General features: G+C 33.4%; 4 protein-coding genes and 2 pseudogenes across 27 annotated transcripts in view; all 6 read left to right on the plus strand.

Moving 5' to 3' along the window:
* Positions 1 to 6647, plus strand: part of LOC115986349 (putative disease resistance protein RGA3) — an 8858-nt gene extending 2211 nt beyond the window's left edge. Inside the window, exons 1-7 of one of the 20 annotated variants that reach the window (XM_031109228.1) lie at positions 1 to 1221; positions 1319 to 1399; positions 2681 to 4007; positions 4357 to 4418; positions 4966 to 5084; positions 5163 to 5408; positions 5947 to 6647. The exon at positions 1 to 1221 is cut by the window's left edge and continues 2211 nt beyond it. In XM_031109228.1, coding sequence (XP_030965088.1) covers positions 1 to 1217 — 1217 coding nt within the window. In that variant the 3' untranslated portion in view covers positions 1218 to 1221; positions 1319 to 1399; positions 2681 to 4007; ... (2 more) ...; positions 5163 to 5408; positions 5947 to 6647. Of the gene's footprint in view, positions 1222 to 1318; positions 1400 to 2680; positions 5085 to 5162; positions 5409 to 5946 lie in introns of all 20 variants that reach the window. The other 19 variants (XM_031109236.1, XM_031109223.1, XM_031109225.1 and 16 more) reach the window with 19 other exon arrangements.
* Positions 6648 to 14225: 7578 nt separating this feature from the next.
* LOC115984511 lies at positions 14226 to 15352 on the plus strand (annotated as a pseudogene).
* A 3301-nt stretch (positions 15353 to 18653) lies between these two features.
* Positions 18654 to 32378, plus strand: LOC115984512 (zinc finger BED domain-containing protein RICESLEEPER 2-like). The gene is made up of 5 exons (XM_031107531.1): positions 18654 to 18842; positions 19071 to 19148; positions 29903 to 32021; positions 32123 to 32207; positions 32347 to 32378. Exons 1-4 carry the CDS (start codon positions 18654 to 18656, stop codon positions 32194 to 32196), a joined length of 2460 nt encoding a protein of 819 aa, XP_030963391.1. The 3' UTR covers positions 32197 to 32207; positions 32347 to 32378.
* A 15257-nt stretch (positions 32379 to 47635) lies between these two features.
* Positions 47636 to 49619, plus strand: LOC115984513 (putative disease resistance protein RGA3; the record flags this gene model as incomplete). The annotated part of the gene is made up of 1 exon (XM_031107532.1): positions 47636 to 49619. A coding segment is annotated over exon 1 (1815 nt), but the record flags the coding sequence as incomplete, so codon positions are not given.
* LOC115986350 (putative disease resistance protein RGA4) lies at positions 48021 to 52377 on the plus strand. Of its 5 annotated transcripts, XM_031109243.1 has the most exons (5): positions 48021 to 48107; positions 49703 to 50839; positions 50930 to 51024; positions 51412 to 51475; positions 51813 to 51897. In XM_031109243.1, exons 2-3 carry the CDS (start codon positions 49788 to 49790, stop codon positions 50931 to 50933), a joined length of 1056 nt encoding a protein of 351 aa, XP_030965103.1. In that variant the 5' UTR covers positions 48021 to 48107; positions 49703 to 49787; the 3' UTR covers positions 50934 to 51024; positions 51412 to 51475; positions 51813 to 51897. The 5 variants fall into 5 exon arrangements, with proteins under 5 accessions (XP_030965103.1, XP_030965100.1, XP_030965099.1 ...); XM_031109240.1 differs by lacking the exons at positions 48021 to 48107; positions 51813 to 51897 and adding an exon at positions 52336 to 52377 and having other exon boundaries at positions 49622 to 50839; XM_031109239.1 differs by lacking the exon at positions 48021 to 48107 and having other exon boundaries at positions 49622 to 50839.
* Positions 51255 to 60188, plus strand: LOC115984514 (annotated as a pseudogene).
* Positions 60189 to 72089: the final 11901 nt, after the last annotated feature.

Below are 72089 nucleotides of genomic sequence, written 5' to 3' on the forward strand. Positions count from 1 at the left end.
TAAACGAGCTGAGAGGAACTCTACAGATTAGGAGATTGAGACATGGGAAAGATGCTTTATTAGAATCTAAGGATGCAAATATGAGAGAGAAACAACATCTTCAAGGCCTGACGTTGAGGTGGATAAAAGAAGAAGTGGATGAGTCCAACGTTTGTTATGATGAAGAGTCACTTGAAGCCTTGTACCCACATTCAAATCTTCACGAATTGCATTTACTGCGATATGGGGGAGTGAAATTTCCAAGTGGGACTTCATCACTTTCAACTCTTGTAAACTTTTCCCTAAATAATTGTAACAAATGCCAACATCTTCCACCATTGGATCAATTTCATTCTCTCAAAAGTCTCTCTCTTGAATGGATGAATGATTTAGAGTACATATTAGAGAAAGATGACAACTGTGGGTTCTTTGATTCTTCGTTTCTCCCATCTCTAGAGCAACTCCAAATTAAATATTGTCCAAATCTAAAAGGATGGTGGCAACGACAGAGGGATTCTGTTGAGGAGGTCGATAATCATTCACTGCCTTCATTTCGTCGTCTTTCCAACTTAGTTATTTGGCATTGCCTTAAGCTGACATCCATGCCTCTATTTCCATATCTCAAAAAGCTAAAGCTGGGTATGTGTAGCTTGAAGCCATTGGAGCAAACATTGAGGATGAAGTTGACAAACATGGCAACCCTAGAGAGCCTAACATCAATAGCAACATCAACCTCTTCTTCTTCTACAATTGCTGATTCCTCGTTTATCCCTCTCTCCAAATTAAAGTTTATGACAATTGTGAATATGGAGGAAACTTTGCCCAAAGAGCTGATGTGCAATCTCATTTCTCTCCAAGATTTAAGTTGTGGTCCTCTCCCTCTCTCTCAACATCTCATTGCTCTTCGGCGTTTGATAATTAATGGTTCTAACGAGTTTGATATAATAAACAATGGAGATGAGATGGAATGGCATGGCCTTCAGAGGCTTCACTACCTAAAGTTCTACAACATTCCAAATTTGGCCACTCTACCAGTGGGGATTCAACATCTCACGTCTTTACAAAGATTCAAGATTTATGATTGTCCAAGTTTATTGGCTATACCAGAGTGGATCGGTAACCTCACCTCTTTGCAATCGCTAAAAATTCGGAGTTGTCCCATCTTATTGGAAAGATGCAAGAAGGAAGCGGGTGAAGATTGGCCTAAGATTGCTCACATCCCACACTTGGATATATAGTCAGGTAGCTATTTAAGTCATTATTTTATCCCAGTACTTTATAGAACATTAAAAATCCAATTTCTTCTACTTCACTAAATTTCCTGGTAATTAAATTTCAGATGAAGCACCTACTCTGAGGATTTGGAGCTTAATCAAAGCTTTTGGGTGCTGCGATTGCTCAACAAGTCAACAAACTCATCGTTAGTATCTCTTTTCTTTTTTCCTCTTTTAGGTGCTCATAGGATTTTCGTTCTTTATTTTAAGACTTCCCATATTAGGAAAAATAGTATGTGAATTTCCTCAAATCTTTTTCTTCATTCTACCAAATTACATCTTTGTATCTTGAACTGAGTTTGAGTTAACATAATAATTTTTGTATTTCGTCCTGATTTTGTCAAGTAGCTTAGTTTTCATTAAAAACACTGCTTGATATTTAAATCATTTATTAATATTTAATTAAATGGAGAATGTTTATAAACCAAAGCATCCGAGGTTTCACTTGTAATTAACTGGTATACATTGGGAATTCAATAACCAAAACATGATGGCATGGCATTGAATTGATACTCGTGAAATGTCTGTGGCTTTGGTGATTTAATTCTCATTATATATTTAAATCAATTATGGTATGATATGAAGCGTTTTGTCATTGCTTGAGAATTGCCCTGATATTTTTTACATCCTAGAGTTGGAATGGGATCCATTTTAGCAGTAAGAAAACTTATGTATGTGTATCACTTTTTTTCCCCTGTTCTTGATAGAAATCAAAATCCAAATACTTTCATGTTCTCTCCAAGAAATAGAGCTTGATGAAAAGTAATTGGTTTCAACAAGTCAACAACTCAATGGTATTAGCATATTCATTCTCTACATCATTTCAGAACATATTATGAAACTAATAAATATGTGAATTTTCCTTTATCTATTTCCTATTTTAAACAATTTATAGCATGGTATCTGAAACTGAGATTAGGTGAAGAATCTGGATGCTTTGATTTCTGGCTGTGTAAATAGGGTTAAAATTGGCACTTGGTGATATCAGGGTAATGTTTGTGGGGAGGATTAAATCTGGTGCATACATCTACAGTTTGTTGTGCAAGTATTCTATTGGTTCATTCCTTTTTATATATTCCAACTTGCAGTATCTACAAATAATGCGCAGTATCTGTGGTTATTCTAATTTTCTTGTTGTGCAATATCTACAAATGATGATGACAACCACAACAGAAATTCACAAAAATTAAGTTGAGTTGCTAACAGCTATTTTGTCAATAACAGAATAATATCTACATTTCCTCCTTTTGTTTAGTATCTTGGTATTCTAGAAGTGCACAATTTCAGGAGTGGATTTCACTTGGTTCTGCACTTGGAATTGATTTCTCCGTTTAAAATCAATCAATCATCCTTAATTAAATGAAAATGTTCCTATATTTTATTGAAAAATCAAAGTACCATATTTTTCTAATTGTATAATTTTTTAGATTGCAGGTTGCCCTGGGCTAAGATCATAAGCTGATGTCAATGGTCAAAGTAGTACCCAAAGAAAGGAACTATTCATTTTCCTGATAGTTGCCTTTCAGTTATTGTATACTCCTACTGGTTAGATTTTATGAAGGTAATAAAATACAGGTGTTTAGTTCAAAAAATAAAGTGTTTTATTTTGGTTAAAGCACTATTGTTGTTGTGACAGGAAGGTTAGGGGAGGAAGAGTTTTCTTTTTGGATATGCTTCATAATATTCATTATAATTTATTACAAAACTAGATATAATGTGTTGATTACTGTTATTGTCAATATAGACTTAATATCAACTATTGTTTCTCTTAGCATTAGCATCAGAACCAGATACATCATTTCATTTTTTGTAGCAGCAGACTTTTCATTTTTGTAGCAGCAGACTTTGGTCACGCTGATTTATTTAGGCAGCTCTCCATAACAATTTCTGCCATCTCTTAAATTTTGTGACACTTTGATTAAGAGAAGAATTCAAATAATTTGAATAAAGCAGCTAGTGATGACCACATTAAATTTTAGAAAGCATGACCCTTGCATTAAAATATGATCTATGAAAAGTAATTTCAGTTTTCTTTGCGTGAATCATCCATGGAGGTAAGTCATATACAGTATCATAAGTTCCTAACTTCCCCTTTAGAGACCTTTTTGTCATTTGACTCTTCCCTCTTCACGACCTGATTCTGATTGGATTTTCATAGTATCACCCTAGCTAGTACAGTTTAGCTTTAACTATTGAGGCGAATGGGCAACCAGATTTTTCCCATTTCTTTTGTTGGGGTGTGATGAGAGGGGCATGGGGGAGAAAGAAAGAAAGAAAAATGCTTTCTGGTAGAGAATACAAAAATCCCAATGAATTCTTTCTTCAAATGAGGAATTAATTCTATGAATATCAGTCTAGCTCTATCTTTATTTTTCCCTTCCATCAGGTATGGTGAGTTTATCGATAACTGGATTTTAGCATAAGCTTGAGGAGTATTGAATACTGAAGCCGACAAGCTTAAGAGTGCATGTTTCTTCAAACCTAGCTGCTAATAAGATTATGCAGCATACTATTAGAAAAGGAACGGTAACTATCTCATTTATTACCAAATTTAATATTTTCTCATAATTTAGGTTTCATTTTTTTGGAAATTTTTTTGCAATATGGTTGGCATATTTTTAGTTTCCTCTCTTGTTCTGTTTTCATTTCATTCTTAAACAGAGCTTTGGTAGGTTCTAATGAATGAAGAGCATAGCTTGTTGTTAGAGCAGACTACAGAGTACCCCCTGATTTCATAGATAGCTTAATTTCATGGTAAATGATTCTTGGACTTTTTACCACTTGTGACGTTTTTTTAGTCATAAATGTTATTTTTTGCGCTTCTCAAAGTATAACCTTTATTCCTACATAACAGTATTCTTAAAGCTTCTCATAGAAATCAATCACAAGAACTCTCAAGAGAAATATTTTAATCTGGACTATAGATGCCATTAGTTACTACAACAGGTTTTGATATTATTATTTTCTCTATTTTTGCATATATTTCAATGAGAAAGCCATCTGATCTTGCTCTCACAGAAAAGTGGTTGATATACAACTTACTTAAGAAAATAAGAGATTAGCATTGTCAGGAGCCATGTTCAACTGACTAACTGATTTGCAGGGAAAATACATGAATTTCCAATGAGATGGTCATTAAGCCTTTCCATGAACAACGCTTGCTTGGTGAGTGCATTTAGTTCATTAGCATGGCATTAGGTTTCATCTTTGAAATCACCTTACATTTTTAAGGATGCTTGGCATACAAAATAATCCAGCTGCGGACAATTAAAGTTTTGACACCTATGACATATCATTTTAATCCAGCATCTTTTAGTCTCAATAACAGGAACTCATTAGTTTTCACAAGGCTTTAAATGGAATGCTAAATAATCACATGCGTACTGGCATTGATTGCCTACTCTTGAACTAAATTTTACTGTCTTTATGAGTGGACTACTGGTATTGGCAGACCTACAGTTCCTTCTCTTTTGTAGACATTGATTATTTAATTTTAGCTTGTAATTCTTCAGAGGGTTTCTATGATTACTGCTTGCATGGGTGGTGGTCTACTCTTATTAATTAATTTTTTATTAATTATCCAAAAAGAAAAAAGATGGCTAAATAATTATAGCTATCAAACAAAAGACAACAAATGAGTACTCTACCTACTGTTTGGATCCTTCTCTCTTCATGTTGCTCATATTAATTTTCCAATATGTTCATTTTCTAGGTAGTGGTTCTTGTATTGGTGAGTATCAGCATTGAGCACATGTTCCAGAAGTTTCATTCTATGAATCAAGTTATGTATTTCAACACTTTTCTAGACAGAAATTTGCTTTCAAGGCAAAGGTAAGGCCATGTCTCAGTTCATCTAAATCAAACTCCTAGTTTTCTACTTGACTCTTATTTGATATTTGTTCTTACTAGAAATTGTGAAATGTTCCCAGTATGTCAAATGAAATTGCTGCACAGATGACTACAAAGGTTTCCAACAACAATATTCTATGGTAGCATCATTTTAGAACCAATGGAAAAATAGGCTTCTGAACTCCTATTGTCTCAACTGATTAACAAGCGGATTAGAGAGTTTTCAATTGATCAGACTATTTGTGTTTTGTGTCTTAAAGATTTTTGGCTTGTTGTTACTGGAGATTTTATTGGTCCTCCTCAGTGGTCAGTTTCTCTCACATTTTGACATCAGTTTCTAAAATAGAATGTTTATCTTTGAAATTTTTGATTGGCTGATAAACGTGTGAAGCATGTTTTCTAGATATTGTGAGAAGTTATTTTTGCTTAATGGTTAAAATTTAAGTATGGGTACTTGCACTCACTAACTTTAGGAAACAAAAGCTTCATATAACATTCAGTTACAAAATTTGCATTATTATTTTCTTCACCCACAAGATTTTCAAAATATTTCTTAAGATAATCACCGTATAAATGTTTGGGTGAAGTTCCATCTTATTTTTTTTTGCATTGATTATGTGTTTGAATTCTTTCTTCTTCCATGAGAGTGAAAAATGCACCACATGTGCAATTAGCTAACCTTATTTGAATGCGTTCATTGTTAGGCACTAATCAACTCAGAATTCTCAACATGTTAATTGAAGTTAACACAATTAAACAATTTCATTTTTCATTCATCTAATAATTTTCAACAAGATCATATGAAGTTTTTTCCTGACTAATGCTAGGTTACTCTTTTTTGCAGATTAGATGACAAGAGCAACAAATATCATCTCACAGCACTGAGGTCCACAACCTTGGAGGACTTGTGCTTTTGTTCAGTAGAGTGGAAAATAAGGATAAGTGGATATAATAAAAGAACGACATCAATTTTTTGATTCGTATTTGGGTGGCTGCGTCTGCATAACTTGCAAGTTGTCTTTTGATAGTCTTCCATGTCTTATGATAGCTTGTTGATGATGCAACTAGTTGCTTTGCAGCTAAAAGCCTAAAACCAAGAAGAGAATATAGTTGAAGGAAGCAATTGAAGGCGTTCTTGTTTATTCCATGTAGTCGAAGACCTAACAACCATCAAGAAGAGCTGCCCTATTTCCAACTGGGAGGTATATTCTTAAGGGATTCAAGCACCAATGTCAAGTGTGAAAGTCAAATTTGAGTCATATCTGACTTGGACTCCTTTTGTTGACTTGGGCTAGGACTCTATTCCCTTTTGGTTTGGTATTTTAATTAAGTACAGGGTACTGTACTTGGTTTAGGATTTGAATAATTATACTACTACACCTCGACTTGGTGTGTGCTCTTTATGAAATATCATCTCAGCCTTGACTCTTGTAAACTGAGAGAGTGAGAGTTCTTAGTGAAACTTTCTTGACACTGCCCGTGGATGTAGGCCTAGGCTGAACCATGTAAATCTTGTCTTCTTGTGTGATTTTTTCTTTTATTTTTATTTTTGTTTATATTCACAAAGATCCACGTAAATCTTTGACATGTTTTATAGCTACCACATGTGGTAATTTAAGTCTTAATATTCTTAAGTTGTTTTGGCAAAAAGAAATTTAAAAAAAAAAAAAAAAAAGGTTGTCACAAAAGAGGAGTTCATTTAAAGTTTTTTTTGTAAAATGAAATACCTTTTGTAAGGCCACCAAACTTGATAATTTGCAAATGGTGGAACCACTCACAACAATATTTGCATGGTTATATAGTTTTAGCTAAAGTAATTAAGCATACTACCAGTGGTTAAACGTTCATCTTTGGTAGTTTTAACTTTTCATATAATTTAACCTTCACATATTCATCTATTTAAATTAGATTTTTCTCAAAAAAAAAAAAACTTTAATTTAGATATTCACTTTGTATAGTTGTAACTTTACATATAATTTTGCATTTATATATTCATCTACTTTAATTTAGATGTTTATAACTAAATAATGAAATCTATGAACAAGGTAATTAAAACAATCATATTTCTACTCTTCAGAAAGTCACCAATTTTTTATTTTCAAAAAAAATTCTTTTTACATTTCCTTGGAAATTCATTTAAAAAAAAAAAAAAAAAAAAACTTTGACATTCCACTAACCTAACCACTTCATACATTAAAAAAAAAAAAAAATTAAGCTCATTATTACTTCCGTTAAGATATTATGGGAGTCTTAATTGATTGAGACTAGACTAGAGAAATGTCTTTTATACTTCCTGGAAAATTCAAACCGAAAAAGAAAAAAAAAAAATACCACTCACGTAACTACATCTATAACTATTTAAGACATCCATAATATCTATTTCTTATTGATAACCATAAAAGTTACAGCTAGCAAGGGAACATACAAAATAATAAAGAATAAATGAAGGAAGAAAAAAAGAAGCGAAATCAAACCTTAATTAGTAACTGTTAAATGGAAAACAAAGAAGTGATCAAGAGGAGTAAAAGAATAAAATAAAGATGACCATATAGAGGACATTAAAAACTTTACGATGCAATAAAACCAACCATTACATTCACTTAATTAAATCAATAATAAAAAGTTAAATATAATTATACAAAATTTAAACTTAAAACTAATCAAACTCTAACTATGAAAATTATATTTCCTATCATAACTAAAAATGAGATATTCCCTTCAAAAAGTTTTAAACAAAATGATTGTATCTTTACCTAGCAGAAGATGCACGCATCAAAAACTCAAAAAAAAAAAAAAGAAAAAAAAAAAAAGAAAAACTCAGCAGCTAAGAAGTAGCAAAGCCAATGGTTAGAGCCCCCCTAATTTCAAATCTTTAGCTCTGTACCTACTAGTTTTCCATTGATCAAACTATTTATGGTTTTTGTCTTAAATGTTTTTTGGCTAGCAGATACCGGAGATTTTATTGGTCCTTCTTGGTAGTTTGTAAATGTGTTATGTATGCTTTCTAGATTTCGGTGATGAAGAAGTTAATTATTCTCGCTTAATTTTGGTTGATTTTTTTTTTTTTTTTTGGAGAAAATGGTTGATTAAATTCTAGGTATTTGAGTCCTTGCAATCACTAAGTATAGGAAACGAAAGCTTCATATAGAAGTCAATTACAAAATTTGCAGTATTGTTTTTTTCACTTGCAATATTTTCAAAATATTTCTTAAGAAGATCATGTTAAAAATATTTAGGTGAATTTCCATCATAATATGGCTTTAGCATTGCTTATGTGTTTGAATTCTTTCTATTTCCATGAGTCTGAAAAATTCACCACATGTTTGAATGCATTTCTTATTAGACACTAGTCAGCTCATAATTTTCAACAAGTTATTTCAAGTTAGCATAGTTAAAAATTTTTCGTTTCTTTCATAAATTAATTTGATAATTGATGATCATATGATGTTTATCCATACTAATGCCAGGTTGCCCTTTTTGGCAGATTAGACGACAAGAACAACAAATATCATCTCATACCACTGTGAACTCCATCACCTTAGAGGATTGTGCTTTTGTGCAATAGAGGGGAAAATAAGGGTAAGTATATATAATTAAATAACACATCAAGTTTTGGTTTCTTTTTAGATGACCACGTCTACATAACTTGCAACTTGTCTTATGGTAGATTTTTGTGTCCGAAAAAAGTTTTGAGTATCATGTTGGAGCAAATATCAAATTGATAGCTTGTTGATGATGCAATCAATTGCTTGGCAGCAAACCAAGAAGAGAATGATGAAGTAGCGGATGCATGAAGCAATTGAAAGCATTCTTGTTAGTTCCATGTTTGTTGAAGACTCAATAACAATCAACAAGAAGAGGTACCCTGGACTCCTTGTTAGAGATGGTGACTAATATTCTGAATAAGAGTGTGAGCGCAATGATTTTAATATAGCGAGTTAAGAATTTTTTTTTTTTTTAAAAAAAAATAGGGGTAGTATAAATATGTTGGAAACCATATTTTTCATATAGTGTCACTAGCTCTTGTGGATGTAGGCATATTGTATTGTTTCTACTCTTCCTTTTTCACTCTATTTCCATAAATTGTGTAAACAAAATATTTAGCACTCCTATATTACAGGGCCCGCTGAAATATCGTAAGTTATCAATAATCTTGTAGTTGACTATTGTTCAAGAAAAATAAAGATAACAAAATAGAATATACAACATCGAGACTATTATTACTTCAAAAAACACACACACACCAAGATTGGGAGGGATATTCTAAAGCCCAGAATCCAAGTACCAATGATAGAGGATGACAAAGGTTATATGATCTCTTCTATTGATCTTTCTTCAGCTAAATCTCACTTAGAAGAACAGGGAAATGAAATAGCAAATGTGATTTCGTTTTTCTCTTCTTAATTTTTTTCCCTTTTCTTTGGTTGTATTTTGCAATTCTAGTTCTAGGTATGTTCAATGTTGCTGTGACCTATACCATTAGTATTTCATAAGTTGATTATTGATAAGTTACTAATTCTTCCAAAAACATAAACTTTTAGGAAATGTTAAATTTAATTCTTCTTTCATGCGTAGGCCGCTTGTGTTGCCGTTGTTAAGTGGGGCCCAAAATGTCCAAAATTTTTAACGGGGGTAAGATGGAAATAAAGGATTGATACCATAATAAATTATTAATTCTTTAGTTTTTATGAAATAGTGAAATGGTGAATTTAACAGTAATATTTTCTTTAGTTTAAAGTGTCCATAAATACTTTTTTTTGGGTACATTTTCATTAATTTATTTACCAAAATAAACTTGGTTGAAAAGAATGCGTAAATCAAATTTCATGTGAGGAGCCAAAGGCCTTGTAGCTGAATTGGCATCTCCCTATACACAAAGTGCTTAGGGGCCTAGGGGGGAAAGGGTTTGAGCTGCGGGGTTAGCAACATGTTGTAATTATCTCTAAAAAAAAAAAATTCATGTGAATGTTAGCGGCTATTTGTTCATACTAGTTTCTTCTTATTTTTTGATAAAAGTTCATACCTGTTTCGATTCAGTCATGAAGAGTAGTATTTGTACCTCAAAAAGTTTGCACTATATGAAGGAGGACCAGTGGCAGTTCTAGAAATATTTTTTAGGGTGGTCACTAAGAAACTTAAATGATACAAAATCTAATAATGAAATCATTTGAATATTCATTGTCACATAAAAAAAAAAAAATACACATAAATATATGAAGTATTATAATTTCTTTATACTATTAAAGGGAAAAAGAAAAAACTAATAAGAAATAATGTGGGAATTAAAAATACTGAGATAAGAGTAGTAAAGTAAGAGAGTTTGAAATGATATTAGAGAAGAGAAAAATGGGGGGAGAGAGAGAGAGAGAGAGAGAGATGATATTTGCTACAATTGCAAGCCGAGTTGCTAAGAAGAGCAAAATTGTTGCAACTATAAAGCCATAGAGAGCATAATTGTTGGCACTACTAATGAGAACTCAAGACTATAATATTTCTCTTGGTACAAATTTTTAACGAATACTGAAATTATAAATTATTTTTATATAATGGGTTGAAGGAGTTACAAATTTGAATAGGCTTTTATTGAACAATTTGTTCACTTATTGTTATTTGGTCTAATCTTGTTTTGTTTGGGTTATTTTTGTTGTTATTTGAGCTAATTTTTATTGTTATTATGTAAGCCATTTTTTTGGGGTTTAAGGTGTTAAGAATTATGTTTGGGAGGCCAAAATTATTTTTGGTAAAATACTAATATCCACAATATTTTCACAACAAATTTTATTTGACAAATTGTTATTTGTAGATAGAAAAATAATGTCAATAATGTTAGTATTGGGTCCAAATTATTGTGAAAAATATTGTGGAGGTAGGATTACTCTTATTTTTGTTGAACCTAAATTGCCATGATTTTCAAGTCAGGGTGTTCAAAATTTTTATTAGAGTGATCAAGATAAGTTAGTTCAGCATATAACTATGTTTTTGCAAGTCAGAGTGATGGTCTTGTGACCACCCTCACATATATGTAGAACCGCCAGTGAGGAGGACTGTCATAAAGTTGAGGCAGCTGATAAATGCTGATTAGTTCAAGCTTAGAGATACATATGTGGGCAAGTGGCTCGATTTGAGTGGGCCTGAAACCTTATATTTTGGTGGGGGAGGGGGTGTTGTTTGAGATTTTTGTTTTGTTTTAATTGGATCGGGTCAGTTAAAGAAGTGTTTTGGGTTAGATTGTGGGTTATTAATAAAGAAGAAAGAACCACACTCGGCCTAAAACTACTCCCTTAAGGGAATAAAAAAATCTTTAGCTTAAGAAATTAGATATGAGATGAGATCTTTTTTTTTTTTCTTTCTTAGAATGGAAAAAAAAAAAAAAAAATCTACAACTTCGGTAATATAAACTAATTGAAGAAATTAGACATGTGAATTTTCCTTTATCTATTTCTTATATCAAACAATATAATCATGAATGTCAAATAACAAATTTCATTTTAAATTCAAAAAGAGAATTCCTAAAATTTAAGATTTTTTTTTTTCCTTTTACATTCAAAAAAGAAATTACGGTTACTACTTATCTCTAAAGTTTATTCTTTTTACTTGTTTGAAAAAAAAATTTCTAAATTATAATAAATGCAAATTATTATTTTTACCTCAAAAAAATAGAAGAGCCTTTAAACACGCACGTAAACACGTACTCAGGGGCTAGTAGTATACTAACAATCATGTAATAACCACATTATGATATGTACTTTACAGGGCAACCTTTCCACTGTAATTAAGAAACACTTGTGGTAGTTCTTGAATTTATTCTACCTTAGTTTAGACATTATAATAACTAGAAAAAAGAAAAACCCGTCTTTAATTCTTTGGCTTCAGTTCTTCAAAAGTCCTAGCTGAGCTGCTATCAAAGTGAACAATTATTCAATATTGGGACTCGTCTCCATAATTCAAGTTGATTGTAGTTCCAGTTGAGAAATGGTATTTTGAAGATACATACGTTAAGCTACATCCACATATTATGTAGTATCTAATTCTAAGTTACCACGAAATTATAGAAGTAAGAAAATGTGAATAGCACAATTGATAATTTAATCCCTTAACCAAAATGGCTAGTCTACCAGATTTATGCTTATCATTTTTTATTTGATAATCATTTATGCTTATCATTTTATACCCAACTTGGGCTCACATTCATTTTCTACAACCTTTTTTTTTTTTTTTTTTTTTTTTGAGAATCATTTTCTACAACCTTCTTAATATCACTCGATCGGCCGTTTGCCTAATATAGATCCAGAAACCATTGGCCCATTAGCACATTCAGTGGTTTGCTTGGATTGACCCATTAGAACATTTACTCCTTCCTTGCGACACGATCATGGTCAGAATATGTAATTACACTACAATAAAATATTAGTCACACAAAGATTAGTATTACTATCGTACACGCAAACACTTTATATGTTGTCGATCTGCCTAGTCCAACCTACTTTCACATTCACTTTTGCTATAAATAACTGAGATTAAATCTCAATTTTCAACCACTGAATAAAAAAAATAAGAAAAAATACAAAGGTAAGATTAGTAAAAAATTGTTGTGAGAGAGAGGGGAATTCTTATAATTTTTTTTTTTTTTTTGTGTATTTTATGATATATAATACAATACCATATATTATATAAAATAAAAAAATAAAAAATAAAAAACTAAAAAATCAATTCAATATATTAAATTAAACTTCCTTCTTCACCGCTCACGTTGTAGACTTCGTCAATTGCTTTCAACTTCTGCGTTCGGCCCAACTACTACAACAACTATATATTTTAGGTTGATTTGGTTGAGGTGGATCAGAAATGGGTCTAAATAATTTGGTGATTGTATCTAGTACTTGATTATTATAATCTAACCCTTTTTTTTTTGTTAATCGAATTCAACCAATTAAATCTACGCTACAACGCGTAGTCAACCACTAGCCTTTTGGCATTATTGGCTTCTCAATTATCGGCGTGTTGATCAACTTGATCTTATCCACGCACAAAAAAAGTTATAGATTATTCATTATTAGAGTCAACTATCTAACACCCAATCACCAAATTATTTAAACCACAGACCCTTTCTTGTCCACCACCACCAAATTAATTACCCTCAATAGTTGTTGTTCTGTTGTTGTGCTTAATCTGACTGTATTTTTGTTTTTTGTTTTGTTTTTTAAAAATCAATTGCTTGTTTATATTGTAAAATTTTGGCAAATTACAAAAATGCCTTTGAAATTTGGGTCTATTATTATTATACTACAAAACTCTGTGGTTTTAGAAATTGTAAATTTGACCCCTACCTTTAGTTGGATTGAGATTGCATGTGCAGTTGCTCTTATTGGTTGTGATTTGAAAATTAACAACTCTTGAATAAATAAAAAAAGCTAAAAAGTGGAGAAGAAAAAAAGAAAAGAAATGTTAACTTATTTTCATTAACCAATCCTCTAATGGTATTGGTTAATGAAAATATTTTTAAAATTTTTTTATAGAAAAAGGAAAAAAAAAACTTTTTTTTTTTTTACAGCTTTTTATAAATTTCATAAAAATTTTATTAAAATTTTTCTAAAATAGTCAATTAACAAATATTCTAAAAACCGGCATTAATGGAACCTAAAAAAAAATTGTGATTGTAATAAGAAGACTAATTAAACCTCCTGTAATTATAATCACATGGCACATTGTAAAAGAAGTTATAAACTGTTCCACCCAAGAGAGTTACATTACACCATATGTCTTAGAACCATAAGTCCCGCATGCCAAATACGGAATATTCATGTCCCAGTACATATATGATATATTTTGATAATCGCGGAGTGCATGTATGATATTATTATTATTATTTTGAGGAAGATGTATGATATTACTTGGTTACATAAAAAAATAAAAATAAAAATCTATAATTTCCCACTGTCAGTCACATAGCGTTATACCCCACAAACATGTGTACTACTATTGACCCACCCAAACACTCTATACATCGGTCGATAGTCCAACCTCCTTTCACAGAGATTGTTCTCATCTTACTCTCTTCGTAAAGATAAAGCGAGCAGCCTCTTAGCCCAAGAGATTGTACTACTCTGGAATCTCAAAGACGATATGGAAAAGCTCAACGACACAGTTTTGACAATCAGTGCTGTGATTCAGGATGCAGAGGAGAAGCAGCAGCACAACAATCAAGTTAGAGTGTGGCTGAACGATGCACTTTATGAAGCGGACGACTTGCTGGATGACATCTCCACTGAAGCTTTACAACGGGAAGTGATGACACGGAATAAGAAAGCAAAAGAGGTAGGCATCTTCTTTTCCAAATCCAATCAGCTTGTATATGGTCTTAAAATGGGTCATAAGGTTAAGGGACTCAGGGAGAGGCTAGATGGCATAAAAAAGGATAGGGAGTTCCACTTAGATGAACGTCCTGTAGAGACACAAGTGGGGGATTATAGGGTGAGAGAAACTCATTCTTTTATACGTACTGAAGATGTCATTGGAAGAGACAATGATAAGGAAGAGATTATAAGAATTCTTTTGGATACCAATGTTGAAGACACTGTTTTGATCCTTCCTATAGTTGGGCTTGGAGGACTGGGAAAGACCACATTAGCTCAGCTTGCATTCAATGATGAAAAAATCCAAAACCGTTTTGAGCAAAAGCTTTGGGTGTGTGTCTCTGATGACTTTGAAGTAAAAATTATTGTTAAGAAAATTTTAGAGTTCGCAAAATTAATAAACCAGAATGCCTTGAACTGAATACATTGATTAATGAGCTTAATAAAGAAATTGATGGAAAGAGATACCTACTTGTGTTGGATGATGTATGGAATGAGGATCCTCACAAATGGTTTGAACTAAAAAAACTTTTAATGGTTGGGGCAAGAGGTAGTAGGATATTAGTGACTACACGCATTAATATAGTGGCAGACACTACCCAAACAGTTCAACCATACATGTTAAAGGGTCTAGATGATGAAAAGTCTTTGTCTTTATTTAAGCGGTTTGCATCTGCAAAAGGGCAAGATTTAGAGAATTCATTAATCAAGGCAATTGGAATGGAAATCGTTGCGAAGTGTAAAGGAGTCCCTCTTGCTATAAGGACATTAGGAAGTGTATTGTACTTTAAAAACCCAGAAAAAGAATGGTTGTCTTTTAAGGTTAATGAACTTTCAAAATTAGCTCAAAAAAAATGATATCCTACAAACACTTAAGTTGAGTTATGATCATCTTCCGTCATATTTGAAGCGGTGCTTTGCTTATTGTTGTACATTTCCAAAGGATTACAAAATTCATAAAATAACATTGATTAAAATGTGGATGGCTCAAGTGTTCATTAGGTCTTCAAGTCCAGACAAATGTTTGGAAGATATTAGTCATGAGTATTTTATGGATTTGCTTTGGAGATCATTCTTTCAGGAAGTTGAGGAAGATGAGAGAGGTAATATACTACAATTTAAAATGCATGATCTTGCAAAATCAATAGCAGCATCTGATAGCACCACTTTTTATTCAAAAGAAGAAGATATTCATGAAAAAACACATCATGTATCATTTGATAGAATGTTTCTTTTATCATCAGGAATTCCAATCTCATTGTACAAAGCAAGCAAGATAAGAACATTTGATTTGCCAAGTGAATCAAGATATGAATATCCAGGCTCGGATGAGTCAACTTGTAATGCAATTGTTTCAAGTTTTAAGTTCATATGCTTGTTGGATTTACATAAAATGAATATTGAAACAATTCCAAGTTCTATCAAGAAGTTTTGGCATTTAAGGTATCTCAATCTATCCAATAATCCCATCGAGATGCTTCCTAATTCCATCACAAGATTACATAATTTGCAAACACTAAGACTCTTTGAATGTCCAATTAAACAATTGCCCAAAGATATTAACAAATTAGTTAACCTCAAGTATCTTGAGATGAATAAATGTTGGCATTTGACTTATATGCCATGTGGACTGGGGCAATTAACTAAGTTTCAGACATTGTCAAAATTTGTGACGAGTCAGAATAGTTGTTTAGATTTCAGGCACCACGGTGGATTGAAGGAACTCAACGGGCTAAACAAGCTGAGAGGAACACTAAAGATAAAGGGATTAAGACACGGGAAAGAATTTGCATCATAATCTAAGGATTCAAATATGAAAGTGAAAATACATCTTCAAGACTTGACGTTATCATGGATAGAAGAAGACGTGGATGAGCCTAACATTGGGTATAACGAAGAGTCACTTGAAGCCTTGCTCCCGCACGGTCCACTTTCAAATCTTCAACAATTGTGTTTAAATGAATATGGTGGAGTGAAAATTCCAAGTGGGATTTCATTGCTTTCAAATCTTGTAAATTTTTCTTTATGTGGCTGTAACAGATGCCAACATCTGCCACCATCGAATCAATTTCATTCTCTCAAAACTCTCTATCTTAGGCGAATAAATGATTTGGAGTACATATCAGAGAGAGCAAACAACGGGGAGTTCTCTGATTCTTCATTCCTCCCATCTCTGGTTGTTAACTCAAAATTGAAGATTGCCCTAATCTAAAAGGATGGTGGCAACGACAGAGGGATTCTGTTGAGGAGTTCCATAATCATTCACTGCCTTCATTTCCTCATCTTTCCAACTTACTAATTCGGGAATGCCCTAAGCTGATATCCTTACCTCTCTTTCCATATCTCGAAAAGCTAGAGTTGGTTATCTGTAGTTGGAAGCCATTGGAGCAAACACTGAGAATGGAGGTGATAAACACGGCAACCCCGGAGAACCGAACATCAATAGCAGCAACATCAACCTCTTCTTCTTCTACACTTGCCGCTTCCTCGTTCATCCCTCTCTCCAAATTGAAGTCCATGTCAATTTGGAATATGGAGGAAACTCTGCCCAAGGAGTTGATGTGCAACCTCATTTCTCTCCAGTATTTATTGATAACTAATTGTTGTGGTCCTCTCCCTCTCTCTCGACATCTCACTGCCCTTCAGAATTTGACAGTTCGTGGTTCTAAAGAGGTTGATTTAACAAACGATGGAGATGAGATGGAATGGCGTGGCCTTTAGAGCCTTCGCTGCCTGCGGTTCTACCAGCTTCCAAATTTGGCCATTCTACCGGTGTGGACTCAACATCTCACCTCTTTGCAAACACTCGAGATTTGGTATTGTACAAGTTTGTTGGCTATAAAGGAGTGGATCTGTAACCATACCTCTTTGCGGACACTGCAAATTTTGGAATGTCCCATCTTATCGAAAAGATGCGAAAGGGAAGCAGGTGAAGATTGGAGTAAGATTGCGCATGTTCCACACTTGGATATCAGGTAGCTATCTGAGTTAGGGATGGCAATGGGCGGGGCGGGGCTGAAGGATGGGGTCTTCGTCCCCGCCCCGCATAGTTTTGTCTTGCCCCATCCCTGCCTCGCCCCATATGACGGAGAATACTTTCTCACCCCATCCCCGCCCCTTGGGGCCCCACGAAGCCCCGTCCCATCCCGTAAAACTCTACTTTTTGTTAATTTGCCCTACAACTAGTACAATTTTTTTAATGAAACCTATTTCATTAATTAAAAATATACTTGATTCAATTGGTTGATTCAATTTCAATTTCTTGTTATATCTAAAGAACTTTTTATTTTTATTTTTTGGGGGTAAATACTACTATATCTACAAATAATGATAAAAAGAGGTTTCATTAGTAATCAACTGATATATACATTGGGAATTCAATAACCATCAAAATGATGGCATTGAATTGATACTAGTGAAACATCTGTGGCTTTGGTGATTGAATTCTTGATATATATGTTTAAATCAATTACGATATCATGCATCTTGTCATTGCTTGATGTTAGCGAGTTACTACTTTCCTCAACTAGTCTCATTTTAATTTATTTCTCAAACTTAGGTCTGATTGATTCTCTTGAATGAAAGATCATTCGTTCAAGAATAGCTTAAATTCACATTGAATGACTCCTGGACTTCTCAAACAGCAAGACTTCCCTGAGCAAGGATTACTTGGTGAGTTCTATTACTTCATAAACAAGTATCCTAAAGTTATAATCTAGAGTTAGATAATTAGGAGTATGACACCTGTGAAATATCACATGAATCTGTCACCTTCTATACTTGAGCACAGGAATTTACTACTTGTCAAAAGGCTTTTAAATTGAATACTAAACAACAATAGCTATCTAACATAAGAGAATAAATGATTATATTTCCACCTATCGTAAAACACAGTCTTGAATTTCATTTCTTGTAGGAGCCCTATCATTCAGTTAGGGGATTTAGCACATGTCAGGAAGCTTCATTCTATTTATATATGTAAACAATTTTCTGAAATTGGTTTACAAGGTGAAGGCGAGGCCCCGTCTCAATCAAGCTAAATGAGAAAGATCAATGCTTTAAACGTGCACTACCTCTTTGTATGCTTCTCTTGAATGATGGTGAGCCCTCTTTCTCTCTCTCTCATCTGTTGATTGTGGAGATTTTATTATTGGGTTGATGTAATTTTTATTTATTTTTGAGATTGAAGTAGGAAGCAATGCAAGGTATCAGAGAGGACGATTGGCTACTGATATTTGTGCCCTCACCAGTTAGGATTGTCCAAAGATTTGTAGATACTGGGAATTCATCAGTGTCCCGTCTTACCACAAAGATGCAAAAGGAAGTACGTGAGGATTTCCATTGGATTTTGTTGCATCCTAGAGTTGGAAGGGGATCCATTTTAGTGGTAAGAAAACTTATTTCTACATATCATTGTTTTTTCCTTGTCCTGGATAGAAATCAAAATCAAAATTTCTTCTTTGTTCTCTCCAAGAAATGGAGCTTAATGAAAATTTTTTGGTTTCAACAACTCAATGGTATTAGCATTTTTGTTCTCTACAACTCAACAAAATATGTGAATTTTTCTTCATCTATTTCTTATTTGTATCATGGTATCTCAAACTGAGTTGATTAGGTGGTGTATCTGGGTGCCATATTGCCATGGTTTCTCGTTGTGAAAATAGTGTCAAAATTGGCAGTTGGTGATATTGAGGTAATGTTTCTGGGGGAGTAAATCTAGCGTATATATCTACAGTACAATATTAGCTTCTTGTGCAGTATTTGTGTTTATACATATAAATCTGTGTTTATTCCTTTTTCATGTTGTGCATTATCTACAATTGATGATGACAACCGTGACAAAAATTCACAAAATTTAAGTTAAGGTTCTAAGAACTATTTTGTCAATAACAGAGTCATTTTTGCATTTCCTCCTTACTTTGTTTAGTATGTTGGTGTTAATTGAAAAGAAAGGTGCTACACTTGGTGTTCTAGAAGTTCACAATTTTAGGGGTGGATTTCACTCAGTGCTACACTTGGAGTTGATTTCACTTTTTAAAATGAATCAATCATCCTTAATTGAAAAAATCAAAGTACCATATTTGTCTAACTATATAAATTTTAAATTGCAGGCTACCTTGGGTTAAGATCATAAGCTGATGTTAATGCTCAAATCCACGAAGTGGTACCCAAACAAAGGAACAATTCATTTTCCTGATGATTGCCTTTCAGTTATTGTATACTCCTACTGGTTAGATGTTACGAAGGTAATAAAATACAAGTTTTTAGTTCACAAAAAAGAAATGGTGTTTTATTTTACCTCACTATTGTTGTTGTGACAAAAACAGTTAGGGGGGGTAGAGTTTTCTTTTTGGATATGCATCGTAATACTCATTATAGTTTATTACAAAACTAGATATCCAGTATGTGTTGATTACTGTTATTGTCAACACAGACTTAATATCAACTATTCTGTCTATAAGCATTAGTATCAGAACCAGATGCATCATTTCATTGTGTAGCTGCAGACTTTGATCATGCTGATTTATATAGGCAGCTCTCCATAACAATTTCTGGCATCTCTTAAATTTTGTGACACTTTGATTTAGAGAAGAATTCAAATAATTTGAATAAAGGGGCTAGTGACCTCATCAAATTTTAGAAAGCATGACCCTTGCATTAAAATATGATCTATGTAAGGTAAGTTTGATTTTCTTTGCAAGAATCAGCCATGGATGTAAATCTCATTTTCTTGTTTTTCATCATCATGAACAACTTGTACTCTTCCTTATTTTTTTCATTAATAACAGTTCTCTGATTACCTATAAAAAAATAAAAAAAAATAAAAAATGATGTAAGTCACATATAGTATCATAAATTCCTAACTTCCCCCTCTAGATTCCTTTTTGTCATTTGACTCTTCCTTCACCTCTATATGACCTATTCTGACTGAATTTTCATAGTATCATCTTTAGCTTGTACAATTTAGCTTTACCTATTGGGGCGAATGGACAACCAGTTTTTTCCTGTTTATTTTTTTGGGGTGTGACGAGAGGGGTTGGGACTTGGAAGGAGGGAGAAAGAAAGAAAAATGATTTCTAGTAGAGAACACAAAAATCCCATTGAATTCTTTCTTGAGATGAGGAATTTAATTCCATGCATACCAGTCTAGCTTTATCTTAATTTTTCCCTTTCATTAGGTATGGTGAGTTTATTGGTTACTGGATTTCAGAAGAAGCCTGAGGAGTATTGAATACTGAAGCCAACAAGCATAAGAGTGCATGTTTCTTCAAACCTAGCTGGTAATAAGATTATGCAACAAACTATTAGTAAAGGAACGGTAACTATCTCATTTATTACCAAATATAATCTTTTCTCATAAATTAGGTTTCATTTTTTGGAAATTTTTTTGCAATATGGTTGGCATATTATTAGTTTCCTCTCTTATTCTCTTATTATTTCACTCTCAAACAGAACTTTGGTTGGTTCTAATGAATGAAGAGCATAGATTGGTGTTAGAGCAGATTGCAGAGTACTCCCTGATTTCATAGATAGCTTAATTTCATGGTATATGATTCTTAGACTTTTCACCACTTGTGACGTTTGTTAGTCATTAATGTTATTTTTTGTGCGTTTCAAATAATAACCTTTATTCCTACATAACAGTTTCATAAAGCTTCTGATATAAATTAATCAGAATAACTATCAAGAAAAATATTTTAATTTGGACTAAAGATGCAATTGGTTACTACAACAGGTTTTGATATTATATTATTTTCTCTATTTGTACGAGGTCCATACATGATGCATATATGTTGATGAGAAAGCTATTTGATCATGATCTAATAGCAAAGTGGTTGATTCAACTTACTAAAGAAAATAAGAAATTAGCATTATAATGATTCATGTTCAACTGACTAGCTGGTTTGCAAGGAAAATATGTGATTTTCCAGTGAGATGGCTCCTAAGACTTTCCATGAACAATGATTGCTTGGTGAATGCATTTAGTTCATTAGCATGCATTTACTTTTATCTTTGAAATCGCCTTACATTCTTAAGGATGCTCGGAATACAGAATTATCCAGCAGTGGACAATTAGAGTTATGACACATATGACATATCACTTGAATCCAGCACCTTCTAGTCTCAATAACAGGAGCTCATTAGTTTTCACAAGGCTTTAAATGGGCTTTAAATGGAATGCTAAATAATCACTTGCTTAATGGCTTCCAGTTGTCTACTCTTGAACTAGAATTTGCCATCTTTATGAGTGGACTACTGGTATTGGCTGAGCTATAGTTCCTCCTCCTTTTTAGACTTTGTTGATTATTTACGTTTTAGCTTGTAATTCTTTAAAGGTTTTCTTTGGTTACTGCTTGTATGAGTAGAGGTCCGCTCTTTTTAATAAATTTTTTATTAATCCAAAAAAAAAAAAAAAAGATTTCTAAATAACTATAGCTATAAGAAAATAAAAAATAAAAGACCACAAATGAGCATTGTTCCAACTGTTTGGGTCCGAAAGTAAGATTATGAATACATTATTGTTACTAATTAGACCTACTCTCTTCATGTTGCTCATATTAACTTTACATTTATGTTCACTTTCTTGGTAGTGATTCTTTTATCGGCGAGTATTGGAATTGAGCACATGTCCTAGAAGTTTCATTCTATGCATGAAGTTATATATATCAAAACTTTTCTAGATAGAAATTTACATTCATGGTGAAGGTAGCCCTATCTCAATTCATCTTAATGAGGCTCCTAATTTTCTACCTGATTCTTATTTGAAATTTGTTCTTACTATAAATTATGAAATGTTCCCAGTAGGTTAGATAAAATTTCTGTACAAATGACTACAAAGATTTCCCACGTCAATATTCTATGGTAGCAGCTTTTTCAGAACCCATGGAAAAAAAAAAAGGCTTCTGAATTCCTATTGTCTCAACTAATTAACAACTGGATTAGAGAGGTTTTTTTCCCACCAAGGAGTTTTCCATTGATTAGGCTATCTGTGTTTTGTGTCTTAAAGATTTTTGGCTTGTAGTTATCGGAGATTTTATTGGTCCTCCTCAGTGGTTAGTTTCTCTCACATTTAGACATCCATTTCTAATATGGATTTTTTATCTTAGAAATTTTTGATTGGTTGATAAACGTGTGAAGTATGCTATCTAGATATTATGACTTATGAGAAAGAAGTTATTTTCGATTAATGGTTAAAATTTAAGTATAGGTACTTGCACTCACTAACTTTAGGATACAAAAGCTTCATATAGCATTCAATTACAAAATTTGCCTCATTGTTTTCTTCACCCACAAGATTTTCAAAATATTCCTAAAGATAATCACTGTATGAATGTTTGGGAAATTCCATTTTATTTGTTTTTAGCATTGATTATGTGTTTGAAACTTTGAATTTTTTCTTCTTTCAAGAGAGTGTAAAATTCAACACGTGCAATTAGCTAACCTTATTTGAATGTGTTTCTTGTTAGGCACTGATCAACTCAGAATTTTCAACATGTTAATTGGATTTAACACAGTTAAACAATTTCTTTTGTCATTTATCGAATAATTTGAGAACAGATGATCATATTAAGTTTTGTCATAACTAATGCCAGGTTACTTTTTTTTGCAGATTAGATGACAAGAGCAATAACTATCATGTCATAGCATTGTGAAGTCCACCACCTTGGAGGACTTGTGCTTTTGTGCAGTAGAGAGGAAAATAAGGGTAAGTGGATATAATAAAATAGCAAATCAATTTTTGATTTCGTATTTGGGTGACTACGTCTACATAACTTGCAACTTGTCTTACGTCAGACTTCTGTGACTAGCAAGAGAATTACGAACTAGGTGATGAATGAAGCAATTGAAGGTGTTCTTGTTTGTTCTATGTAGTTGAAGACTCAATAACCACCAACTCAATAACAAGGAGCTACCCTGGGCTCCTTGTTAGAGATGGTGGCTAATATTCTGAATAAGTGTGTGAGCACAACAAATTCAATGTAATTTTAGTAGGGGTTATATCAATATGTTGTAAATCCTATTTTTCATATAGTGAAACTATTAGCCACTCGCTCACGTGGATGTAGGCACACTATCGAACAACGTAAATCTTTGTATTGTTCTTCTTTTCCTTTTTCTCTCTATCTCCACTAAAATTGTGTAAACAATAATTTTCAATGCTCCTATATTACTGGCTTGCTGAAATATCATAAGTTATCAATGATCTTGCAGTTGACTTCTATGCAAGAAATAAAGATAACAAAATTGAAAATACAACAAGACTCAGAGGGATATTCTTAAGTTAGGAATCCAAGCACTAATGGAAGAGGATCATAAAAATTACAAAATGATCTCTTTTATTGATCTTTCTTGAATCTTGAAAGGTTGAGTATCCTTTTTTTTTTTTTTTTTTTTTTTTTGGTTATTTCAACGGGAATTGAATTTGTAAACTTTTTTGTTTCTTTCTTCTTTTCTTCCCCATTTCTTTGGCAATATTTTGCAATTCTAAGAGCAATTGCATTAGTTTGTGCATAAATTTTTCCATTTTACACATCTAAAACCTACTTTTTCTATTTTACACACTTATTTTTACAAAACACCCACATCAATTTGTCTATTATACACATTTATTCAAATAAAATATTCATTTCTTTACCCACATAGCCATTGACCCACACCCACAATCCACACCGATATCACACTGGAATCCACACAACCCACCAGCAGAAAACCAGAAAAACAAACCTAGCAAAATGGATCAAAACCCATTTATCAAGATCGACGTCTTGCCTTGAGCAACAAGATCGACGGCTCCGATGGCGATGGCGAGAACGAGAAACAAGATCGATGCCTCCAAAGGCAAGCGGTGGCAATGGCGATGGAGATGGTGAGAGACATTCAATCCCATTCAACCCGAAACCCACTGATCAAGCCCATTCAACCCGAAAACAATGAGAAACAAAGGAAGAAAGAGCGAGTGGCGGTGGCAATCGACGGAAGCTAGAGGAAGAAAGATTGATGAGAGGAAGAAAAAGAGAGTTGTGTGCCTGAGAGAGAGAGGGAGCTGAGAGTCAAGTACAGAGAGAGAGAGAGAGAGAGAAAAAAAAATTGTTAAAAAATTATATGCACATGCTACAGTACCCGTGCATATTTGCCCAGGTACTGTAGCAACTTGCATTTATACACAAGTTTACAACCACTGATGTGGGTGTTTTTTTTTTTTGCTCATATTGTGTAAAATGAGCACCTTTTTCCATTTTACACAATTTTGCACAATTTTACATCAACTGATATAATTGCTCTAAGTATGTTAAATGTTGCAGTGAGCTATACCATGAGTATTTCATAGGTTGGTGATATCTTCTTTAGAGTTTTTTATTTGTTCTTTTATAATTCAATGGCTGGGATGATAGATTTGGAACTTGGACGTCGCTTTTGGAAAAATTAGGAAGTGTCCGATAAAGTTAAAAGACTCTTGGCATATATCTTTTGCTTAAAATGTCTGTAATTCCGTAATTCCTTTTTTTATTTTTTCCAGTTAATTCATTATCCATATGTACTTGGTTGAAAAGAATGTGTAAATCAAGCTTCATGTGAGAATTTTTTTATGAAATATATTAATTCAATCTCTACAAATCATAGATGTATGCATCTGATAATTTGTCTTGCGAAAAAATTGGAGATCAATATCTTAGCCGCTTACTTATTAATAGTTAGCTCCACTTACTGAACAAATTCACACGTCTCCTAAATTTCCAAAGTATCTTTATGATTAAAATTTATACTTAATATATATTTTAGAAGAAAGTTTGTAGTTAACATCTTCTAATTGTCAGATGCGTTTTTCATACCCGTTTCCATTTGGTGGGGAAACACAATAACTTTGCACTAAAAGCTCTAAAATTGAGTCAATTGATTTCATTTGTAAATGCTGATTAGTTCAAGGTCTAGAGACACAATGTGCCCTTCTTGCCACCATTCTAGTTTAGAAAATCTTTATGCCCTTCTTGCCAAGGATTGATTTTTAATATATGACTAGTAGGTATCGTTGTCATCATCGTATGCTCCTCGATTACTTCAAGTGAAACAGCTGCAACTATTTTGAAGATACATCCATTAAACAACATCCACATATTGTGTGGTATCTTATTCGAAATTAACAGACAAAATTATAGAAATAAGAAAATGTGAACAGCACAATTCATAATTTAATCCCTAATCCAAATAGCAATTGACTGAAACTTGTGTTCGGGATCCACTGAGGCCATTCAAGACAATGGCGCATAGGCCTAATAGTGCATTCACTGGATTACTTGGATTGGCCCATTAGCACATGGGCTCCTTTCCTTCCAACTTGGATTTCCTCACTTCTCGTGAATGATGGTGGGCACTCTTTCACTCTCTCAACTTTTGATTGTGGATTTTTTTTGGCTTGAAGTAATTTTATTTATTTTTTTACATATCATTGGTTTTTTCCCTGTTCTTGATAGAAATCGAAGTCCAAATTTCTTCATTGTTCTCTTCAAGAAATATAGAGTTTAATGAAAATATTTTGGTTTCAACAAGTTAACAACTCAATAATTGAATAGGTGATGCATCTGGACCGCCTTGATTTCTGACTGTATATTAGAATAGAGGGAAAATTGGCACTTAGTGATACCGGGGTAATGTTTGTTTAGTATCTTGGTGTTCATTGAAAACAAAAGTGCATCACTTGGACTTGATTTCTCCTTTCAAATCAATCAATAATCCATAATTAGATGGAAATTAATCAAAGAAGCCAAGAGCGACGTTGTGATAGCTCCAACTATTTGACATAAAGAGATCTGGACAAAAATAGTCAAATATCACTATTTTTTAAAATTATAACATGGAACTAGAGTTTACGAAAATGGAGTTCGAAAAAAAGTTCACTCGGACCTGGAGTTCCTTGTAATATAAAATTTATTGCCTTTGTTCCAAAATCTTTCGCTACCCTTTTAACTACCTTTGCACAATTGTTAACTTATCTCTCCTCCCACGTAACCCTAACAAAAGAAAGAAAAAAGGGAAACCCACACCTGGAAGCCAATGAGAAAACTGGAAGAATAAGAAACAAAATTGGAAGTCAACAATTGCGGTTGTGAAAGTGGTGTGGAGAAACAAAATTGGAAGTCAACAATTGTGGCTGAAAGAAAAAAGTGAAACCCACACCTGGAAGCCAATGAGAAAACTGGAAGAATAAGAAACAAAATTGGAAGTCAACAATTGTGGTTGTGAAAGTGGTGTGGAGAAACAAAATTGGAAGTCAACAATTGTGGCTGAAAGAAAAAAGTGAAACCACACCCGGAAGCCAATGAGAAAACTGGAAGAAGTGGAAAACAACTCGAGTAATACATTACAATACCCAATATAATCAAGTTCGTACTCTATACTCGATTTTCCTAAACTTCGGATTTTATTAAAAAATAACTATAAAATCCAAAATATATTATTAGTTAGTTAAGGTTTGAAATAAATTTCATTTCTAACAAATTGAGTCCAGAGGACTCGATTTTGCTCTAAGAAAATCGAGTGTGAGACACTCAATTTTTAAGTGAGTATAGAAATTGAATGTGAGACACTCGATTTTCAAGTGCAAATTCACTAGGTAAAATTGAGTGCAGAGAACTCGAATGGTTAGAAATCAAATATGTTTGAAACGTTGTCTAACTAATAATATAGATTGGGTTTTATAATTATTTTTTAATAAAAACCTGAGTTTCATGTCAAACTCCAGTTTCAAAAAAGTGGTATCTCAAACAGGGGTAAAACACTAAAGACCTATTTGGTATCCACGTTTGAGCAACAATTTTCACATTTTAAATACACTTATACACATTTCCATATACTTTTTTATCCATACGTATTTAAAAAAATTACAAAAATTTCATCTCAAACTTCTCCACCGATCGCCACTTAATAATTACGAAAAATAGAGGTATTGGACTATTTTTGCCAGAGATCTGTCATCTGTAGAATTCTGGCATGTCTGACCCACTCAATTTTATTTCAGCTTTAATCAAGGAGAGAAATGTTTATTTCTTCTGAAAAGATAAGAGAAATGTCGGCCCTTAGATATGACAGTTGAATATGAAAGCAAGTTAACTGTTATAACAGTGGCCCTTTGTTTGCTTTCAATGCAGAGGGGCCCCACTGCTTTAGTTTGGAGCTTTTGGTTTGTCAAGTTTGGTGTTCATGCGCAAGTATCCATAGACTTGTTAATTTCTTGTGCAGCTTTAAAGTTTGAACAATGCTAACAATAATGCAAGAAGCCAAGAGCAAACGTTGTGATAGCTCCAACTTTTTGACATAAGGATCTATCATCTGTAGAATCAAGGCATGTCTGACTCACTCAATTTTTGCACCTCCAATCCATAATCAAAGTGGAAAAAGAAAATAGAATAATTATTTCTTTTAACACAACTAGGGCTGTCCAACGGGTTCAGGACCCGTTCAAACCGCCCGAATCCGACCGACCCGAAGCCCAACGGGTCGGCCTGAAGCCCTTGGCAGTTCGGGTTCGGTTCCTTCTCTCAGGAAACCCGAATATTCGGTTCGGGTTGCGGGTTAAGGGTTTAAAAACCCGTACAAACCGACCCGACCGAAGTTTTAAAAGAAAAAAAAAAAATCTGATCCAGGGGCAGATCACGTGAACTGAAGACTGAAGAGGAGTGGAGTCAGTGGACTGCTAATTGACAAGACTGAGCACTGTTGTTTCTGCCTCATTGAGAACCACACGGCTCCTGTACACCACAAATTTCTTTCCACTCAAAAAGTAAACATCAAATCACCATACAGCTGCCCAAAGTCTTCAGAACGGCTAATTGCTAAAAAATTCAAACTAAACTCTAAAAAATTCAAACTAAGTCTCAAAAGCCTAAAATTGGAACTAAAACTCTAAAAATCTAACCTTTCCCTTCATTCTTCAGTCCGGCCTTCTCTCTCTCTCTCTCTGTAAGTCTCAAAAGCCTAAAACTAAAAGCCTAAAACTGGAACTAAAAATCTAAAAGCCTAAACTTCCAAAAGCCTAAACTTTCCCTTCATTCTTCACTTCAAGTCCGGCCTTCTCTCTCTCACTCTCCAAGTATCTTCGGCCTCACTAACTCTCTTCCGTCTTCACTTTCCTCTAATTCTCTTCAGGCTTCACTCTCTCTCTCTCTCTCTATCTCTCTCTACCAGCCGGTCCAGCCCCAAATGGCTAGTCGGCTACCCTTCAAATCAAACTCAGATTTGATCTTTCCCATGCCTCTGTTCATGAATCATAGTTTAGGGTTTCAAGAGTCAACTTGGCTACACTTCTCAAAATCAAAATCAAAATCAGATTTTCCCTCATATCTCTCTCTTATAAATTGGACTTTTCCCGAGTGTTCTACGTTCTCTCTGCTCTCTAGTCTCTCTAGTCTCTAGTGATTTCAAAATCTCTTATTTTTATTTTGAAACAAACAAATCCCTTTACTCCTTAACACTCAGCCTCTCAGACTCGGCTTCCTAGTCTCAGATCAGGTAAAGTTTCTTCCTTCCTATTTCATCCCTCTTTTTCTGTATTTTGTGTTTGTGATTCGGCAAATAAAGAGGAAAGCTTGATGATTTTCAGTCCTTTGTATGGTATAATCCGTTCTTCATTGATGCTAGAAATTGCTAAGCTTTATTTTATTTTATTTGTTAATGTTGTGATCTGCTACTTAATTGCATTGAAACTCTTGTTTGCAATTAGATTGTTAAATGCATTATAAGGAATCTAATTTTCATTTCACCTTGTACAAATATGTGTTCTTTAATGTTGTGATCTGCTACTGAGTGTTATTTTCATTCGGCAAATATGTGTTATTTCCTCTTTTTTTGCCCAATCTGGGTTTATCATTTTGTTAGTGCTCTGTGTGTGATTTGTTAGTGCTCCCTGGTTTTATCATTTTCTTGCATTGACTCATTATGGTAGTGCTCTGAGTGTGATTTGTATCTGCCCTATTTTATTCCTTGTTTTGTTTGTTTTTTTTTTAGTGATCAATATACTTGTATCTTCACTGTAAAAAAAGAATATGAACCCCTATTTTAACAAGATGAAATCCAAACACATTTTTATTTTCTTATCTGCCTGTTTTATTCTTTGTTTTGTTTCGTTTTCTATGATCAATGTACTTGCATCTTCACTGTATAAAAAAGAAGAAGATGAGCCTCTATTTTAAAAAGATGAAATCCACATTCTTATTTTCTTATGTGATTGTATTTTATTACTCGTTTGATTCATTTTGCTTTCTTAACTTAAAATTTTGAAATGTTAATTTTATACAGGAGTTGAAATCCTAGGCTTTTTGCTTCCTTTTCAAGGTTAAATCCTTGATAGCTGAGAGTTCTTTGAGGTATCCTTTCTTTCTCTTTTAACTTCTTGTTATTGTTTGTGTGTTACTTTTATGGTTGTTTGCTAATCTATAAATTTGATGTTTATAGGTTATGGAACACTCAAGTGATGCATCCCCTTCCCAAGCAACACCTACTGCCACAACTGAACCTGTTGCCCAAGCTGCCCAAGCTGTACCTACTGCCCATGCTGAGGTTCCCCCACTTCCACCTAAAGGTAAAGGCAATGTCTGTACTAATAGGAAAAAGTCTATTGCCTGGAACCATTTTGAAAAAGTAGATATTGGTGATGGTCATTTTAAGGCTGCTTGTAATTACTGTCAAAAAACTTATCTAGCTGATAGTAAGGGGCATGGTACTGCTAACTTGTTGAATCATACACCAATCTGTGTTAAAAACCCTAATAGAAAGATACTTAGTGGGCAACAAACCTTAATGTTTGAACCTAAAATGGATGGGGAGGAAGGGTTTCAGCTTGTACCGACAGCCTTTACTGTTGAGGCTTCTAGAAAGGCACTTGCTGAAATGGTTATAATAGATGAGTTGCCTTTTAGGTTTGTTGAAGGGTATGGGTTTCAAAGATATGCAACAACCTTACAACCTAAGTTGCGAATTAGGGATATCCCATCTCGTCAAACTATAGCTAGGGATGTGATTAGCATTTATGGTGTTGAGAGAGAGAAACTAAGGGGGGCTTTGAAGGGTCGTAGGGTGTGTCTTACTACGGACACATGGACGAGTATTCAAAATCTGTGTTATATGTCCCTTACTGGTCATTTTATTGATGATGATTGGAAGTTACATAAGAGAATTTTGAATTTTTGTCAAGTTGAAGACCACAAGGGAGAGACCATAGGTAGGAAGATTGAGTTGTGTTTGCATGAGTGGGGTATTAATGGCATATTCACTTTAACAGTGGACAATGCTAGCTCAAATGGTGCCACTATTAAGTTTTTGGAGAATGTAACTAAAGATTGGGAGGGAACTGTTTTAGAACATGAGTTCTTACACATGAGGTGTTGTGCACATATCCTAAATTTGATTGTGGGGGATGGTATGAGAGAAATTGATGCGTCCATTGCAAAGGTGCGTGAAGCTGTGAGGTATGTGAAGTCCTCACCAAATAGGAATCAAACTTTTGTGGGTTTTGTGGAGAGATTAGGTATTGAGTCTAAGTCTCTTCTTTGTCTAGATGTACCAACTAGGTGGAACTCTACCTACCTCATGTTAGAAACCGCACAAAAATTTGAAAAAGTGTTCATACGTATGGACTTTGAGGATGATAGTTATTCTTCATACTTTATGAACAAGGAGAATAGTGGTGGTATGGGATCTCCTAGTAGTATTGATTTTCAAAATTGTAGGATATTTGTGGGGTTTTTGAAGCTTTTTTACAATGCCACAAAAAAGTTTTCAGGTTCTTTGTATGTTACTGCCAACACCTTTTTTGATGAGATGTTTGTCATTCAAGAGAATATTTCCAATTTAAGTAAATCACAAAACCACCTCTTGAAAAACATGGCAACTAAAATGGAATCTAAGTTTGATAAGTATTGGGGGAAAGGGGATAAAATGAATCATCTCTTGTATGTGGCTGTGATTCTTGATCCAAGAAAGAAGTTGAGGTTTTTGAAGTTCTGTTTTTCTGAAATTTATGGAAATGAAGTGGCTGATGTGATGGTTGAATTGGTGAGGGGTGCCTTGGTCAAGTTGTATGATTTTTATTCTCGAGTTGATTCATCAAATGTACAAGTAGCAAGTGAGAGGGAGAGGACACACATAGAAGGTGAGTCAATAGGTTGTAGTGATCCATATGTGATGGTTAATTCTAGGTTTGAACGGTTTTTGGAGGCTGAGCAGTCCATAGGGTGTAGCAATGAGATTGACAAATATTTGGCTGAAAATTGTGAAAGTAGAAGAGGGGATGTGAAATTTGAGATATTAGGGTGGTGGAAGGCCAATTCAGATAGATATCAAGTGCTGTCCAAATTGGCTAGGGATGTGCTGGCTGTACCTGTTTCTACTGTTGCATCTGAGTCGGCGTTTAGTACCGGAGGACGCATACTTGATCCATTTCGGAGTTCACTCTCCCCACTTATGGTTCAAAATCTGGTTTGTGCACAAGACTGGCTTCAAGCCTTGGTTCCAATTTCTTTTCGCAAATCAAAAGATGAGGTAGAGGTCTTGGAAGATGAATTTCATGATTTAGGTAATATGTTAACTTCCAAACTTTGTCTATTAAGTGCTATTAAATGTGTCTAATGCAAATGAAATTTAATCTAATAGTCTTCATTTCTTTCTCTTTTCTAGTTATACGTCAAGCAGCAAGAGGTGGTGGAAGTTCAAGCTCAAGCAAAGGTATCTCAATTAACATTGATGACTAATCAAAAACTGGGTAAGTTTCTGCCCTTATGTTATTTCTATTGAGTTTGGTTCTGCTTTCTCTATTGTTTTTTGTTATAACTATTCTGTATTTGTTGGTCTTGTCCTTATACTTTTTATTGATAAATATCTTTTTGCCCATTTTCTTGTAGGAGGAAGGACACACATTTTGTATAGGAGGCAGCTTTTTGGATGCAATTTGGAAGTTTTTTTGGACAGTGCTTTTCTAACTGATAATTGATAAATTAACTCTTGCTTATAGGAAAGAAAACTTATTAAGTTTAATAGGCTTTCTTTTCTATAAGTCATGGACTAAACTCTATATAGTAGTTGCTCTTTAAATGTTTTAGAAAAGCTATTTTTTGGAAGTTTGTAACTAATTATAACTAGCTACTGCTTTACACACTTTCTGCCTTCTTTAACTCTATGGAAATATTGCAAGAGATGCTCTTATTATCTTTTGTTACCACACTTGTGATGTGGTTGTGATTGAATTATTTGTTAAAATTTGTTTGCTGGTTTGCTGGTTTGTTGCCATACTTGTGGTGTGGCTGTGATTGAATTATTTGTCAGAATTTGTTTGTTGGCTTGTGTTAGTTGTGTTACATAACTTACATGTATGAGTGGTTGGCACAACTTGGTAGGTTTAATAGGCTGCCCAGGTTTACATGCAAGTTATGTATTGTGAAGTTTTAACAGGGGGTTTGCATGTTGAAAAATTTTCAATGTATAGTGTTATGTATAGTGTTATAGGCATTTTGAAAAATTTTGTATAGTGTTATGTATAGGGGGTTTACATGCAAGTTATGTATAGTGTTATAGGCATTTTGAAAAATTTTCTTTGTATTGTGAAGTTTTAACAGGGGGTTTACATGTTAATGCCTATAAAATTTTGGGCCTCCTCTTGTGTTTTTGCTGCCCAGGTTCTATAGTGTTATAGGCATTTTGAAAAATTTTCTTTGTATTGTGAAGTTTTAACAGGGGGTTTACATGTTAATGCCTATAAAATTTTGGGCATCCTCTTGTGCTTTTGCTGCCCAGGTCCTATAATGTTATAGGCATTTTGATAAATTTTTTTTGTATTGTGAAGTTTTAACAGGTGGTTAGAAAGCAATATCATGTGTTTTTTATGTGTTTGCAAATTGCAATTACCCAGGTTGTGTTGTTATATATTTACTGTATTTTTTTGTCATTAGATGTGAGCTAGAAAATTAAATTTGGACTGAAGGGCTGGAGGCCCAAAGGTTTCAAAGTTGTGTAATGGGCCAATTTGAAATAAAGGAGGTGAAAAAAGGCCCATTTGATTTATATATATGATTTAATGATATTAAAAGTAGTAAGCCCATTAATTTTGGGCCCAAAAGGCCTGTCAAAAGTTGAATTAAAAAAAAATTATGCAAATTCACAATTTTAGCCCAATTTCGGCCCAAACCCGCCTAACCGACCAAACCGACCCGTTCAACTGTTGACCCGAACCGTCGGGTCTGACCCATTATTGGGTCGGTTTCGGGTCAAATTTTTTGTAACCCGATCCAGTCGGGTCGAGTTCGAGTCAGGCCCAAACCCGAGCCGACCCGACCCGTGGACAGCCCTAACCAAGGTGAAACTTAATTTTTTATCAACAATTTTCCCCTTTTTTTGTGGCTATACAACTGTACATAATAATGTAAATAAATAATAAAGGTAGATAAAGACTTCCAATTGAAATAGTTTCATAAGTTTGAGATGTTAATTGAAAAAATTAAAAACTTGTGACCTAACTTGGGATAGAGTATGGTTCATTTTATTATATAATTTCCCCTACATATAAGTATATATATATATATATATATATATATATATATTGAATAATAACAGTACGGACATGAAACAGTTTAGATGTGCAAATGTGCAATTTTTATACAAACAATAATATAAAAGCACCTTTCTTGCAGATGGAATTTTTTTTTAAGGTGACTGCAGATGGAACTAATTCTTTTTTCCTGAGTAGTTGTTAATCCTTTTTCCTTATCACTCACAATTATTTAGTCAATATAATTTATAAACTAATGATTAGTCTTTGAGGAATTTATTTATAGAGAAAGGTACAAATAAGACATTATTTTACTTAAAATGATTATTACTAGCTAAACTAGCTACTTGGGTTCGGATTCTATCTAATACTCTTGTGCATTGAATGCGACACATGCCCTAAAATAACCATGTGTCTATCCTATATCCCATTTAGTGCACAAAAGTAGGGAAAGGAAGCCTAATTTTAGAAAGTAATTTTTAAAATTCTTAGTTTACATGGCTAGTACAATATAAGCCTATAATCACCCAAAAAATTCCAATCCAAATATTTTTTTAACCTTTTTTTTTTTTTTTTTGAGAATCAAAATTTTTTTAAGTTAATAGTTCACATTTAGATCGGATTGTCTTAAGGGCATTAACATTCAATTGCTCTTGTGGGGCCGGAGAATTTGTGGTCCCAACCCACTTCACAATAGGGCCCAAGACCCAAGCCGAGGAGAATAACTTCCGAGGACGCGTAGTGAAAGTCCAAAAAAGGCCTAAGAATAATGTCGAGGACGATCTTATGCTTGGCACCTCACAGAACACCTAAAGAAAAGGACGAATTCAGTACGGAGGCAGAACAAGTGAAAAAGCTGTCAATACTATAATAAAGAACTCTGCGTCTGACAGGCCCATGCTCTTCACCATGCTATTCAACTTTTACGTCTACTCCCAACCACTCCAGGTATGGGCTAATAGGACAAGTCTCCATCCTAGAAAGTGAAACTTACACGTGGACATTGAAAGGAAAGTAACTACTAGTATAAAAGGGAAGAAGAACCAAGGGGGAAGGAGGTCCCGGAGGGAGAAGTCCTAAAAAGGGGAGAACGAGAAGAACACTAAGCTCCTCGGACGGGATCCGAGGACAAAAACCCCATAGGTCGCACCGAAGAAAGGTTTTGTCAGTCACGCCAGGTCCACCCTCATATGAACTTCCATAAAAACCACGACTAGACCGTTGTCCAATGACCAAGGTCAAGTCTTTCAAGCCCACACTCTACAAATTATGTTGTTTGGGCCCTTTACATACGAGCCCAATGTCATTCTTAGGTCGTGAAAAATCGTGTCCCTACAGCTCTCATCTAGGTGATTGTGTCTTTTAAAGCATGTGTTGTGTATCTAAGAGTTAGACTATTTTGGATATATACTACTGTCAGTTTATTTAAGATCTTCTCCCTTCTCCTCTTGTATGTGTGTGTGTTTTAAAATACTTATTCTAAAAAAAAGAAGGTGATTGTGTCTTCTTTTTTGTTTTGTTTTGTTTTTATTTTTATTTTTATTTTTTTTGGGTAAATTTCACTAACTACCCCTGAGGTTTGGAGTAATACCAAGCAAGTCTCAAAACTAACCAATTTGGTCCAAAGTATAACTTAATCTCTAAACAGAGTTAACAGACGTTATTTTTTAACTCCCTTCTTTCTCTTCTCCTTCCTGACCCAAACCACCACTGTGACCACCACCAAAACTTAGACGGCAAGACACCCAACCACCAAAACCGATTGGTGTATAGCCCCAAGCACCACTCGTTGAGACCAAAACCACCGCCTCACCGCCATCGTCACAAATCCCACCACCACAAACCAAAACCATAAATAGGAGCCCAACCACCAAAGATTTACAGTCACAGCCACGCAAATCAAACCAATTGAAAAACCCACGGCCAAACCAAACCAAGTTCAGCCACCCAAACCACTAAACCCACGCACCACCACCGTTGAAACCAAATTTGTCATTATCGACACCATGAGATGGCCCCACCACAAGATCGGTGTCATCGTCCCTTGAAGAATGCTTGCCCAAACAACTCAAGGTTCACATACATAGAAAATACCCACAAACCACAGTTCCCATACACAGAAAATACCCACAAACCCAAACTCAAGGTTCACAAACCCCACCCCAGAAACACCAGAAAATTCAACAAAACCCACCTCTTCTCAAACCCAAACCCATAATCAATGAGACCCACAAACAAAAAACCACCACCACCAACTCAAAAAAGATCCAACCCACACAGAAAATACCAAATCAAACCTTGCAACCGAGATTCACCGCCGAGATTCGAACTCCGCTGAAGCTGCTAAAGAAAGTTAGATCACCTGCCTGTGCCCACATCCCTGGCAAAAAGTGACATCACTGACTGGATCGGCGAGTCAGAGGCAACTCATACGTGGCACTCCTTGCTCACGGAGCGGCATATCGGGAAAAAAAAAAAATCAAGAAGAAAAAGCCCATTTTGCAACCTTCTGTTGTGGGTCTCGCCGATTATGTCTCAGTGGTTATATTGGTGATTTGAGACTTGAGAGAGAAGAGAGCTTTGAGGTAGAGAGGAGAAGAGAGGAGAAGTTTGGGTCAGAGAGGAGAAGAGAGAGATGGGAGAGTTAAAAAATAACATTTGTTAAGTCTGTTTAGAGATTAAGTTGTACTTTGGACCAAATTGGTTAGTTTTGAGTAGTTGTGGACTTGCTTGGTATTACCCCAAACCTCAGGGGTAGTTAGTGAAATTTACCCTTTTTTTTTATTAATCTTTTACGGGTAGGATGGAATTTAACAAGTCCAAAGATACGCTCGTTAGTTTTCAAATTGAACGATGGAATTCATAGTGATTGTTGGGTTCTTTTGTTATTAATAAGCCAATTTGGGGTTTCTGGGAGTCCAGTTTTGTATTCATACCAATATGTCACTTAATGGTTCCCATTGTTTTTATTTTCCCTTTCTTTAACTCTTTTCTCTTTCCACCCCTTCACTTTACCAAACAAAGTGAAAGATAAAATGGAAAATTATTGAGAAAGTCTATAGACATAACAAAATAAATAAGTTTAAATAAGGTTGTAAATGAACTAAACTATTTATGAACAACTTGAGCTTGTTTCCTTTTGACTGGTTTTTGTAGATGTTCATTTTAGGGCTGCTGTGAGACTGTGTGAAAGTGTTCTGCATAGGCTGCTTACCTTGAATAAGAAGCCATCTATGAATCAGAGGTACTGGATTTCATGGCCTCATGCAAGCAAGGATATTTCAGAGGGGAGAAGATTTTTTTACTAATGGAGTGTAATGTTACGTGGGATTTAGAGGTTTGAGTTATTATTGAGCAAGAAAGAATGGAATTGTGTTATTGTTTAGCTGTTGCAATCTTGAGTTTAATTAATGGGCGAGTGGTGAATGTAGATTATTGAAAAAGTGGGCATATCAATAATAGATATTTTGGAGAAATGTGGCTTCTAAAGATGGAAGGTGGTTTCAAGGAATATATAGACAAAACACTATACTATGTACAAAATAATGGTTCTGAGAATCAATATGGATTTGAGGATGATTTTAATGATCTAATTCAGATTAGTTTTTTCATTATGGATTTTGCTAGCTTGAAAAAAAAAACTTGTTTATGTTTGTTTGTTTAGTAGACAAGCCAAACTCAAGTCCAAATATAGACACAATTATTAAAGAAGTTAAGCTTAAACATAATAATGCGTTCGTGAACATGGGAGCTCAAATTAATTATATATAATACTATATATTTATGTGTATACTTGTCTAATGATATATTTATATAAACTTGAAATTAAATTGTATAAGTTTATAAATTGATTCATATAATATAAAATTATTATTTATAGTTTATTCATAATATGAACAATTCATTTATATTCAAAATTCATAAATTTGTGAAGGGGTAAAACACATTTTAGTCATAGTTTTACTATATATAGGAAAAGAATAAGTTAATAAGTAGTTCGTGAACAAGCTCGAGTTTGCTCGACAAGTAAATGAACTAAAATTGAACATGTAATCTTATTTGGTGGTGACTCGAAACGTGTTTGAAATAAAATTAGATGAATAAGCCTGAACTTTTAATACATGTCTTGGCTCGGCTTGACTCATTTACAGTCCTAGGTCTAGAGGAGATGGCGATGATTGTTGCCTCGGTTCTTTTCCTTGATAAATTTCCTTAAAAAAATGATTAGGTGTAATTGTTAAGTAGACTCCTCTCCGTCAAGTGATGGCCCCCCAATGTGCAATGCATAGATAAGATCCACTCATCATGTTAAAGGGGAAGTGTCACGGACCTAATAATTTCATGTGCAGCTTAAATCAATGCTAACAATAATGCAAGAAGCCAAAACATTGAGATAGAGCACCAACTTTTTGGCATAAAGATCTGTTTTCTATAGAATTATCAATTATGGCATGTCTTACCCATTCAATTTTCAGCTTTATTTGAGTAGAAAAATGTTTGTTTAATACATACCGCAAGTTAGTGTGTCGTTTGCTTTTGATGCAAATTCGGGAAAAAACACAGGAATTCTATCTTTTGACTGACTGGCCTTATCTATTCTTGCTTTCTCCTTTGCTTTCGTTATTTGGATGTCTTTAAAAAAAAAAAAAAAAAGTTAATTAGGTTTTTGACATTACATTTTCTTTTATTTTTGGAGAAGGTCTTATAAAATTCAAAAAAAGTTCTATTATTAGATTCTTGATGAATTATTGTATACAAAGAAAATGAAAAGAAAAACCATTTTAAAAAAAATTGTTAGTTGAAGGAGAGAAATTTGAATCCTAAATACCCATGTTGAAAATAACATAAAGTATCAATTGAGTTATAATACTCTTGAATTTGAAATATTATTAAAAGTATGAATAATTGAGAGAGGAGAAATCATATCATATCATATTATATATAATAAAAGTTGGGCTTAGACGCTGTGATTGCGCCAAGTAGCTTCACCAAATTGCAGAAATTTTATTAAATTTTTAGAATTTTAAAGAATTAAAAATGAATAGAATACTAGCAAGACGCTAATTCATTCTTATCATTAAGTAGTTTATCTCAAAAAAAAAAACTATCATTAAGTAGTTTATCTAAGAAAAAAAAAATTATCACTTGCTTCACGTAACTATCATTAAGTAGTTTATCTAAGGAAAAAAAAAAAAAAAAACTACTTCTTTTTTGTATTAACTTAAACGTAAACAAAATAAATAAATAAATAAAAATTCTAATAACAATCTAGCTAATAACGTTAATTATTTTTTTTGGGATAAAATATACCTAAACTTCTTGATTAGGTAAGCTCCATTTTTCTTTTGTTCATATCAAGTTATCAACTTCTTCACAACTTAAAATTATCTAATATAAAAGTGAGGATATACTATCATGATTCTAATTCATTCTTATCATTAAGTAGTTTATCTCAAAAAAAAAAAAAAGTGTTTCATGTCTAAAGTAAGTGTATATCTAAAAAAGAAAATACTAGAAGAAAAAAAAAAACATCTTCACGTTAACTTTAACCGTAAAAAAAAAAAAAAAAAAAAAAAAAAAAAAAAAAAAAAAACTAATAACAATCTAGCTAATAACGTTAGCTATTTTTTTCGGGATAAATTATTTATAAAAAAATAATATGTAATTAACCTAAACTTCTTGATTAGGTAAACTCCATTTTCTTTTTGTTCATATCAAGTTATCAACTTCTTCACAATTTAAAATTATCTAATATAAAAGTAAGGGTATACTACTATGACTCTAATTCATTCTTATCATTAAGTAGTTTATTTCAAAAAAAAAAAAAAAAGTGCTTCATGTCTAAAGTAAGTGTATATCTATAAAAATAAAAAATAAAATAAATTCTAAAAAAAAAAAAACTTCTTCACATTAACTTTAACGTAAACCAAAAAAAAAGAAAAAAAAATCTAATAACAATCTAGCTTACGTTACTTAGGAGGTGTTTGGTACATGTTTTTAAACAACAATTTTCAGTTTTTAAATAACATTATACATATTTCTATACATTTTTTCACCCACACGTATTTATACACATGTTTTCAAATAACAATTTTTAGTTTTTAAGTGCATGTACCAAATACCCCCTTATTTACTTGAAGTTTGGATCAGTGAGAATTATAGTGTGTGTGGGATGGATATGCAATACACGGGCCGTGTGCAATTCAACTTTGTGCAACAATAGCTAAGGTTATAAAAGCACACATTTCCAGTTTCGGTATAAAAGCAAAGTGCCAAACCTCAAAACATTCAAATAGTGTTTTCATAATCTTATTCCAATACTGTGAACTCTTCAACTTCCTCTCTCTCTTCCCCGAACAACAACAACAAGAAGAATAGAAGAAAAATTACAAGGCGAAAATCTAAAGAAAGCTGTAATTAAGCAAGGTTTCTGTGTATTCCTTGGCTGCTTTTGGATTCTTCAATAACATGTTAGGTCTTTATTACTATTCTGGTTTTTCGTTTTCTGTTTTGAAAACTCTTCCCCTTAAAAGTTTAAAATAGCTAAGGTTGTTTTTTGGTGGTTTAGAAAAATGGAGAATATTGGTCACAAACAAACTATTAAAACTAAACCCACCGCATCATCGAACGATGATTGAAGAGCTCAACTTACGCCTACTAATAGACACAAAATTCTCAATAAATTGTAATTTTCTTCCTTCACACTAAATTTCTTATTTTTATTTTCATATTTAATTTCTTAATCTTTATTCTCATTCTTTTTTTTTTAATCCAAAAAAGGAAAAAAAAAAAAAAAAGTGACCGATGAATGTTTATTTATTTGTCGTTCTGTCAAAATTCAAATATATTGCATTCAATAAGAGTGTGATTGCATTTAGGCCAAAAATGATTTTAATACTTCACTAAAATTTAAAGCTATTGTTTTTAGTTCCTAAAAAACTTAAGTGATTGATATTAATTACAATTTATTTTTAGTCCCTATAGAGCATTTTTAGTTTGACCACGTCATCTGAGGGCTTAAGCATAATCACTCTAAACTTTACTGACTAATCATGTATTTAAGCCATTAATTGATAAACATGTGTGTGTTTAAGAATTGATGTATAGTTGTGTCCGTGTCATATTTGTATGGTTCATGATATAGGTCTCATTGTGTGGGGTCTTACAAATAGCAACACTTTTTATAGATTTTATGGAATCACTTCCATTTCATCCATAATTTTTTGTATTTCGTTTAGTTATTAATAATCTACATTATTAATAAAGTTTATTACTCATGAAAAAAAAATGATGTTTTAGGTATAATTTAAGACTTAATATAGTAACATACTCTTAATTAATACTTTTAAAAGAACAAATTTGGATGAGTGAATCATTTGTTTACTCGAATTTTTTTTTTCCATCAAATTGAATAGGTTTTGTGTATTTTTTGTCTTTTGTTTAACCTAATTTTCTTAAGTTTTATCCAATTTATATGGTTGTAATTTGAGAATCAATCATTAAATATGCTTAGACATGATTTTTTTTTTTTTTTTTTGGTGTATTATGACACGGGTTCAATGTTGAAATGTTACTTTCATCCTCGCAATTTTGATTTAGAGAACAATCTTCTTTTTAGATTATTATTAAGCATATATTAATATAAATTTGATGATAAATTGTTCATTAAATTTGATGACTTTTATCAATATCCTCGCAATTTTGATTTAGAGAACAATCTTCTTTTTAGATCATTATTAAGCATATATTAATATAAATTTGATGATAAATTGTTCATTAAATTTGATGACTTTTATCAATCATTAAATTTTCTATTATTTTGTATATCATTAAATTTTAATAATAGTACTTTTTTTTTTTTTTTTTTTTTTTTAAGCTTTGAGAGACTATTATGGATTGCATACTATATATTCAGGTACTTGTGAGAGACGCGCCCCGGCCCGTTTTATGATGATGTTGGGCCAAACCCACGTGAATGGGTGGAGTCGTGTTATTGCCTCTCAAAATGGAGGTTCGACTAGTTATACTTTTCCCTTTAGATTAAGGGTTTTACAATGGAGTCGCCACTTATTTAATTATTGGAAAAAAGAAAACCATGAATGAAAATTCCTCATTTTATTAATTTGAAATTGAATTTACATTGATCATAGGAAAATTACATGGCTTTGGTCCTAGATACAATCTAAGATAAAGTACATGGCTTTGTTTCCTAGTTACAATCTAAAAATAAAAAATTACATGGATAAGTATTTGATCTACTAACCCTTGATCTAAGCTCGGAGGCTATGTTACAAGATGGGAAGGTGTTAGGCACCCACCTTGCCCGGTGAAACCGGTCTTCTAGACTATGGTGGCCAACATTCATATCACATCATCCAATATGTCAATCAATTTGTATATTGAATTTAAAGTGTGTGCATGTGATAAACCCTAATTCAATTTATTAAGCATGGCATTTGGATTGAAAAATAAACTCTAGTGAATGTGTGTGAATAGTGATAACCTAGATTCAAGGATTTGAAGAAATACTAAACAAACATGTTTTTCATATTTTTGATGTGAATTTAAGATTAAATCTAGTGATATGCATGAACATGTAATGAACAACTAAGAACATGTGAAGAATACATAAGAATAATTAAGAACATTCAAACATATTCAAGGGAATTATCATGCTTTAATCTTAAATTCTCATCATGGCAATATAAGCAAACAATTAGGGAAGGGGATTATACCTTCATGCAAGATCCATATGATGGAGGAGGGGATTCTTGATGGAGGTCCTAAGGGTGGAGGAAAAGAAGAGCTAGGAGAGGGAGAGTGAGTCTCACTCAATACCTTGAGTCTCAGGAAGACCAAGATATGACAAGACTACTCAACTTCACTAGAACTCAAGAGAAGAGAAGAGAGGGGGATTTTTTTTTTTGTGTCTTTTGGAATGAAAGAGAGGGGGGTTTATTTAGTAGTGGTAGAGGAAATATGAATGGAAGGCCATTTAATGAGAGTTGACAAGGAATCATGAACCTAGACCTCATTTTAGCCTTTAGGGAAATCTGGTGCATTAAATGGAAAGATTGGTGGGAGTGAGGAGCAAGCCAAAATTCGGTTTTCCCGTAGCTGCTGTCACAGCCTATAGAGCCAACTTTGAAAAATCATATCTGCCTCAATTCTGATCAGAATTGTCTCATTCTTGTGCTTAAATTGAAGCCCCGGATGTCTAGTTTCTGGGAAAAATAACCTCATTCATAGATTCAAAATATTCTGAGAGATATCAATGAAATGGTAAGCAGAGGTCATTTGTTAGAAAATGGTTTTAGCACAATTAACATTAATAGGTCCCCAAATTAGCTCCCAATTAACATTAAAAGGCTCCAATCACTCCCATTTCAGACTTAATTGGCTCTAAATTTACTCTAATTAAAAGATAATTGCACGAATTACTCATTGAATAATTAATATTTAACTATCTAGTTAATTAGATGTATGCAACTCTACCATAAAATGTAGTCCTAACCAATCAAATTATGACACATCATCGATCTCAAATTGATTATATTTATAACCAATTGAAATCAATTGTTCATAATCACATATAGTCAGACTCAATTTGTAATAGTGCATCTCAGCCATTAAAATTTGATTTGATGATAACTTTCAATCTAATGGTCCGATTAGGGCTCATGACCAGTCGATTTGATCGTTACAACATCAAGATCATTTTGGTGAAATGAGATTAAGGATCTAATGACCAGAATCAAGATGCATATTTTCAATGTGAAATTACCCTTTTACCCTTCATGTGAGGTTAAATACGGGTTGCAAAATAGGGTGTCAACAGTACTCAATGTTTTATGATTGAAGTTCCATTGGATGCACCCTACCCTAAAGATATGTGCTACCCCTTCCCCCAAATCTCAAGAATTAGCATTTAGCAATAAATAAATAAACACTTCCTATATATGAAAATATATATATATATATATATATATTTTCTATAAGTTTATGATAAAGTTGTGCAACGCACGAGTCTTTAACTAGTTGAGACATAAGCTAACACTTGTAGACAAGAAGAAGCTTGCTTTGTTTACAACATTATGCCTTGTAATAAGTATACATCATTGTCATGCATGGTAGCACCTAGGTTAAAAACAAGCTGAATCCACAAGTATAAAAAATTCAAAATTTTTCTTTTGGTTTTATTTTGAATACAAGCTAAGGTTGAACTTATCATCGTAAATAAGATTATATGTGAAATCTTGGTTCACTATCTCGTTGAACAAGCTTGAGTTTGTTTACGAGTTGTTTGATTAACTCAATTTCTCTCCGCCCCCCCCCAAATAGTTAGAAATTATATTATCGGAGTTAATTAGATAGAATGATTTTATTTTATGAAAAATATGTTTCAACAATCTTATATTGTTCAAATTTATCAATATATTTAACTACAAAATAGACTATTTTTATTATCAATAAATTTAAAATAATATTTTAATATTTTATAAATTTATTTACAAACTTATGTAAGTTTATTTTTATGCCCCTTTGGGGATACCCATATACGGTGGGTTGATGGACATGTTGTAACCTTGAGGTCTAAGTTCCATTTATCACACTATTGGTCCATGAGATGTTCAGTGTATCTTATGGGTAAAAAATGGAATAGTCTGGTTAAAGATGCTATACAAACACACACACACACACACACACACACACACACACACACATATATATATATATACATATAAACAAATAAAATTATATTAAAAAAAAGGCTTTTATTTAAACAAATGTATATTTAATTTTTCTATATCTATAATATGCACAGATTATACATTTCAAAATTTGTAGCTAAGTAACTCAAAAATTATTATAGCATAAGAAAGTTAACATTATACCCTTTTTTATATATAAATAAATAAAAGTGGTAGTCTTTTTATTTTATATTGTGTTATAGAGGTATGATAAAATTTCAATCTAGTTATAACGTTTGCTTTATGATTGCTTTTCATTATCAGGCTAAGACACTAATCGGTTTTTAGTGTAGACAAAATTTGAACTCTAATTCTCTTATTCAACGACAAGGGAGTTTACCCATGAGGCTAATTGGAATCCATACAAAAGTAGTAATTAACTCTTCACATAGTTTTACTACATTCCCTCTTTCACTTATTTAAATTCTTATTGTATCTTCCTTTACCTCCAATCTATGATCAAAATGGAAAAAGAAAATAGGAAAATTATTTCTTTTTACACAACATTGACCTTTTGCCTTTGGTGGTACAAAGAAAAATGGTGATATTATAATTTATACAAATTATACTACGTATGTCTTATAAATAAATATATCAAACTCTAAAACATAAATTAAAATTAAAAAAATAAATGATTATTATTTATGTGATACCAATCACATATATTAACACGCCAATTTATAAGTCTTTTAAAGTAAACTTACTAATAGCTTTAGGATTTATATAAAAAAAAATGCATAAAATGTTTTATCATATTAAATATAAGGTCTTTATGTGAGATTATCTCTATTAGGAGAGTTAGAGTGACCCACATATAATTTGTCCTAACTATAGTAAGAGTGATAGATCAAGACCCATCCATGAAGAGACTATTTGTGAATTTGTGAACAACTATGTGACTTTAAACTAGCATACCAAAAATTTCCATGATTGATAAATACTTCTCAAACAATTTACTTGACAACAAATCAAGCTATGAGAAATCAATTCTAGCTCCAAAACAGAGGGTAACTACTTTAATATTTCTTGAGACTGTTTCATAACATTATCTAATTATTTCTCTGCCACCTAAATGATTGAAAAGAAAAAAAAAAATCACTTTCATAATGTCTCGAGATCTCCTAATAACATGTTGAAACTCAAGTCTCTACTTGAAAAAATTGGAATCCTATCTTGAAAATTGTTGTATTATGTGATTTATAAATATTAATTGAGTACTTGACAAAAATCTAATGGTGTCTTGGGTAAGTATTTGGATTTTGATTCCTATATATATTGGTTATTGCCTTTATGAAAAATTATATTAATAGTATCAACATAATTGAAAAATACTAAAGTTGCTATAAATTTTAGTATAAGGGACTTATAAATTGACATCAATGAATATAATATTAATTAGTGTCATATGATCAACATAATATATTAAATTTTTAATTAATTCTTTTGTGTCATCACAATTTTTTTTTTTTTTTTGAGAAACAAACACACACACAGGAGAGAGGAAAATGGGTATATAATAATATTTATACAATGTATATAATAATATTTATAGTTTCTATAACATTATTTTAAATTATTGTTCGACTATACTTCCTTGGAATATGATAGTTTCATTTAGAAACATGACTCTTGCCTAGGAGGTGGTATATTACGTAATGTAAATATTCCCCTCATTACCTAATCTGAGATTAGACTCCATAAGTTTACCCACATTTAATGTTTATTGTTTAGAGTCATTTTTTTTTCTATATAAAAAAAAAATACACTTTCCACCTTATAATTGTCAATTTTTGGTTTAAACAAATAAATGAAATAATCTCTAAAATTATTTTTTAAGATATTAAATGAAGTAATTTATTTATTTTTTGGTTGATGGGATTAAATGATGTCATTTGAAAGGATATAACAGAAAATTTTTAATGATAATGGACAAAAGGATTAAAATGCGGTGTTATCAAAGTTTATTATAATATGATAAATTATAGATTTTTTTTTGAGAAAAATTTTAGATTTAATTATCTAAAATGAAAAGTGATCAAAATTATAGGATGTCAAGTGTGTTGTCTTTTTTTTTTTGGTTGAAAACGAATACAAAAAAAAAAATCTAAAAAAAAAAAAAAAAACAAACACACATCCGCAGCCTGCAGGAGACTAGGAAAAGCAATACCACATGCATAAAAAATTTCACAATATTTTTTATAAGAGATTTTTTTCTCACAATAGGACAAAGTGATGGCCAATGATGCTTAAAATTTCACCAAAATAATTTCACAAAAATTTTCTAAGTTTACATATTGGAGAATCAAGTTTAAAGTTAGAACTCTGAAAGCACAATATCTTCTAAAAAAAAAAAACTTTGAAACCACAATAATTGTAAAGCTATTTACGCCAAAGTGATGGCCAACGATGCTTCAAAGAGTAACGGAGTTGGGATTTGCGAACGCTGTGGGATCCACGGGGCTTCCTTTCGGTGCCAGGGCCCATGTCCCATCATTCACGATATATTTAGGATCTGTTTGGATAGAACTTATTTTGTTGAAACTTAAAACTGAAAACTGAAAACACTGTAGTAAAATAATTTTTAAATGTGTGAATAGTATCGTGGGACCTATTTTTAATAAAAAAGTTGATAAAAAGTGTAATTTGTGGGTCCGTAAACAGTATATATATGCACTGTTCACGACAGAAAGTCAACAATTGCGGTTACTGTTTAATAAACAGTAACCGCAATACTCCAAATGAAAACGCGTGAAAAAAAAAAAAAAAAAAAAAAACAGAAACACAACACAACGTACGATAAGTCCAACCCAAACACACACTTATTTACCACGAAATAATTGTTTGCTTTTGACTTTGAGGTAAAGTAAAGTAACTTTAGGAAAATAAGCATGTGAAAACGCATCGTTATGGCCCATCATCAATTACGCGTTTTACTGTCATGCAGTACACAAGGCCCCGGGTCTTTATTATATTTTGATCGCTCTGTCTATTACATCCTCCTCTCACGGAAATCATTCTCATCTTACTCTCCTCACAAAGTTACTATTCATTCAATTCCCACTAAGAAATGGCGGAAGGAGCTTTGGTTGGCGTTGCTAAGGGGATCACAGAGAAAGCGGGCAACCTTTTAGCCCAAGAGATTATACTACTCTGGAATCTCAAAGACGAGATTGAAAAGCTCAACGACACAGTTTCGACAATCAGTGCTGTGCTTCTGGATGCAGAGGAGAAGCAGCAGCACAACAATCAAGTCAGAGTGTGGCTGAAAAGGCTGAACGATGCACTTTATGAAGCGGACGACTTGCTGGATGTAATCTCCACTGAAGCTTTACGACGGGAAGTGATGACACGGAATAAGAAAGCAAAAGAGGTACACATCTTCTTTTCCAAATCCAACCAGCATGCATATGGTATTAAAATGGGTCATAAGGTTAATGCAATGAGGGATAGGCTAGATGCCATCAAAAACGATAAGGGGTTCCACTTAGATGAACGTCTTGTAGAGACACAAGTGAGGCATTATAGGGTGAGAGAAACTCATTCTTTTGTACGTACTGAAGATGTCATTGGTAGAGACAAAGATAAGGTAGAGATTAAAAAATTTCTTTTGGATCCCAATGTTGAAGGGAATGTTTCAATCCTTCCGATAGTTGGTCTCGGAGGATTAGGAAAGACCACATTAGCTCAGTATGTGTTCAATGATAAAGAAATCAAGAAACATTTTGAGCAAAAATTATTATGGGTGTGTGTCTCTGATAACTTTGATGTAAAAATGATTGTTGAAAATATCCTACAGTCTGCCAAAAATGAGAAGCAAAAAGAACTTAAAATGGATCAATTAATTAAGATTCTGAAGGAAGAAATTGATGGAAAAAAATACCTACTTGTGTTGGATGATGTATGGAATGAGAATCGTCAGAAATGGCTTGGACTAAAAACTCTTTTAATGGATGGAGCAATAGGCAGTAGAATATTAGTGACTACACGGAGTAATAAAGTGGCAGAGATTACAAAAACTACTCAACCATACATGTTAGAGGGTTTAGATAAAGAAAAGTCTTGGTCTTTATTTAAACAGATGGCATTTGAAAATGGACGAGAGCCAGAGAAATCAATCTTTAAAGTAGTTGGAAGGGAAATCCTTGAAAGATGTAAAGGAGTCCCCCTTGCTATAAGGACTATAGGAAGCCTATTATACTTTAAAAACACGGAAAAAGAGTGGTTATCTTTTAAGGATAGTGAGCTTTCAAAAGTACCTCAAGAAGAAAATGACATCCTACCAACACTTAAGTTGAGTTATAATCATCTTCCATCACATTTGAAACAATGCTTTGCTTATTGTTGTTTATTTCCAAAGGATTACAAAATTCAGAAACCAAAATTAATTCAAATGTGGATGGCACAAGGTTTTATTAAGCCTTTAAATCAAAATCAATGCCTAGAAGATGTTGGCCATGAGTATATTGAGGATTTACTTTGGAGATCATTTTTTCAGGAAGTTGAGAAGGATGAGGGGGGCAATATTTTACAATTCAAAATGCATGATCTTTTGCATGATCTTGCAAAATTAGTAGCGGGATCTTATAGCACCACTTGTAATCCAAAAGAAGAAATCATTGATGAAAAAACTCTTCATGTGTCATTTGGTGGTTGCTCGCAATCGCAAATTCCAACTTCATTGTTCAAAGCTAGTAGGATACGAACATTTATGGTGCAAGGTCAATTTGGATATCTACATAAACTAATTTCTGATTCTAAAATTGTTGCATGTTTTAAGTTCATTCGCTTGTTGGATTTGCATAATATGGGCATTAGAACAGTTCCAAGTTATATTGGAGAGTTGAAACATTTAAGGTATCTTGATCTATCCAATAACTCCATTTGGATGCTTCCTAATTCTATTACGAGATTGCATAATTTGCAGACTCTCAAGCTACATCAATGTCCTATTACCAAATTGCCCAGTGATTTTACCAAACTGGTCAGCCTAAGGCTTCTTGAGATCAATACTACTTTTTCTTTGACTAACATTCCACGCGAATTGAAGCAAATGACTGGTATTCAAGATTTGTCATTAATTTGTATAAGAATGAATAGCGGTTCACGCTTTAAGCGTAACAGTGGATTGAAGGAACTTCATGAACTAAGAGCGTTGAAACAGATACCATCGTTCACAGCTCTTGTAAATTTTCGGTTAGAAGACTATAACAAATGCCAACATCTGCCACCGTTGGGGCAATTTCCTCATCTCAAGGGTCTCTATCTCATCAAATTGGATTCTCTAGAGTACATGTCAGAGATAGATTGCAGTAAGGAGCTCTCTAATTCTTCATTCATCCCATCTCTAAAAAGAATCGAACTCTCTTGTTGCCCTAATCTAAAGGGATGGTGGCGACAGACAAGGGATTCTTTGGAGGAAGACGATGATAACAGTCATTTGTTGCCCATTTTTCCTGGTCTTTCTGACTTAGAAATTGAGAATTGCCCTAAGCTTACTTCCATTCCTCTGTTTCCAAACGTCAAAAGGCTGACATTGGATATGTGTAGCTTGAAGCCATTGAAGCAGACATCAACACTCCAGATTGAGATTGCCAACTCCTCCTTTGCCCCTCTCTCCAAATTAGAATATCTGGAAATTGGGACCCTAAAGGAGCCTTTACCCAACCTGTCCAACCTCGTTTCTCTCTGTTGTCGTGGTCCTCCTCCTCAAGGTATGCAACATTTCACTACGCTTGAGAAAATGACAATTGCGTATTCTATGGAGGTTGATTTATCAAATTTTTGGGACGCCGTAGAATGGCAAGGCCTTAAGAGCCTTGAAATTACGAGTTGCCCCAATTTAATTTCGTTGCCTGAAGGGATGGGAGGCCTTACCTCTTTGCATAGACTACATATTTGGTGTTGCCCCAAACTAAAATCACTGCCTGAATGGATACAAGGCCTTACCTCTTTGAATACGCTAGAAATTGGTGCCTGTCCCATCTTACTGGAAAGATGCAACAGAGAAACAGGCGAAGATTGGCCAAAAATTGCTCATATACCAAACTTACTTGAAGTTTGGTATCTGAGGAGGGGATATAAGTCAGCAACAAACCAACTGAGGTATCTAACTAAACCCAATTTCTTTTTCTTCTTTATCTCATTTTTTTCTCGTTGACTATTTCAATATATTTCTTGGTGATTGAATTTCAGATGAAGAACCAAATGAACCACAGAAGACTCGCTCATAATAATTGCAACTTAATCAAACCAATTGGGCTGTTCAAAAATTCATCAACTAACCATAGGTACTATCTCATTCTTTCTTCTCTTTCCTTTTAACCTCTACTATTTGCTCATATGATTTTTAATTTTGTATTCCTTAATTTATAACTTCCCCTTATTAGGAAAAATAATATGTGAATTTTCCTGAATCAGTTTCTTTATTCTAAGAAATTACATGTTTGTGTTTCGAATTAAGCTGATGAGGTGCTTCATTTCTCATTGTGTAAAACAAAGTAAAATTAGCCACTAGGTGATGTATGAAGAAATAAGAGGAGAGCTTTCTCAACAAGTGATTGGGGTTGCTGTGATGCCCTGTATTTGATTGGATATTGACTTTAAGTGTGTGTTGTGTGGGTGTGTGATGAGTCTCACATTGGGTATTTATTGGGTTGAAGTTATTCTTTCTGCAGATATCAGCAACATGACTGGATGTATTGTTTTGATGTGTACTTCAGGATTTGATCAACCATTGAGGTAATTTTCATACACTATCCTAATTGACATAAAAAATTGGTCTCTCATACCGTGTGACTTGATGCATTCCATTTATGTACTAATATCAATTTTTGTTTTATTGTATTTTCACTTGCTATAGGAGTGCATGTTCTAATTAAATAAATCTGAGTAGATTATGTTTCAATCTTTGATTTTCTTTTCTTATTTTGGAAATATGGTAAACAAATTATTACTTTTGTCACCTAGTCCCTTTAATCTATTTCTTCATTTTGGCAAATTACATTTTTGTATCTTGAATTGAGTTGATGAGTTGATCTGTTTTATATGCAATTATGCATCATTACTCGCTGTGTAGACAGAGTAAAATTGGGCACAAACCACAGAGTGATATCGGGGTAATATTGTGGGAAGAATTAAATTTGGCAGTCATTCTGCAGGAACTAGCTTGTTGTGTAGGTATTCAGTTGATTCAATTTCTTGTTATATGAACTTCCAACTTGCTGTTATATCTTCAATTTTTTTTTTTTGTAAATACTACCATGTCTACAAATAATTAGTTTTATTAAAAGCACTGCTTGATATATGAATCAATTGTTAATTTCTAATTGAATTGAATATGTTTCTAAACCAAAGAAACAGAGGTTTCACTAGTAATCAAATGATATACATTGGGAATTCAATAACTAACAACATTATGGCATTGAATTGATACTCATGAAACATTTGTGGCTTTTGTGATTGAATTCCTGATATATATATATAGCTATCTAATAGAAGAGAATAAATGATTATTTATTTCCAGCTATAGTAAAACATAGTCTTGAAACTGAATAGTCATCACTTTTTGGTTTTTAATAAAAAAATTTTGTTTCTTGTAGGAGCCCTATCATTCAGTCGGGATTTAGCACATGTCTCTGGAAGCTTCATTTCATTTATATATATATATATATATATATATATTTATATATATGTAAACAATTTTCTGGAATTGGCTTACAAGGTGAAGGTGAGGCCTTGTTTGAACCAAGCTAAATGATAAAGATCAACGCTTTTAAGTGTGCACTAGCTCTTTGCATGCTTCTCTTGAATGATGGTGAGCCCTCTTTCTCTCTCTCATCTCTTGATTGTGGAGATTTTCTTTTTGGGTTGATGTAATTTTTATTTATTTTTGAGGTGGGTATGTGACTTTTAGGAGATTGAAGCAAGAAGCAAGAAGCAAGAAGCAAAGCAGGGTATCGGAGAGTTGGATTGGCCACTGATATTTGTGCTCTCACCAGTGAGGATTGCCAAAAGATTTGTAGATACTGGGAATTCATTAGTGTTTCATCTTACCACAAAGATGCAAACGGGGATCCATTTCAGTGGTAAGAAAACTTATGTCTACATATAGTTTTTTCCCTATCCTCGATAGAAATCAAAATCAAAATCAAAATTTCTTCTTTGTTCTCTCCAAGAAATGGAGCTTAATGAAAACTGTTTGGTTTCAACAACTCAATGGTATTAATTGTTTTTTCTCTACAACTCTACAAAATATGTGAATATTCCTTTTATCTATTTCTTATTTATATCATGGTATCTCAAACTGAGTTGATTAGGTGGCGTATCTGGATGCCAAGGTTTCTCACTGTGTAGATAGTGTCAAAATTGGCACTTGGTGATATTGTGGTAATGTTTGTGTTGGGGGGGAGTAAATCTAGCGTATACATCTACAGTACATACATTAGCTTGTTGTGTAGCATTTGTGTTTATATATATATGTGTGTGTGTGTGTTTATTCCTTTTTCGTGTTGTGCAATATCTACAATTGATGATGACAACCACAACAAAAATTCACAAAATTTAAGTTAAGTTGCTAAGAACTATTTTGTCAATAACAGAATAATTTCTGCATTTACTCTTAAATTTTTTTAGTATCTTGGTGTTCATTGAAAAGAAAGGTGCTACACTTGGTGTTCTAGAAGTTCACAGTTTCAGGGGTGGATATTACTTGGTGCTGCACTTGGAATTGATTTCAATTTTTAAAATGAATCAATCATCCTTAATTAAATGGAAGTTGTTCCTACATTTTATTGAAAAAATCAAAGTACCATATTTGTCTAACTATATAAATTTTTAGATTGCAGGTTGCCTTGGGTTAAGATCATAGTTAATGCTCAAAGTGGTAGCCAAACAAATGAACTATTCATTTTTTCCTTTCATCAGGTATGGTGAGTTTATCGGTAACTGGATTTTAGCCAAGGCCTGAGGAGTATTGAATACTGAAGCCAGCAAGCTTAAGAGTGCATGTTTCTTCAAACCTAGCTGGTAATAAGATTATGCAGCAAACTATTAGAAAAGGAACGTAACTATCTCATTTGTTACCAAATTTAATCTTTTCACATAATTTAGGTTTCTTTTTTTGGAAATTTATTTGCAATATCGTTGGCATATTATTAGTTTCCTCTCTTAGTTTGTTTTTATTTCACTCTCAAACAGAGCTTTGGTAGGTTCTAATGAATGAAGAGCATAGCTTGTTGTTAGAGCAGATTGTAGAGTACTCCCTGATTTCATAGATGGCTTAATTTCATGGTAAATGATTCTTGGATTTTTCACCACTTGTGACGTTTTTTTCTCATAAATGTTATTTTTTGTGCTTCTCAAAAGTATAACCTTTATTCCTACATTATTTTTTGTAATTCTCAAAGTATGACCTTTATTCCTACATAATAGTATTCAAAAAGCTTCTGATAGAAATTAATCACAAGAACTATCAAGAGAACTATATTAATCTGGACTAAAGATGCCATTAGTTACTACAACAGGTTTTGATATTACTATTTTCTCTATTTGTGGAAGGTCCAGACATGATGCATATATTTTGATGAGAAAGCCATCTGATCTTGCTCTGACAGAAATGTGGTTGATATACAACTCCTAAAGAAAATAAGAGATTAGCATTGTCAGGATCCATATTTAACTGACTAGCTGATTTTCAAGGAAAATATGTGATTTTCCAGTGAGATTGCACCTAAAACTTTCCATGAACATTGAACAACGATCGCTTGGTGAGTGCATTCAGTTCATTAGCATGGCATTTGCTTTCATCTTTGAAATTGCCTTACATTCTTAAGGATGCTTGGCATACAAAATAATCCAGCAGTGGACAATTAGAGTTATGACACCTATGGCATATCACTTGAATCCGCACCTTCTAGTTTCAATAACAGGAAGTCATTAGTTTTCACAAGGCTTTAAATGGAATGCCAAATAATCACATGCTTAATGGCATTGAGTTGGCTACTCATGAACTTAATTTTGCCGTCTTTATGAGTGGTCTGCTGGTATGGGCAGAGCTACAGTTCCTTCTCTTTTGTAGACTTTGTTGATTATTTACATTTTAGCTTGTAATTCTTTAAAGGGTTTCTGTGATTACTGCTTGTATGGATAGAGGTCCTCACTTTTTAATAAATTTTTATTAGAGATCCCCAAAAAGATTGCTAATTAACTATAGCTATCAATCAAAAGACAACAAATGAGTAATGTTCCAACTGTTTGGGTCCCCAAGTAAAATTATGAATACATTATTGTTACTAATTGGACCTCCTCCCTTCATGTTGCTCATATTAATTTTCCCATTATGTTCACTTTCTTGGTAGTGGTTCTTATATCGGTGAGTATTGGGATTGAGCACATGTTCCAGCTGTTTCATTCTATGAATCAAGTTATATATGTCAACACTTTTCTAGACAGAAATTTGCATTTAAGGTGAAGGTGAAGGAGGGAAGGAATCTGATAAATGTACCTTGATTTTAACTGAAGGTGATTTGGCCAATGCTCTTGCAGTAAATTGTTGTGTCATTGTGCAGAGTATTTTAGCATTAAAGTTAGCTCTATTGAGTTTCACTTTGTATGATTTTTGGCGTTATTCATTTTAATACAGTTGGCCGGGCTTGCTGCTGAGGGTCGAGATTACTATGGTGTGTTCCCATTGAGAGGTAAATTGCTCAATGTGAGGAAAGCCACTGCTTAACAGCTCACTGAGAATAAAGAAGTTGGGTACATAAAGCAGATTCTTGGACTTCAGCAGCATAAAGAATACACCAATGTAAAATCTTTGAGATATGGTCATTCGATGATACTGACTGATCAGGTGCACCTTAAGTTTCTCTTATTGTTTTGTTCTTGTTTAATGCTTACAATTCTCTCTACAAGGCACACTGACAGCCTTCAACAAATATAAAATTTTAACTATAATTTTTTGTACAGGATCATGATGGTTCCCACATCAAAGGGCTGTAGATCAATATTATTCATTCATATTGGCCATCACTGTTAAAAGTTCCATCTTTCTTAATTGAGGTTATCACTCCTATTGTGAAGGTTGGTATTTTCAGTTAACTAGTTCAAATATTAGCACAACTTCAATATAAGTGGAATGTTTCTTTGGGAAAATGATCATTTATCATCTTTGCAGGCAACACACAAAAATGGGACACAATTATCATTTTATACCATGCCTGAGTACGAGTCATGGAAGCACAATTTGACGGGCAATGCAAGTGGGTGGTCTATCAAGTACTATAAGGTTTGCATTGTTAAATTTGTTACATGTGAACCAATTACAGAACATTTTATTTTATTATCTGTTTTCTGCCTTTTGCATATTGATTTGTTTGTATCTTTTTAGGGGTTGGGAACAAGCACATCAAAGGAAGGAAGAGAGTACTTTGCAAATCTTGAGAAACACAGGAAAGATTTTATTTGGGAAGATGAACAGGATGGGGACGCCATTGAGCTGGCATTTAGTAAGAAGAAGATAGAAGAGAGGAAGAGTTGGCTTAGGCAGTTTGAGGTCAAAGTTTTGCCATGCTTTCTTCTTGTGTTTTTAGAGAAAGTGAATGAATATATATCTAATATAACACCTTCTGAATGGTAGCCTGGTACTCACCTTGATCAGACAGGCAAGCTCATAAAATACAGTGACTTTGTCAACAAGGAGCTTATATTGTTTTCAATGGCAGATCTTCGGAGGTCTATTCCCTCCATGGTTGATGGCCTAAAGCCTAGCCAAAGGAAAATTCTTTTCTGCTCTTTCAAGAGGAACTTTGTCAAGGAAGCAAAAGTTGCCCAGTTTTCTGGTTATGTGTCTGAGCATTCAGGTTATCATCACGGTGAGAAGAGTCTTGTGAGTACCATCATCAGAATGGCACAAGACTATGTGGGCTCCAACAACATTAACCTCCTTCAACCAAATGGCCAATTTGGCACTCGTAATTATGTGAGATGAACATGCCTCATGTGTCACTCTTTAAAGCTGAATCTAGTTCAGTATGCGTTTTTAGTTCTAATCTTATTATCACATTTTGAATTCACAAATGATCTGTTTGATTTTAGGTAGGAAAAGATCATGCAAGTGCTAGGTATGTCTATACGCGGCTTTCTCCAATCATGCAGTTTCTATTCCATAAGGATGATGATGACCTTCTTGACTACTTGAATGAAGATGGGCAATCAATTGAACCAACTTGGTATCTTTTTCCCCATTCCTCTATCTCTTTGGTAGATGGGATTTTAGCATTTTGTATGAAGAACTCCTATATATAAATAAGGCTTATACTTTAATTTTCTGGTTATTTTAGGTACATGCCAATTATACCAACGGTTCTTGTCAATGGTAGTGAAGGAATTGGGACTGGTTGGAGCTCTTACATTCCTAATTACAACCCAAGAGACATAATAGCAAATATTAGGCACTTGTTGAATGGTGATGCTATGGAGCCTATGGATCCATGGTATAAATGGTTTAAAGGAACTATTGAGAAAACTGCTGCAAAGGAAGGAGGGAATAGCTACACTATTTGTGGAACTATAGAGGAAGTCAATGAGACAACTCTAAGGATAACAGAGCTAGCAATCCGTAGATGGACACAAGATTACAAGGAATTCCTGGAATCTATTTCTTCTAGTAATAAAGAATGCAAGGATCCTTTCATTGATGTAAATTTGCTCAAGTCCTTGTGAATTATGTTATCCACCACAATGTGAATTAGATTGTACCCAGTTTCTCATGAAAAATAATGCTGGCTGCAGGATTTTGATATGAATTGTGATGACGTAACAGTAGAATTTGACATCTTCTTGACCCCTGAGAACTTGATTAGGGTCACTCAAGAGGGCTTGCTGAAGAAATTTAAACTAACCACTACAATTAGCACAACTAATATGCACCTATTTGACCCAAGAGGCATGATTAAGAAGTATGACAACCCGGAGCAAAGTATGTGAGAGAAATTGGAGTTGTTTACATTGATTTACCAATATTATTTCCATGATAAAACACTTACTGTTTGTGATTTTTCCCTCCTGCAGTTCTTGAAGAATTTTTTCATTTAAGACTTGAATTTTATGAAAAAAGAAAGGTGAGCTCACTTATGCTCATAGCAAAAGATTAGAACTGATACTCAATAATTTCAGCCATTTCTTAGGGAAACAATTATTAATTGCAATTTTTGTATTTTGTGCAGAAATTTCTTCCGAACAAACGTGAAATGGAGTTGTTGAAGTTGGAAAACAAGGTTAGGTTTATCCTTGAAGTTGTGAAGGGAGAGATCATTGTAAGTATTAGGAAGAGATCTGATCTGTTTGTTGAGCTGCAAACAAAAGGTTTCACTCCTTTTCCAAAGAAAACTAATGCTGTTGAGCCAGAAGTTGCTGGTGCAACTGATGATACAGAAGAAACAGAAGTGAAATCTCCTGCTTACAGCAGTAGTAATGGGGTACAGATCAGTGATTATGAGTATCTACTGGCCATGGCAATTGGAAGCTTGACCATTGAGAAGGTTCAGGAGCTATGTGCTGAAAGGGATAAGCTCAATAAGGAGGTTGATGATTTGAGAAAGGAAACTCCAAAGTCCTTTTGGAGGAAAGATCTTGATGCTTTGGATGGGCAACTCAATGTATGACTTAAAAGTTAACAATTCCTAGTGATGATCTGTTTATTTTTGTGTCTTTCTGTTTCTTGACTGTTTAGATTTATGTCATTTAGGAGCTTGAGAAAAGTGATGCTCAGTCAGAGGAGTTAAGAAAGAAAATGAGAGGCAAAGCAAGGGGTGAAGCTGCTATGAAGTCTTCTAGACAAGCACCCAAGAACCCACGGAAGAACAATAATAAGAAGGCAAATAATGCAGAAGCTGTCTCATCATCTATGGCTGCAATGGAAATCGGTAGGTGTCAAACAATTTTATGTTTATAATATGTATTAGTTTTTGTTTGATTTTTGGTTTACATCTGCTTGATTTACCAGAGAAAGCTCCTGAGGCAGCAAAACCCAAAGGCAGAGCAGGCTCTAGGAAAGCTCCTGCTAAGGTCTGTTTTTGTTCATATGTTCTATTTTTCCTCGTAAAGGATTTCTCTAGAACTCGTGTTGATATTACCTTTTCTTTTCAGCTGAAAAAGCAAACTTTAGTCTTGAGTGATGATGATGATGATGACGATGACGATGACGATGTACTGGAGCTTAAAGAATGACTTGCTGCCTATGACCTCGACTCATCTCCTGATCAATCAGCCGGTAAATGCTATATTATTATATTTCATTAGACTATTTATTATGATCTTTACACAACTCAGCTGAAATGTAAGAAAAATTACAGTGGATGATATGGGGATCTTGTTTGCAAACCGGATAATATATGATCTTGTGTGAGAAATTGTGTTTCTATTATTCTTATTCATAAAATCAATTCCAAGAGAACAAAATACTGTAATGTACATAGATAAAAATTTTCCATGTTACTAGCATCAACTAAAATTTCCACTTGAGATTCAGCAGAACTAATAATTAGTTTCCTGTGAATTTTTCCATGATCTTTTACTGTGATCATTAGGAATCTGCTGGAGTGTTTTTTCTGTAAGTATTTGTGATTTAAATTTCTCTTTGTTTTTATGCCTGACAGTCATGGAGACTGAAGTGCCCAAAGTACTGGCCAAGAAGAAAAAAAACCTAGCAAAAGGGCTGCTGCTGCACAGAAGAAGAAGCCCTTGGCAACTGTTTTGGAGATATCTGATGGTGAGGATGATGATATTAATGAAATTGATGATGAGTTGTAGCTGCTCCAGATGCCGGGAAAAAGGGTGGGAGAAAACCGGCTGCAAATGCTAAGGCAGGTAAGGCCCCTGCCGCGGCAAAGAAGAGAGGTGCAGCCAATAAGCAGCAGCCTCAGACATTGGGCCAGAAGCTTTTAACTGACATTTTAAAACCTGCTGAAAATTCTGGGATTTCACCAGAGAAGAAAGTGAGAAAAATGAGGGCATCTCCATTCAACAAGAAAAGACGAAGTGGTTCTGTGTTGGGAAGGGTTGGTAAGGTAAATGAAGTGACTGAAAATGAAGAAAATTCGGGTTCTGCTTCTACTTCTGCCAGTACTGAAGAAACTATGCACCAGCAAGAGCAAGACCTCAAAGGGTGAACCGTGCGCAGACAAGGTATGTGTTGAGTGACTCTGAAAGTGAACATGCCACTGAGGATTCTGAATTTGATGAAGTTACTGATGAAAGTGAAGATGAATAGAGTAGTAGTTCTGTTGAGAAAGTGACTGATGGAATTCTTGAAATGGGAACTTAAATCTCATTCCCATTGTAATGTACTCCATTACTCTTAGTTGTGACTTTGATAGTTTGCTTAACTGCATTCCCTGGAAATGATCTTTGTCTATTGTGATTTGTTATGGTCAAGGATTTTCGTTCTCCTTCACTGCAATTCTACTGTTACAACTTACTAATATATTAGAAATTAGAGTGTCTGCAATTTAAATAAGTGGAATATTTTCAAAAGAAATACATGTACCAATCTCACTTGAAGAGATATACAGCAATTCCAGGTGTAAATTGGTTTCGTTAGTCAGTTAGTGTCACTTGTTATTCCTGATTTATTGTCAAAGGATGGAAAAGAGGAATTAAGAACTGTAAGGAAAGTGCATAACATGCCTTGCGCTCCACCAAAAAGAGTTTGTTGAACTTTTGGGTTTTGGGCTTTGAGTGTGTCAAATTCTTGCGAATAATGTTTTAAAATTCTTGATTTATTAAGTCTGAAAAATGACTTATGGAGTTTGTGAACATGGCTACCAAATCTATTATTGTCTTCTTCTACCTATAGGGCACTTGCTTCAATAGGGCAATCTAATCAGCTGATTAATTAGTGCATAGTTGGGAACTGCTAAGTTATAAAATATTTAGAGACTACACATGATAACATACTTTTCCTCTTGTATGAATAGTGACTTCCGTTATGAATTTAATGAGTGGGATTTAATATTACTTGATAGGAGGGAGCAAGTCATTATTGTACTATCATTGTATAATTATTTTTTATTTAGATTGTTATATACTAAAGAAATTTTGAAATAATTTTTTTTTTTAGATAGTTTCAAACTATAACGTCTGCTTCTGATAATAGCTATTTCTCATCAGACTAATACCTTAATTGATTTTTGGTGTAGGCGGAGATTGAACTCCAGATCACTTATTCAACCATCATAAATTTTACTAATAAAAATAAACCATTTAAATATGACTTAAGCTTGAAAATCATGTGAAAAACTTAAAAGTTTTGTATTTAAGTGAGCTTGCTTTTATTTCTATGAAATATCATGTAGTTTTGTAGTTGTACTTCAAGAATCAATATCAATCAATCAGTATACATATAAAAGTAGAGATCTCATGTGAGAGAGCATGAGATTTTGCTATGTGGCGCTCTCTTTGACAAGGAATTTGTTCACATAAATTCTTTACTCAAATGTCACATTAGAAAAAAGGACTAATTAAAATTCAAAGGATAATTCCCATATAAAAATTCAAAAGATAAAAACTCTTTATTTTCTTAGATTCATTGTATCAGGACATTTTTTTTTTTTTTGATCTGTATGAGGACATTTCTTAAGTGGCACATTATAGATAAGGATTAAGGACTAATTAAAATTTAAAAGATAATGACTTTTTATTTTCTTGGGTTCAATGTTTCAAGTCTTTCCTCTCTCACAAGGCACAAACTTTTTGTGATTCCACTCATTATTTTCACCTCTTGCACTTTTGCTGCTTTATATACACCTGCCCATAGCCTTTCATTTTCATACCATTGTTTAGGTGCTTTTTTATTTTGTTTTAGCCTTTATAATTTCCTGGTTTCTTTGTCATTTTTTACTACTATTTAGTGTGGTATTGGTATAAGCCTCGACTATAAAAGTAAACAATGATGATTATTTTGGAATTGTCTTTGTTGTGAATCAAGATTGTCCCAGCTTTAGTTGCAACCCCAAGTTTAGTTGCAAGTATTCAAGAAATGTGTGAAAACAGTGTACAAACCACAATCATATTGTTAGTTCTCTCTATCAAAGCTACAATTAAGTAGTTCTTCACATACTTTTTATATTCTTTCTAATGCATCTTTCACATATAGTACTAATCCACTTGTTATCTTTTTTATTACTTTTGTTAATGCTGTTAATTATAGTTGTTGCGATTTGTTACAATTAGTTTCAAATTATTTAATTTGTTGTTATGGTTTTGATATACAATTGTAAGTTAATTAGTGTGCTTTATTTCTGTATATAAAGACAAAGCTCATTTGTAAAATTAATAATACAAGACTAGTTCTCTCAATTTTAGCTTATACTTTTCTTAAATTTTAGCATTCTCTCTTTGTTTTTGTTTTTGATTTTTTTAAATGATATAAAGGTCCTATTAGAGGTAATTAAATTTGATAATTGCAAGTATATTTAGCCAATTTTTCTTTATTTAATTACGTCCTCTTTATGTTGGTACACAAATAATATTGTTTCATTTAGATTATGAATAAAGCGTTTGAGGTTGGGGTCTTGAGATTTGGTGGTGAGAATGAAGTGGTTGAGGAAGTATACAATTCTAGAAATAACGTCTACCTTTTATTTAGATGTTATTTAATTATTTTAAATATTAAATTTATAATATTGTATAGACTCCTAGAAATTTCTAATAATTATGCAATTCAAATATTATATATATATATATATATATATTAGTAATGAAAACCCACTCAGTAGTCGAAAACTATATCTAGGATAAGGAAAAAATTATAAAATATAAATTAAGAAAATTAAGTTTCAAAGCATTCAACAATATTATGGGAAACATCATAAATATTATATAACAAAGTGATTATTATATATGGGTCTTAAAAAAATAAAAATTATTTTCAAATGATATTACCATGCATCCGCACAATGCAGGGGACATTATCTAGTATTTAATAATTACTCATCATGAACATGAAATTTTTTTCCTAGACTTGTAATACCATTCACTCAAATATCTTCTCTTCTATCTTGGTTCGTAAATGCAAAAGGTTTATAGCAAATATTTGCAGTTTCACTAGTGTTGCATATATGAAATGAGCACTAGAATTGAATGTGAGCTAGGGATAATTTGGGAAATCAAAAATATTAGAGACTGATGAACTAGTGGGTGCATGTAGCAATTGGAGATACCCTGTACTCCTTGTTAGAGATGGTTGCTAAAATTCTGAAATAAAAGTGTGAGCCATGGTTTTAAAAATTGGTACGGTTAAAGAACCGGTAAAGGGACTGATTACCAGTTTTATGGTCTGACCAGGGTCGAACCGATGGTCGAACCGATGATGTCATAAATAATTTAATTTAAAATATTTAAATAAATCTTATGTGAATTTTTATTTTTCATAAATTATATTAAGAAAATATTTTAAAAAATAAAAAATTTTCATTATTCTTCATTTTTTTTCCTAATTAATAATTCTTGAAAAAGTATAATTTGCTATTTAAGTTCCATATATATATATATATATTACAAATATTTTTTTTTTGTTGAATATATAAATAATAGTTTGATATTTAACTTTCAACTTTTAACTATTTATTTAAAAAAAAAAAAAGGGAGAACCAAAGTTCAAAAGGTCAGAATGACCAGACAAGTCATTCATTACCTTACTTTCATAGCATGCTTTGATTTTAATAGCAAGTGTCAGACTCACTTACCCACACACGTTCACTCTTCTTTGCTTTTTTGTTTTTCTTCTTTTTTTTATTTCCCTTAAATCTATAACCACACATTACAACCTACCCCTCAAATTAGATTCAAACTCCTTTTTAAATTTTACTCTTCCTCAGTTTTCTTTCCACACTTTTTCAGTAATGCAGTAAATTCATGGTTTTAAAAACCGGACTGGACCGGACCGGCTAGTTCAATCGGGAACCGGACATCAATCTAGTCCGGTTATCATTAAAAACCGAAAAATAGCTTAAAAATCGAAAAATAGTGAAAATTGGCCGGTTCAACGGGAAAACCAGGAACCAACGCAGTTAAACCGGTTCTTGAATCTGAAGAAGAATAAGAAGAAAACTGGAATAAAATAGAACAAACTTCTTAGATTTGCCCTAAAGTAAAATTGGAGAAAATTTGTGGTGAAAATAAAATAAAAGAAATACTTCTATTGGCTGATATGTATAAGAAATCTGTGCTTTGAGCTTTGAGCCTTTGACTGGAATAAAATGTAAAGAAAGACCATCAAAAACTTATCTTGAGAAAGAGAAAGACTTGACATTTGAGAGGGAGTGGCAGAAATGAAGTTTACACTGTGAGCACAACAATTGCAATGTACTAGGTTAGGGTTTTTCAATTGGGATAGAATAAATATGTTGTAAACCCTATTTTTCATATAGTGAAACCATTAGTTGCTCGCTTCTGTGAATGTAGGTACATCGTCGAACCACGTAAATCTTTGTGTTGTTTTTCTCTATTTTTCCACTGAAATTGCATTAATTTTTTTTTTCAACACTCCAATATTACTTTCTTGCTGAAATATCATGAGTTATCAATGAATCAATGATGTTGCAGTTGAGTTGACATATGTGCAAGAAATAAAGATAACAAATAGAAGATATAACACCAAGATTGAATATCTCAAATTTTTTGTAATTTTAACTGGAAATGAATTCACAAACTTGATTTTGTTTCAATCTTCTTCCTCACCCCTTTTAGCCATTTCTTTCGTTGTATTTTGATTCTGTTTCAATCGTCTTCCTCAACTTTATTCTGTGAGCTATACCTTGAGTGTTTCATAGGTCGGTTATATCTTCTTTAATTTAAAGCGTCCATAATTCCTTTTTTTTTTTTTTTTTTTTTTGCATTTTGATCAATCCATTTATCTATATGTACTTGGTTGAAAAGAATGTGTAAATCAAACTTCACGTGAGGGAATTTTTTTTATGAAATATATTGATTCAATCTATGCAAATTGTAGATTTATGCATTTGATAATTTGGCTTGTAATAAAACTGGAGATCAATACCTTACCGCTTACTTATTACCAGTTAGCTCCACTTACTAAACCTATTTATGTGCCTATTGAAGTCTCAATGTCCCTTTAAGATTTTAATGTGTACTTAGATAACTGCCAATTGTTAGTTGCATTTTCTTACCATTATTATTTTATTATTTTTGTTTTTTGGGGGCACAATTTTGTACCATGAAGTTTGCACTATATAGAAGATAAATGCTTTAAAAGTGATTTAATTGATTTTATTTGTAAATACTAATTAGTTCAAGGTCTAGAGACACGTGCCCTTTTCTACCCAGAAAAAGTACCATTCTGGTTTAAAATTTCCTTGCTGAGGATTGTTTATGCTTGATTTATGATATGACTAGTAGATATATATGGTCTTTGTAAGGATGTACTTAATGTTCTCATCAGAGTATGTTCCACCATTACTTCAATTGAAACATATGCAACTAGCATGTTAGTTATAACAATAGTGTGGATAACTAAAGGGGTCTGCTCTTGATTAGATACATCTATAGCTTTGTATACCAATAATCGTGTATAAGAACCACATTATGATATGTAGCTAACCTTTCCACTAAATATCCTTAAATATTGAATAAGACCTTAAAACGTTGAAGTTAAATTGTGTTAATTCAGAGATTAGTGATCAACTATTAGCCTAACCATAAAACCCAACCCATCACCAGTGACATATTCCTTATCCTTGTTAGTCAGCTTCTCCTTTTTTATGGCTCCATATAGGGCCCACATTAACTCATTTTCTGTGACCATCTGAAAATCAATCAACCACTTGTCTAATATATCCAGCCCATTAAAACCAATAGCCCATGGGCCTATTAGAACATGCACTGGATTACTTAGATTAGCCCATTAGCACATGTACTCCATTTCTTTGCATTGTGATCTGACTTTCAAATTTACGGCCTTTGTGCATCTTTATTATTCACTTACCTTATTCTTCGCAAAATCAATTGCAAGAGAGCAAAATACTGTTATGTACATTGATAGAACAAAGCATCAACTAAAATTTCCACTTAAGATCGAAACTGACTTTGGGAACCCTTGTAATGTACTTCATGATTCTTAATTGTTACTTTGATTATCTGCTAATGTGTTCCTTGGCAATGATCACTGTATATTGTGGTTTGTTAAGAGCAAGGATTTTCTTTCCTTCAAAGCAATCCTGCGGTCATCTTATTGAAGTTCTTAAAATTGTTTTATCCATTCATTTTAAAATAAGTGAATTGGATTTTGCTTCATCAATGGATACCCAAATAGTGACAATTGTTTCAAAATGAATTAAATGATAATTTGATATCCACCCTAATCTACTTATTTTAAAATAGACGAATAAACTTATAGGAATTCCATAGTCCTGTATCTTAAGAATTCAAAAGGATCTTAAGAATGTTTTAAAGGATTCTAATTGAATACAACTTGTCAATGTGTGTAACCAAAATAGAAACAATTTTTGTATGTTACTCTATTTTTGTACTGAGAAGAATTATTTTCTTTTATAAAGGTGGGTTGTCTCATGTGTGTCCTACATGAGAGGCCCACATTTTTGTGATATGTGGTGAATTGAATAATTTTTTTCATTTTTTTTTTTTTTTTATGTAGGACCTGTAAGTATTATCGAATACTAAATCAACTAAATAAATAATTTCTTAAAAAAAAAAAATTAATAATTTAAAAAAAAAAGTACAATTAATCAGACTAGCTGTAATGACTAATAATTATGTGGTGTTTCATGTGTGGGTATTTTGAATCTCACCTTCTCCTGTCTTCACTATTGACCTATCCAAAATATATATAGTTCAGATTTTGAGGGCATAAATATCTCTTGCTCTCATCTTGGTAAATGTTTTTTTTTTTTTTTTTTGAAGAATATAAAAAAGTACTCAAAGGTCAACTTGAATAAGTAATATCTTATGGTGTTTCCAATGAAGACATCTAAGGTTCAAATCTTTCTACCCTCATTATAAATACTAAAAAAAAAAAAATCAATGATGCTTGGCCATGAATTTGGCCACATTTTTTCCCTAGATAAATAGTGATAAAGGTGGGTTTAAACTCCAAACATTGGACATCGATCATAGAGGGTGTTAGTAATGAAATTTCTTGGTATATGCGTTTGATGGGAATTTAACTAAGTTTCTTTCTTTCAGGTCGCCTGGAAATTAAAATGTAAACAATTTCAATAAGTGGAATCAGTTTAAAAGAAGTATTTTCTCAAAAAAAAAAAAAAAAAAAGTTTAGACGAAGTAGATCATTAGTTTGTCAACTTATGTGATGGGAGGGCTAGTGTATAAGGTGTATTGAATAATTTCACATGAAGAAGTAGCATTTCAAGATTAATTTCACATGAAGAATTAGCATTTCAATATTTGAGTTGGTTTCATTTATGTAGCTTATTATTTTGAGGTTATTGGTTTTTTTTTTTTTTTTTTTTTTGTGTGGATAGAAAGGAAAAATATATATAAAAGGAAATATCTAAAAGCATACTGGGAAAGAAAAAAAAACATCATCCATGGGAGGATCGTTATAAAAAAACAAAATCTTATTGCAGCTTAGGTCACTTCCTAACCAGATCATTGGCACACTTATTCGCCTTTGTGAAGCAACATTTGATTTTAGAGTGGGGCATCCTGGATAGGAGAGCCCTACAATCATTTAGGATAGAAGAAGAACATCAAGTTAGACGATTGTTTTGAATCAATGAATCTACAATAATCTTAGCATCTAACTCAATCTCAACATGACTAAACTGCAAATCATTGTTTAAAGGATAGAAAAGGATTATGTGTTCCTTGTAACCTTTTTCCTTTTTAATGAACTTGCCATTTTTTTAATGAAATAATGCTTTTTCTATAAAGTATTTTACTAAACAGGTCCTTTTGAAACTTATATTGGAGAACAGTATCATTTGAAATTTAAATCTTGAAAGGTCTAGCTTTAAATAAAAAGAATCTATTTTCAAGCAAAATGACATGACTAATGAGGTGTTTTAAAAATCACATCCCACTTGGAACTAGTTGACTCTTAAAAAGTCCATTGAACCTTTTTCCTTTTCCAAAATTTCCCACAATCAATCTCACTCTCATCTCTCACTTAAAAATTTCAAAGCAAAATTATAAATTGCCCCCTCTAAATTTGACCAATATTCAATTTAGTCCTTTAACTTTACCTTTGTTTTATTACATTATCTAACTTTCAAGTTTATTCAATTGAAGCCTTCTATTAGTGTCTATTGTAAAAGATTTGTTAAGGACCCTTTAAACAACAACATTTTGTTTTGCCAAATCCATGCTTTAGAGGGTTCTTAACGAAGTTGTTTTTTATTTTTTATTTTTTTATTTATTTTTATTTATAGAGACTAATAGAAGGCTTGAAATGAATAAACTTCAAAATTAGTGAACTTAATTGAACGAAAGTAAAGTTAAATGATTGAATTGAATGTTAGTCAAAGTTAGAGAATGCAATTTATAATTTAGCCAAAATTTTAAATAGAACTCCAGACTCTTAAATGTCAATTTGTTTATACCCAAACTCTGTATGGACAAAGTTTCAAATAGTGAAATAACTCAGACTTTATAGAAGTTGAGTTCTATATAAAAGAGTTACACGCAACTCAACTTTTTTTTTTTTTTTTTTGAGAAAAAGGTAAGCTTCTATTAATTAATAAAATTATATTGGAATACATTCTCCAAATCAATGGGTAGATCTTCTACCCAAACATCTAAATCAGCAGATGAAATTGCTCTTCTAGCGAGGGCGTGGGCAAACTTGTTCCCACCCCGTCGCACATGAGAAAACCTACAAAAAAGAAACTTGCAAGCTTGATGACGTGTCTCCTCAACCACATTCCCATACAATGTGTTACAGCAGGCCCTAGAGTTCAAAGCCGAAACCACCCTAAGACAATCACCCTCCAGCAACACCTTAGAAAGACTCAGCTCTTGCGCAAAAAGAATAGCTCGTCGTGCTGTCATGACTTCTGCCATCTCCACTGAGAAAGGGAGAGGAATCCACTAAGATAAAGCCCCAGTGATCTCACCTTCTGAATCTCGAATCGCCACTCCGATGCCCGCACAACCAACATTCTCAAACAAGGCAGCATCAAAATTCACTTTAAACACACCATCAGGAGGACAAGACCATCGCACCTGAGCGGCAGGGCCTCTTTGCACAACACCTGGGCTGCAAAGTTCCAAATATTCCTGAACTAGCATGACTACCCTCTCACCCACTTCTCGCAACGGCCAAGTGGTTTGATTCTCCCTTAATCTGTTTCGCCTATGCCACAAACACCAGGAAATGGTCGAGAACATACCTGGAAATCTGAAGCAGTAACCAAGACTTCCTCTAAAAGTTCAAAAAAACTCCTATACTATCTCCTGAATAGTCGAACAAAATTAATGTTTGATCTCCACACAGCCACAAGCAATGGATTAGAGATTCCGAATGCTCATCGCAAGTAGGACAGAAATCTTCCACAGGTACATGACGATGTCGAAGGTTTTGCTTGGTAGGTAAAGAGTCATGGGCAGCCCTCCAAATGAAGTGCCTAATCCGGTTTGGAGATTTAGTCTTCCATATCCCCTTCCAAAACTTGCTCTGTCTATCCAATGAAGATGAACCTGGATTTACCCTCCATGCATTGGACTCCAACAAACGGTAAGCGCTTCGCACACTATAATCCCCAGTAGGAGTAAGAGGCCAAATCAACAAATCCGCGGCAGGCTCCTCACCCACTGGAATTCTGCAAATCAAGTCAGCCTCCCATGGTAGAAAAAGCCTTTTCACTAAGCCCGGATCCCACACCCTTCTACCTGTCAAGAACAGATCCTTCACAAAAATAACATCAGAATCATTTCTTGGGGAGACAACCTTACTGTTTGAATGCTTCGGCAACCATTGATGTTCCCAAATTTTGATGGATTCTCCATTCCCCACTCTCCACACCGCACCTTTATAGATAACATCCCTCGCCTGTAAAACACTCCTCCAAGCAAAAGAGCATCGTGGATGGACCGGTGCTTCCAAGATGCTACTATTAGGGAAATATTTTACACTAAAACCTTATACAGTAGAGAATCTTTATGATGAAATAACCGCCAAACTTGTTTTGCAAGAAGAGCATTATTAAAATTCTAAATATCTCTAAAGCCCATTCCACCCACTGACTTAGACGAACAAAGAGCACTCCACTTCACCCAATGGATTTTTTTTGCCTCCCCTTGCCCCCACCAAAACTTCCGGATCATTGCTTTAATATCTTTGCATAGACCAACCGGTAATTTGAACACACTCATGGAATAGGTAGGTATAGATTGAACAACTGCCTTTATCATAACTTCCTTTCTAGCTTGAGACAGAAGCTTCTCTTTCCACCCTTGCATTTTTGCCCAAATCTGCTCCTTGATTTGCGTAAAGCAGGCTTTTTTCCCTCTACCAACAAAAGAAGGTAGCCCCAAATACTTCTCATAATGCTGAATGGCAGGGACATGCAAAGACAGCTTTATTTCCTCCACGAAATGTGCATCAGTATTCTTACTAAAAAAGAGAGTAGTTTTACACTTGTTTATCATCTGTCCTAAGGCTTCTTCATAGAAACCCAATAACTCTTGGATTTTTTCACATTCAGTCAATGATGCTCTGCAAAACAAAAGGCAATCATTTGCAAAAAATAGGTGGGTAAGTTTCGGACCACTCCTACAAATAAAGAAACCATGAATTTCTTCTTTTGAGGCCGCCTCTTTCAAGATTGCATTTAAACCTTCAGCACAAAAAAGCAATAGATAGGGCGAGATAGGATCTCCTTGCCGCAAACCCCTTGAAGGCCTAAACAGACCCTTTGGCTCTCCGTTAACCAGAATAGAATAAGACATTGATGTAATACGATCCATTAACAAAGCCACCCAATCCTCATGGAAACCCAATTTCAGAAGGATCTGTTCCAGAAAAGCCCACTCCACCCGATCATACGCTTTGCTCATATCCAGCTTAAAAGCCATGTAACCCTGCTTACCTGAGCAATTATTCTTCATATGATGTAAAGATTCAAAAGCAATTAAAATATTATCCGTGATAAGCCTATTTGCAACAAAGGCACTCTGAGTTTTAGAAACAATAGAATCTAGTAAAGGTTTAAGGCGGTTAGCAATAACCTTACTTACAATCTTATAAATCACATTACACAAGCTAATGGGCCTAAAATCAAACACCCTTTCTGGATTTTGGACTTTAGGAATTAAAGTAATAAAAGTATGGTTAATAGCTTTCAGGATGGATCTAGAATTTAAACATGAAAGAACAGCCTGAGAGACATCCATACCTATATCAGTCCAATAAGTTTGATAGAATAAGGGAGGCATCCCATCTGGTCCCGGGGCCTTTAAAGAAGCCATATCCTTAATAGCACATTCCACCTCTTCCATAATAAAAGGTCTAGCCAAGGCAGCCCTCATATCTTCGGTCACCACTGGTTGAACCCCTTCCAAAATCCTTTCAAGATTGCGAGGATTGGAAGTCATAAACAAATTAGCATAATACTCAATTAGCAACCCTAAAATTACCTCCTCATTTTCCTGCCAAGTTCCATTCTCATCACACAACCCCTTTATAATGTTCCTTCGCTTCTGTTGGGTGGAGACACCATGACAAAATTTAGTATTTTGATCACCACTTTGTAACCACTGAACTCGAGACCACTGGTGCCACATTCTCTCCTCTTGTGCACATAATTCATTAAGCTCCTTCTTCAAACGATTCACCACATCGACCTCCCCGAACCTAACTGAATTTGCTTCAGCCCTCCAAAGCCGATCCTTTAAGGTTTTTATTTTTTTCAGCACACTACCAAAGTGGTCACGGTTCCACGCCGTAAGCATCTTCTTGCATTTTTTTTTTAGCTTTTTTGAAACCACATGCATTGGAGTACCCTCTTGGTCAACCTTCCAAGCTCTAGAGATAATACCATTGCAATCCGAATTAGTTAACCACATAGCTTCGAAACGGAAAGGCTTTCGTCTCCACCACATAGCTTCGAAATGAAAGGCTTTCGTCTCCACCTTTGATGCTCACCATTCGGGTTCAAAGATAAAAGAATTGGGCGATGATCTAAAGTGAAACAATTCAAGTGCCTAATCCTTCCTGTAGGGAACTGAGCTAGCCACTCATAGTTGGCTACCCCTCGATCCAACCTTTCCTAGATTAACTCACCCCTACATCGCCCATGCTAGGTAAAATCCGGGCCAAAGTAACCTAAGTCTACAAACCCACAGAGATCAAGAACATCCC

This window comes from Quercus lobata, chromosome 4, assembly GCF_001633185.2.
Source record: "Quercus lobata isolate SW786 chromosome 4, ValleyOak3.0 Primary Assembly, whole genome shotgun sequence".
NCBI lineage: Eukaryota > Viridiplantae > Streptophyta > Magnoliopsida > Fagales > Fagaceae > Quercus > Quercus lobata.

Excerpts from the sequence above, each read along its gene's own strand:
- LOC115984512 (XM_031107531.1), top strand. The coding sequence starts at position 18,654 with ATGCAAGGTATCAGAGAGGACGATTGGCTACTGATATTTGTGCCCTCA. Across the intron at positions 18,843-19,070 it reads GAAGGGGATCCATTTTAGTG|GTGGTGTATCTGGGTGCCAT; the intron begins GTAAGAAAACTT and ends TGAGTTGATTAG. Across the intron at positions 32,022-32,122 it reads AGATGAATTTCATGATTTAG|TTATACGTCAAGCAGCAAGA; the intron begins GTAATATGTTAA and ends TCTCTTTTCTAG.
- LOC115986350 (XM_031109240.1), top strand. The coding sequence starts at position 49,623 with ATGCTTCCTAATTCTATTACGAGATTGCATAATTTGCAGACTCTCAAG.